Source organism: Coenobita brevimanus, chromosome 33 (assembly GCF_032717465.1).
Source record: "Coenobita brevimanus isolate Jiangsu-jjx chromosome 33, ASM3271746v2, whole genome shotgun sequence".
In the NCBI taxonomy this organism is placed as follows: Eukaryota; Metazoa; Arthropoda; class Malacostraca; order Decapoda; family Coenobitidae; genus Coenobita; species Coenobita brevimanus.
The window spans coordinates 566,123-638,211 of NC_136986.1; the positions used below are offsets into that span (position 1 = coordinate 566,123).

At 47.2% G+C, this 72,089-nt stretch overlaps 1 long non-coding RNA gene across 1 annotated transcript; it reads right to left on the bottom strand.

The window, feature by feature from the left end:
• Positions 1 to 14,739: 14,739 nt before the first annotated feature.
• LOC145395775 (uncharacterized) lies at positions 14,740 to 48,893 on the bottom strand. Its single transcript, XR_013896667.1, has 3 exons — positions 48,795 to 48,893; positions 15,529 to 15,622; positions 14,740 to 14,831 (listed from the first exon to the last, which is right to left on the bottom strand). It is a non-coding gene; the product is annotated as an uncharacterized LOC145395775 (long non-coding RNA).
• Positions 48,894 to 72,089: the final 23,196 nt, after the last annotated feature.

A 72,089-nucleotide genomic window follows, 5' to 3' on the forward strand; every position in this document is an offset into this window, starting at 1 on the left:
AGCTTGTTTCATTGCTACCAGTGAGTCATTGCTCAGCCCAGTGTCTGAAAGGGCTTCTCCCATGTCTTCCCGTCGCCTACTCCATATATTCCCATCGCCTACCCCAGCTTGTTGACAACCACTGGCTTAGACGGTTAGCCACTGAGCAAGGTACATTTCTCGCACATCTCATATATTTGAAGTAGTGGCATATTTGACTTCACTGTTTATTAATGTATGTTGTTATAAAAGAACGTACATTGAATCTGGCTCTCTGTTATCCTGCTTTGGTTTTTCTTGGTGGAAATTTGCACCCTCCTGGCCTCCGAGTCCTTCTTCCTTGCATAAAAAAATGTTAGTAGTTACCAATGAAGGTTGACGTGATGGTAGAAGTAGTGTTGTTCTCTGTAAATTAGTTAACAATGACAAATGTAGCCTACTAAGGTAGTGTAGCTGTTGGGGAAGCAGTCGTTTTGAGTATATAAGGCTGAAATTGTAACTGTTACTAACTGAATTTAGTGGTAGGTGGTGGCAACCATCATCCACTCACTTGATGTTGTGCTACCTACTTCTTCCTTAGCCATTATCATTCTTTTTCTGGGGCTGCCCTCCTCTCTTCCTATTTCTCCCATCTTTCCTGTCACTTATTGCTTTTCTTTACAGGTGGCTTTACATTGAGTGACAAGCCAAATGGTTTCCTGTAAGCCAAGTGTTATGCAACGTATTCTGTGTCCCGACTTCTCGAGTCCAGTTACGGTGCAACTCTGGGTCCTTAATTCCTGACCGGGTCAGCACTAGCAAGGAAGGGAAAACACAAACACCACGGGTAGGCAAATACACTAGTATATTAATGAAGAACAATTACACACACAGCGTTCTATGATCAGAGTCGAAGTTACACAATGCTTTACACTGATATTGATCTCAATCACTGTCCATCTAGTTCAGCATCTTTGTCTCACATCTGGGCTATTCCCCTCACCATATCACAAACAATACGTCACCAATATAGGTAGTTCATTAATACAGACAGATTTATATATAACACAACCCAGTATACCCACGGGGACAGTTCTTAAGCCTAGTTGCTCGCGTGACACAGACGGGTCCTGGCTAATACATCATCTCTGCGTGATATATACGGAAGTCCCTAGCTAACTTAGCTTCTATATACGTGTCACACAGGCCGAGAATATACCACAGGTCACACTGGGGGCGTGAAGGGGAGAGGGAATTAATAAGGATAGGGAGGGATACTCTCTGGGTAGCCGGGCCGGGGGTAGGGAGAAGAAGGGGGGGAGGATATAGCCCTGAGATCTTGCTGTGTTATGTGAATGGTACGGGCTTGTCTGTCACCATCCGAGAGGGGCAGGGGGGTCTCAACCCGGGGCTGAAGCTATACACTCCGAGTGTGATTCACAGGGGCTCAATTCATCAACGGGGGAGGACGCTATAATCAGGGGGAAAAGAACGTGCCGTGTATGGGGATAAGAACACAGGAGAAAGGTTTGCTGGTAGTTCACTGAAGGGGGGGGGGGTGTCCACGACACTGGGGAGGAATATGATCACGAGATCTGTCACTCATGATTCTGCCGGAGAGGAGGACATGGCCCCTGGGGGAGAGGGCCTATACAGGGAGCTCCAAGTGGCAGCCAGGTGTGGGAGGCAGGCTGTCCGGGGAGCTGTGCAGGACAGTGAGGCCCTTGGAGTTGTCACTAGTCCGGGAGTGATGGGGCGGCGTCTGGGGTGGCTTCCTCACTGCATTGGCCTGCAGGAGGCAGGGCTCTCGGGACTGGGCCCGAAGAGGGCCAGAAGTTGGGCAGTGCGCCATTGGCCCTTGGTCGTCTTCATGGTTCGAGGGAGGGCCTGGTGGAGACCCGGCCCAAGCGTCAGCCGGGGGGAGGATGCTGCCGAGGTAGGGCGGCCTATACCCTGGTCCGAGGTGGATCTCAGTAGAGAACTGTGGCCGCCTGTGTTGGGGGAGGCCCTTCAGTCTCGGTGAGTGCCTGGGGGGGCCCGCTGGCTCTGGGGACTGTGGCCCCTGCTGCAGGGGGAGGCCGACAGAGGAGAGCTGCAGCCTCTGGTCCTGGCAGAGTCTGTCAGCATCTGGGGTGACCCGGGCTGCAGAGAACGGACTCCGGGCCTCGGAGGTGTCTTGTCTGGTCTGGACTCAGGAGGGGAACCTGTAGGGGAAGAAGCTCCAGCCCTCCAAGGAGAGAGCTGGGAAGAGTGGCACCTCGCTCTAACACCAGGGCGGTAAGGTGAGCCAGAGGTGACTCCTTCCATCAGGCAGCCCCGTCGGGCACTGCCTGTGCTCCTTCGTGGAACAGGGGTATGAAGGCACTCCTGTCATAGGGCTAGAGCCTCCTGCCCTGGAGACGTCGGGAGGACGAGGTCGAACATACACTCTTGGCTAGTGCAGCAGCTCCGACAGAGCGTGCCCTCCCATCTTTGGGTTGGGGTTACCTGTCCCAGGGACGTTAGGAGGAAAAGGCCGGACGTACACTCTCAGCTAACGCCACAGCTCTGACAGAGCATGCCCTCCTTCCGTCTGGGAAGGTCCTGTGCCTGGAACGTTGGAAGGAAGGGGCTGAACGTACTCTCTTGGCTTTCGCTGCAGCTGTGACGAAGCGTGCCCTCCTTCAGTCTAGGCAGGAGAACAGCAATCCTAGAGGCACCTCCTGAGTCCTCACTTAAATTTGGAGCCAATCCAGAAGACTCGGCGTCCAAGGGTGTGCCTGGGAACATGTCACTGCAGGTCCCACCCCAATTCTGTTGAGCACTTCCTCTGCTGGACAGTAGTGTACTTTTCCATACACTACTGGGTGGTCTGGCTACGCAGAAGAGTGGCGCCGGGTCGCAAGGGAGATGTGTCGTTGTTGCCTGGACATCCGTCCAGGTAAGTCAGCCCCTCCATTGTCTCCTTGTGAGGTGGGTGTCGCCCCCTCACTCTCTCCTCCTGGGGTGGTGGTGTCGGGCTCATCCCACTGCACTGTTATTTCACCACCGTCATGAGTTAAAAAGTCACGTCCTTGTGACTGGAGTTGGAATGTGTCAGAGGTGGCGGTGTGGTGAGCAGGCGTGAGGTGGGGGAGGAAATTCGTCCAATGGATGGTTCGCTGGTTTGGCTGGAGATGTGGGGAGTACTTGACGGTGAAAGCTTACGGCGTTGGTGTTTGTCGCAGGAGGCAGAGGAGTTGGTCAGTGCTGTGGATGCAGTGCTTGTGCCTTTGGGGTGGGGTCCAGAGGACAAGAGTGATTTTCATTTTGGGCAGTGTGGATGAGGTGGTCAGGAAGAAGTCTGGCTGAAGACTGGAGAAGGTGAGCGTGTTGGCATATTTATGGGGGCTTTTCGAGGTAATCGGCTTAGTGGGGCAGGTAATTAGGATGTTTTATTGGGGATGGCGGGATTTGGGAAGAAGGGGGACAATAGTCGGGGCAGGGGTGGAAGGCGGAGAGGGTGTGTGGTTGTAGAGGGTGGGTGGGCGTGATAGGCGGCCGGACAGAGTGCAGGTGGTTGTCAGAACAGGTGTGGGTGGGTAGGAAGGCTGGAGAGGCGGGTGTACTGGGGGTGTGGGGGCAGGGGTAGTGTTGAGGGTGAAGTTGATGGTGGGGTGGGGTGTGATGAGGTAGGGGTTGGAGTGGTGGTGACGGGCACGGGTGCAGGACTTGGGGGCTGGTGGGGAGGCTGGGCATGACAGAAGATGGTTCCGAGAGATGGGGAGAGGTGGTAGTGGACAGTGGGGAGGGTGAGGATGTTAGGTGTGTGGGTGAGAATGAAGGGGGGGGTCGTGGTGGTGGGGGTGCTGTTTGAGGAGAAGGAAGGGAACAGGTAGCAGGCGTAGGAATTTTCCTGAGTTGGGAGGGCAGAGGTGGGCATGTTGGGCAAGTTCCAATTCGGGGGTGGTGGTGTGCTTGGCGGCGGGGATCTTCACGTGTTGGTTTCTATAGGTGCGGGTGGTGTTGTGGTAGTTGACGGTGACTTGGCAGGGGTTGGGGACGCTGACTAGCTCGTAAGGGCCCGTATAGCGCGGGGCGAGTTTGTGGGGGGTAGGCAGGGTGGCAACCATGATGAGGTCGTCAGACTAGTAGGGATTAGCCATGTGTATCATCTGGGGTTAGGTCCTGTGTGGCTTGTAGGTGCTTGAGTTTCTGCATGAGATGGATCAGGGGGTCGGAGGGTGGAGTTGGTGGGAGGTTGGAGGTGGTTGCGGAGGGGGAGGAGTAGGGGTGGCTTGCCAAATAGTTTCTCGTGTGGCGTGATGCTCTCTTCACGTGGGCAGGTGTTCATGCCCCATTGTATAATTTTGATGTGGGCCGGCCAATCGTCGTCTTGGGTGGCTTGAATGCGGGTGTGCACCTGGTTGAGTAGAGTGCGATGGCTGCGCTCACAAATGCCATTTCCCTGTGGTCAGTAAGGGGGATGAGTGTGAGATGTTGTACCCGAAGATGGTGGATAGTTCTTTCCAGACTTTACCTGTAAACTCAGGCGCATTATCGGAGTGGAGGGCTTGGGGAATCCCGAAGTATGGAAATACGTGGCGGATCATTGCACCTGCGACAGCGTGGGTGTGATGTTCTTTTGCCGGACAGGCGACTAGGAATTTAGAGTAGGTGTCTACAAACGTAATGATGTAGCGGTAGCCTGACTTAGGGGGAAGGGGGCAAATCACATCGGTTGATAGCAGTTGCCACGGTTTGCTGGCCACTAGGCGACCCGAGGTACCCGGTGTACGGGTGGTGTCCTTCCTGAGGGCACACGCTCGGCAGGCTTGGATTACTTGCTGCACTAATTTAGAGGGGTGTGGGGCCCAAAAGATGTCGTTAAATGCCTGGAGCAATTTTTTGGTGCTGAGGTGTGTCCCACTGTCGGAGTGGACATGGATGAGGGTGTCTATCACGGCCTTGGGGTCGAGGGCTATGTGGCCGGACTGCGTGTACAAGAAGTCACCGGATCTTTGTAGTTTGGAAAACAGATGGGCTGGCATCCAGTTTGGGCGGTCTTTGGCTTGCCATTGTTGCAGTAGGGGGGGCGCAAATTGGATGGCACTCACAGGGAGTCTAGAGGGTATCTGCGTTTGTATGGAGTTTCCCGGGTCGGTATGTGACATCAAAGTCGAATTCTTCCAAGGTCTCCCTCCAGCGGATCATCTGTGCATTTTTGGTGTCGGATTGGCGGAGCCATTGTAGTGATTAGTGATCAGTGATGATGGTTACATGGGTGCCCACCAGGTATGTGTGGAAGTATTCAAGTGTCCATGTGATACCAAGGCACTCCCGTTTTGAGGCTGCATAGTTTCGTTCAGCCTGATTGAGGGTATGGCTGGCGCAGGTGATGATGTGCCCCCTGCCATCTTGTACCTGTGCTAATACAGCGCCTATTGCCACCAGCGAGACGTCAATGTAGAGGCGGAATGGGATGGTGTAATCAGGGAATGCCACAACGGGGAAAGTGATGAGCGTGTCTTTGAGGGTCTGGAAGCCTTGTAGGTGTTCCTCAGTCCAGATGAATGGCTCCCTCTTCTTGGTGAGATCATGTAGCAGTTTGGCGATGGTAGCGAAGCCTTTTACAAAACGCCGGTAATAGGAGGCAAGGCCTACGAAGGCACACGTGTCGTGCACGTCTCGCGGCAGGGGGAGGTCAGCTATGGCTCTAAGTTTCTCTAGGTCCGGTGCAATGTCTTCCTTTGATATGACGTGTCCTAGGAAGGAGACGGATCGCTGGGTTAAAACACAACTGGATGGCCAGAGTTTAAGCTCAGCGTGATATATTCGGGAAAAAAACTGGCAGAGGCGGTAAAGGTGGTCAGGCCAGGTCCTGCTGAATATAATGACATCGTCAAGGTAGGTGAGGCAGATTTCCCAGGTAAGGCCACTGAGGACCGACTCCATGAGGCGGGAGAATGTTGCTGGGACGTTGCAGAGGCCGAAAAGGAGCACGTTAAATTCATAGTGCTTCCCGTTGCTGGTACAGAAGGCGGTCTTTTGTCGGTCCTCTGAGTGTACAGGAACCTGCCAGTATCCCGATTGTAAGTCTAGGGTGGAGAACCAAGAGGCTCCGTAAAGGGAATTCAGGGAGTCATCAATCATTGGTAAGGGCGTGGCATCCTTGATAGTGACATTGTTTAGGCGATGGTAGTCCATGCAGAATCTCAGTGTCCCATCTTTTTTTTTTTTTATGAGGATGACAGAAGAGGACCATCGGCTGGTGGATGGAGATATTATGCCGGCATCTAACATGTCACGGACCTGCCAGTCTTCCTCGGCCCATTGCGTAGGGTTTTTCCAGCAAGCAGGTTGCCAGATGGGGGGACCCGTCGTGTGTATCTTGTGGGAGAGGATGGTGGTGTGGCCGATGTCAGTGGGTCCCGCCGAGAAGATGTCCTGAAAGTCCAGGAGGAGGAGGAGGAGGAGGTCGGTGGTTTGTTGAGGGGATAGGTGGTCGGGGAGTGGGGGGAGGGCTGGGGAGTTAAGGGATGAGGGGAGGGGGGTGGTGCAGGGCTCTGCCTCCTCCATCTCGCCAATTACTATACCCTTGAGGAGGGTGAGGGGCGAGGTGGAAAGATTCACCGCGCGGACTGAAGCAAAATGAGGGGGGAGAAATGTGGGGGAAAGGAGGCAGGAGGCGATGGCACCCATCGAGGCAGCTGGGGAGAAGACCATGTGGGTGCCGGTGGGTTGGTACAATGGAAGCCATGTTTTATGGTGGGGGGGAATGGTTACGGTGGAGGATAATGTAGCTGGGAAGGTGGGTGGGGGGGGTAGTGGGTGCAGTGGTGGAATTAAGGGGTGGGGAGTGTGTGGAAAGGGGGAGGGGGAGAGGGAAGGGGGGTCTGCAGTGTGGCATGTGCACAAAACTTGAGGGGGGGGGGATCTGGTGCCTTATGGAAATGCAACCACCTTCCGTGACAGTCGATGTTAGCACAGAGTTTCTGCAACAGATCTAACCCCAGATACCCGTCGTAGGCACGGCAGGAGGAGTCAAATATAACAAACTGGTGTTGGGCAGTTGCTTTTTGGTGAGTTTGGACATGAGGAGCCTGGGTTTCCCCATGGATGGGCAGGGGGCCATCCCCATCATCTATGAGGTGGGCCGAGGTGGGGAGGAGAGGGCCGAAGGCTCTGGCATGACGGGAGTAGAAGTGATGGTATAGGCACGATCTGGCTGCTCCTGTGTCAGCCAGCAGTCGAGCTTTCACCTCGTTTAACTTGGCCTTGTCATAGACCAGGGGGTGATACTTGTGTGATGTGGCCCACGCCACCGTGGGGAGGTGCGGGGGCAGTCCTAAAAATCCAGTTGAGTTGAGGCGGCTTCCCCCTCGTCGCCTATGTCCGCCTCGTCAGCATCGGGGCCCTCTATGGGCAGGGAGGGTTTGTCGGGCGGGTCATCCTCGATGGCCAACACTTTGCGGCACCCTTTGTTAGCAGCTCTTCACCGAGCGGCCTTTAGTTGCTTTCTAATATCGTGTATGGGGCAGCGGTGACTGCATGCCATGAACTCCCAGGGGTTGATGGAGATGAGATTGGACGTTTCCCTGGGAGTAGGTGGTGGGCGTGGCTCAGGGAAGGGCTGGCGGTTCCTGGGGTGGCAGGTGTGGGGTGAGTTTTCAGGGCTTGTTGGTGGGCAGCTTGCAGGTGGGGATTCTGCTCACTGCCCCTATCTGTTGGGGTGCAGAGCGGGCGGCGAGCAGGCGCCTCACCAACTGGATATCTTTGTCAATATCCCCAGTTCGGTCATAAATGGTAAAATGTTCCCTGACCACACTGGGGAGTATTCATAGGAAGGTATTAACCCCTAAACCGCGGGGTTGTTTTGGCGCACCTTGTGTGTCCCCCTAGGATATTCGCGCTCCGACAGACTTTGTAAAAATATTTGCAAAAAATCAGTTATTAGCCCTAGAATATTAAAATTACATATGCATATGGCACATACATTCAGCTTTCTCCTGGGATGTTTGTTGAGCCTTCATCGAGTACCGTAGGACTTGTGGAGTCTTCTTAAGTTGGGTAACGAAGTCTCCACTTTACACTTCCCGACACTCCGTAATATGATTACCACAGCCTGATATTATCACTAGAAACACTATTCTATGATTTTCAAATGGTTTGGAATCCATACTCCAAAAAAAAAAACACTGTGAAAGCAATGAAAATTACGAGTGCGTACGAGTTTCCCACTTGCACTCATTCCCCGCTGGTATTCTGTATATATCTGCAGTCTTTATCCATAAGTTTCCTTCAGTAATAGTAGTTTATTGTCACTGTAGGCATTCAATTTCTCTTTCAGTAAAATACATAGATGCCAAGGTTTCACTTTCACTGTCATAACTTCAAGTATTTGTACTCATATTCTTATATTACTAATTATTTACATTTCTATTTAAATTTTCTATTGTATTTTCAATATCTACACTTCTATTTTACTTACACTATGTTATGTACTGTCACTTGCAGTAACTTATAAAACTACTGTATATTACACTATTCCATCATATTTACATCCATTGCTTTCACTTGCTATTTACACATTATTTACACAATATTTACGCATTATTTACACATTACTTACATTTTCCACTTGCACTTTTAGAACTGCTTCAGGCTGTGGTAATAAAAAAAGCGGGTAATGCAGAGGGGAACCTGGCACTCGGCGCACTGCCAAGAGGTGCATTTGTGTTCAGGTGTGCGTCGGGTGGTATGTGCACACACCTGGCACCTGCGGATCGCAGCCTTCCTCTTGGTTGTGGCAGGCATTTGCACCAGTCTGTGCTGATCCATGAACGCCCTCTGCTCAAGTTTGTCGGGAAGTCTTACAGCATGGCGCCTTGGAGCTGCTGCTGTCACCCTACCATATCTCTCAAGCAGCTGCTGAACACAAGTCCTGGCAAACAACCTCAGGGAGAAGGACTTGGGTGGCTTTACCTTCATCTTGTACAGGATGAAGGCGTTCAGCATCGTCATGTCAATGAGATGCAGAAAACCTTTCCTGTACCACCTAGTATTCTTCCTGAGGCAGTCGATCTCTCCAGTCATCATGTCGGACTTGTCCACCAGCTGCATGTTGATATTGTAGTCGATGACAGGATCAGGTTTCCTCACAGGTTCGCCTGTCCTACGGTCGACCTTCCCACTGTTTTTCAGTTCCCCCTTGTGTACGGTGGCGAGAAAGTGCATGACCCTCTTGTCATGCCACCGTATTGCCAGCATCTTCTCAGACTTGCATAGGTGCATGTCTCCTCGCTGCGAGTTTCCTGCCTCTGGGAATTTGGGAAAGTGGGCACGATTGCCCTTCACAGTGCTGCAGGAGCCGATGCCGTGCTCTGAAAGGTATTTAACAAGTTTCGGTGCTGTATAATAGTTGTCAGTATACAGCACATGATTCCCACCAAAATACCTATCAAGGAGCACTTTCACTACACAGCCTGAGAAGCCAAGGGGGGGTGTTTTGTCCAGATTGAAAGTGCTGGCTGAATAGATGACGAAGTCAAGGATGTACCCCGTCTTACAGTCGCACAGTACAAAGAACTTGATTCTTAAGCGATGGCGTTTGCTTGGAAAGTACTGTACAAACCTAAGACGTCCTCTGAACAAAACCAAGGATTCGTCTATGACAACCTTCTGAAAGGGGTGGAAGAATGCCTTCATTCCGCTCAGAATCTCCCGGATCTTCCAGAGTGGGTCGGTCTGGGAAGGTACATCACTGCTGGCGAAGCGCAGGTTTCCCATGATGTTCCGGAAGCGATCTCTGGCCATGTACTTATTGAAGGTGGGTGACAGTAGTAAGGGGTCCATGGACCAGTATTCTTCCAACTCATGCTTCTTTGAGTGTGGCATGAGAAGCATGAGGGCAAAGAACACATACAGCTCCTGCACTCCCAGCATGGTCCACTGTTGCATCTTTGCTTCACCTGCACCACTTGCAAGATGTTGTGATTCGTACTTGTTAGTCTCATCACATATGTGCTGCATGACTTCGTCATCAAGGAAGGCCAAATGGAAGTCCACACACTCAGCATCCTCGTCAAGAGTGAAGGCATGCTGTATCCCTGAAGAACTCTCGTCGAAATGAAGATGTCCAGGGACGAAATCGGAACCTTTCATCCACAAGAAGGCGTCCAGGATTCCCTGTCGTGGCGGTGTAGGGTGGGTGAGGGTGGAGGGTGGCTGTGAGGCAGACTGGGCTGTTTCAAGGTCACTCTCACTGACCCTAGGTTGCCGTGTAGCACTAGCAGCCCTTACTCTATTTGCTACTCTACTTTTATGTGTCAGGGATTTACCTCTTCCCCTACGGCCTGCTTTCACTGTAGGTGCTTGTGGAGACTCCGACGATGAAGACTCAGGAGAAAATTCCGCTGAAGATGAGGAAGAAATTAGTGAAGTGGGGCTGGGGGAGAGTGGAGGTGATTCACTTCGTGACTTATGGCAGGCTGGGTCACGTGGGGCCATTGTTCTGGGGCTAACCCGCCGCCTTTTCACTCCCTTCCCAAATTCCTTCCCTTGCTGTGCTAAGGGCTCCTTTCCCTTGGAGCTAGGGATAACTTGGGACACTGAAGCACTCGTACTAGGAGTTTCTGTCACGATTTCCTCCCTAGGCTCATCACACGATTCACCCGAAGGATCAAAGTCACTATCCATCATTATCATTGATAATTCTGCCAGTTCACGTTCCACTGCTGAGTCACTTAGTCCTTTACTGCTTCCCACACGAGTTTTTCTAGGGGTAGAGGTCACAGGGCCCTTTGCAATGGGCGCAGAAGCGGCGGAAATGGCGGGGCGCGAGTGTGACATGGTTTCACCTCTGAGGACGACAAGGAACTGAATTACACAGCGTATATGGGCAGGCAAAGGTTGACAACGTCAATAGGGTGACAGCTGCTAATTTACATGATATGAAATGAATGGTAGGAAATCTCAACAGTACATAAAAAAATAGGTAGTTCCAGGTGAATGTAAATATCACTTAGGCTTCTCCCTTCCTTCCTTATATATATTTTTATTACGAGAACAGATTATACAGCATATTTCAAGGGGAAATTACCGGGGGAAATTAGTGAAGAAGTGCACATGAGGTGTTGTCAGGTGATAATTAGCCAATTCCAGGTGTATGGCACTATCAGTTACCTTATTTCTTTTTTGTATAAGAATAGGACATAGAGCTTATTTCAATGGATGAAATCAGTGGAAAATTCCGGGGAAGATTTGCTTAGCGCAGCGTGGCCGGGTAGGCGAGAGGCAAGCGTAAATGAGGGAAGGTAGGGAGGGGAGTCAAGAACGGGGAAAAATGGCTAAATTGTCAACAATGGATGGGAGTACAGATGAGATTAGGAGTGCTGACTATTGTTGGACATTGGCAGTACTGATAGATGATACAAGCCACCACTTGTAAGCCCGGGAGAATTCAAAATAACACAGAATCACAAAAGTGACGCCTCGCGGTATGATCCATTGCGTCCGAGCATCACGAAAGTGACGCCCTGCGGTTAAGGGGTTAAACATACCCACTGGCAGTTTATGATCGGTGAATAAGTGTATTTCGTAAAAGTGGAAAAAGACCTGACTGGGATTGTATGTTAGGAAATAAAACCCTACACACATCAGAAAGAGAGGACTCTAGGTGTGATTATCAATAACAGGCTATCACCGGCTGACCACATCAGTGAGAAGGTACGGAACATGTATACACTGCTTGCAAATATGAGAATAGCATTCACATACATAAATGAAGACATGCTAAGAAAGATAATAACATCATTCATTAGACCAACCCTGGGGTATGCATCAGTGGTCTGGAGTCCTCATCTCAAAAAACACATAGATAAGATTGAAAAAGTACAAAGGGCAGCTACAAGATGGGTACCAAGCTTAAGGGATCTAAGCTATGAAGAACGACTAGAAAAACTGAATCTGCCTCCACTACAGGAGAGAAGGAAAGGAGACATGATTATGCTATACAAATGCATATCAGGGAAGGAGAAAATAGACATAAATTATTACATAACCTATGGGGATGCATCAGCAAGAGGACACTGCAAAAAACTGCATAAAAAGAGTGGCAATAAAGATGTAAGGAAATTTAGTTTCCCAAATAGGGCAATTGATCATTGGAATGCACTACCGAATGAAATAGTGTGTGCCAAAACAATTCATAAGTTTAAGGATATGTATGATAAAAATAGTTTAAAAACACAGGACAGTATGAGCTTGACTCATTCCTGTACAGATACAATTAAGTAAGAACACACACACACTTCTGTTTAGGATAGGCATAATAGAAGAGGAGGATATACAGGGTGGTAAGGCATCACTTGAGAGGCGGGAGCTAGTTTGGCACCATGTTTCCAGGCTATGCATCTTCCATTGTGATAACGAATTTTGTGGGAGGGGACAGGAACCGCTGTGGTGGCTTAGTGGGGGTGATAGTGGTGTGTCAGCGGTAGGCAGCTAATGAATTAAATGAAGCAACATTGTAATTTCCAGCTACAGAGGCATGCACATAACCGATGATGTTCGATAAGCACTCAGTGGATTTTAATGAGATGCAAAACACCACCTGACACCATATTTATGAGCTTGCTCTTCAAGCCATGATGTAGCAGGTATTAAGTCAAATCTTGTGAACCAAAGGCGCTAGAACCCCTCAGCTGTCATGTGATAAACGGTGACCCATGGGATACGAGTTAGTGAATTAAAGTGTCGGCAGAAATCACACTTCCTAGTAAACTGTTTACCATATTCATCACACTTGAAATTTATCACTCCTGAATGAATTTAACAGATGTTCGGGTAGATGATGTTTCTGGCCTAACAGTTTATATATTCATCACACTTGAAATTCTTTACTCCTGAGCAAATTAACAAGTGTTTGGTGAGCTCATTTCTCTGACAAAACAGTTTCCCACATTCATCACATTTAATTCTTTACTCCTAAATGACTTAATACGTGTTCGGCCAGATTAGCTTTCTGGCCAAACAATTTACCACATTCATCACACTTGAAATTCTTCCCTCTTGAATGAATTGATAGGTGTTTGGTGAGATGATGTTTCTGGCCAAACTGTTTACCACATTCATCACACTTGAAATTCTTCACTCCTAAATGAATTAAAAGGTGTTTGGTGAGATCAGATTTCTGGACAAACAGTTTACCACATTCATCACACTTGAAATTCTTCAATCCTGAATGAATTAATAGGTGTTTGGTGAGATTATGTTTTAGACTAAACAGTTGACCACATTCATCACACTTGAAATTCTTCACTCCTGAATGAGTTAATAGATGATCAGCAAGATGATGTTTCTGGCCAAACTGTTTACCACATTCATCACACTTGAAATTCTTCACTCTCGAATGAATTAATAGATGTCTAGACAGATGAGATTTCTGAACAAACAATTTACCACATTTATCACACTTGAATTTCTTCACTCCTGAATGAATTAATAAGTGATCAACAAGATGATGTTTCTGGCCAAACTGTTTACCACATTCATCACACTTGAAATTCTTCATTCCTGGGTGAATTAATAGGTGTTTGGTAAGGTCATGTTTCTGATGAAACAGTTTACCACATTCATCACATCTGAAATTCTTCATGGTCTTCACTCCTGAATGAATTAATAGGTGTTTGGCCAGATGATGTTTCAGGCCAAACACTTTACCACATTCATCACACTTGAAATTTTTCACTCCTGCATGAATCAGCAGGTGCTTGGCGAGCTCATTATTCTGGCTAAACAATTTACCACACACATCACACTTGACATTCTTCACTCCTGAATGAATTAACAGGTGTTTGCTGAGAACACTTTTCCAACCAAACAGTTTACCACAAACATCACACTTGAAATTCTTCACACCTGAATGAACTACCGTATGCCGGATAAGCCTGTTCTTAGACGGAAATGCTTTACCACAATCTAAACATTTGAACTGCTTTGCTTCAGGTGAGAGGGGCACTGTGTCCTGGATGATTTCATTCTCAGTGGAGAACACTTCTTCACCCACCTCACACTCTAACTTGACATTTGGTTCTTCCTTTACGGCCTCCATTATTTTATCACTCACCACACACTCTGATTTTACATCTGGTTCCTCCTTTACTGCCTCCATTATATCATTCCTCCCACTTCTCTAAATTTCCACCATACTTAACTACTCAACCCTAACTGTTTATCTTACTGTCTATCATTACTGCCTCCATTATATCATTCCTGCCACCTCTCTCAATTTCTACCATACATAACTACTTTAAGTGTTTATCTTACTGTCTACCACCAATATGATGACTTATGTATACTGTATTAATGCTCAGTTATAAGATGTTCCCATTACGAGTGAACAATAATATTCAAAAATTCATCATTATTACCAAACAGTAATTGTAATTACATAAGAATGATAAAATTTCAACAGAGACTATTGTTCCTTTACAATATTCCCGACACACTTGATTATTAACACATGCAAATGCTTCTGAACCTTAACTCCAAATATACAGGCCATCACTGCTCAGCCAGATATCAGTTCAGACTGAAATAATTGCTGTCTTCCTTATTTCAATAGCTGTTACCTATTATCTCTGTAGCAACAGATACTCCAAAGGATACCACACCAGGTAAATCATCCAAGATCAGCTCCAGTGCAGGGAAAAAAATAAAAAAAAATTCTTCCAGACCACATTACATGGATAATAACCCGTAAGTTGTTGGCCACGATACTTCTTGTTGGATGTGCTAACACAACATAAGATGTGCCCTCAGTTCTGGTTTATGCTTATCATCTATTACTCAGGCAGCACCCCGATGACGACATTGTTTGTCACTGTTTCACTGCTCTGACATCAGCTGTGAACCTGGAACAACAGCTGCCATTAGACCAGCATCTCCTTGAAGTTAATAACACTGTCCAGCAAACTCTACTTTTGCATGGAGCTTTATGCTGTGACAAAAAATATATATATATGTTCAGATCTATTTTTATGATTCCAGTATTAAAATTGCATGCAATAAGACATATGGAAATGGAAATAAAAACAGCCAAATTAAGAATCCTGTTTTTCAGTATATGTAAGGGTTGGTTTGTAAAACTTTGTATACAATATTAGTAGTAACAAACAAAATACATTTTATTTGACATTTAAAATCACTTTAGTGTGTTATTCATGATTACTAAATCTTTAACTCTTTTAACATGACATTTCTTCCATGAGTAATCATCAAATAACTGCTCTATTACTTTTGGAATGTGTTCTGAATTTCCTGCCACCTCATTATTGTGCATCAGAGACATGGATAACATCAATTGTGGCACAGTTTGACAGTAAGCCATAGTGTACAGTACATCATTCCTGTACTGAAGATAATAAAAAACTTTTTAGAGCCAAAAAAAGGTGGGATTACACTTCATTCTGTGCAGATTCCATTTGAATGATGCACAGTATAACTTGGCAATACATTAGCCATGCAAAACAATAGCTTGCAATACAACAGTTTCTACAGGCAGATCCAGAAACACCAACATGAAGATCCGTCTCTTGGCACAGTCGTTACCATTTAGCTGGGATCTGCAGAGTCCACATCAGCTCCTCTGATGAGCTGTCAGCAACCTGCCTTGTGCATATCCAGTTGCTCTCTCACCACACACCTGAATTACAGATCACTTCTTTACATACAGAACAGTAAACTATCTAGTGGACAAGTACTTAATGTTACCTCAATAGAACCATGTAAATCTATCAGATGTCATTGGCCTGGAATCAACAGATTAATGTGTACAGTAATCCATCATTTATCCAGACATAATAGAGCCAAAGGCATGTCTGGGTAGTGGCAACATCTGCATAATGAACACTATTCCCCTACCATACCCACACCCTACCTATACCCAACCTCCAGCCTATACCTAACTTATTTCTACAGTTCTATCTATCTATCTATTGCCAGACGCCTCAATCCCGTTTGGGGTGGCCACAAACAAATCGCCTCCACGTCGTCCTGTCCCCCGCCATTTCACTGCCCTGCTCCCAACTCACCCCCCCCCCTCTCTCATATACCTCTTCACCCCATCCCTCCATCTCATCCTCAGCCTCCCCCTCCCTCTTCCCCCCTCCACCTCACTCACATACATTCTCTTCGTCAGTCTTTCACCCTCCATCCTCTCCACATGGCCAAACCACCTCAGTGTGTTCCTCATAACACTTCCTATCACATCCACATCCACACCACAAAGCTCCTTTATATCCTCATTCGTCAGAATGTCTCTCCATGTAACTCCACAGGCTCCTCTTAAATAACTCATTTCCATTGCTCTCACTCTTGACTTGTGTCCTTCCAACAATGTCCAAGCTTCACTTCCATACGTTAGAGTTGGTATCACAATACTGTCATGTAGTAACTTTTTCATTTCCATGCTCACTTCCCTGTTTCTTATCACTGCTTTCAAAGAACCAGCAACCCTTCTTCCCTGCTGCACCCTTTCAAGCACTTCACCCTCCAAACCTCCATCCTTACTCATCACACTACCCAAGTACTTAAACACACTCACATTTTCTACAGTTCCTATGCTTAATTTGGTAGTGCTTTCTGGTCATTCAGGCATATTTAGGCACAAAAACACACATAGGAATATCCAAAGTAATGGTAAAAACCAAGAAAACCATACAGAAAAAACAATGAAAACCAAAAAACACCCTACCTATACACTACTGTATGTACAGTACCCCTCGTTATCTTGGCAGTGCTTTCCAGTCATTCTGCCATATTTTGACATCAAAACATCTATCTATCTATCTATCTATTGCCAGATGCCATAATCCCATAAGGAGTGACCATTTGACTTTGAGTTATTGGTTTTACAGGGAAGGGCACTAACCCTCCACCAACCCACTTGTTGATACATAGGGAGCACATATGGGTTGGTTATATGGTTACCATCCAGCGTTGTAAATGGTTTCTTGGCTTACAGGAAACCATTTGGCTTGTCACTCAATGTAAAGCCACCTGTAAAGGAAAGAAGAGCAATAAGAAGTGACAGGAAAGATGAGAGAAATAGGACGAGAGGAGGGCAGGCGCAGAAAAAGAATGATAAAGGCTAAGGAAGAAGCATCAAAACATACATAGGATAATAATTTGCAACACCATGAAAACCATGAAAAAAAAAAATGAAAACCAAAAAACACCTTACCTAAACACTAGTATGTGTACTACTGAGTACACCCGATCCTGACCCTCTTAGTGTCTGTCAGATGCAATCTGGCAACTGAACTGTAGTAGGCTGTAGCATTTTATGAATGAATTCCATCACTACTGTATCCCTGACTGTGTCTGAGATGGGCAGCATATGTTTGGTTGCATATATATGGGTTAATATGGGATAAATGTAAACAACAATGTTATGCTAGGTGTTTCTAGGTCGATTTCTCGTCCTAGAAACACTAGCTGTAGAGCCAGGGTCCTCTTTTGAGACCAGAGCTAGAACGCACAGCGAGAAGGGCAAAAAAAACTCTGGACAACAACCTTACACGTGTTTATCTTAATTACAACTCACAGTATACAATATGAATGTAAGTAACACACAATACACTATTCAGTCTCAAATACGCTAAGCAGACTAGAGGGCTCCAAATGGACTGTGGTGTATCAGTATCATGCAGGATACTATCCAGTCACAAGAGCACTACACGGACACTTTTTACAAGATTGATGTATGTCTCACACAGTACAGTATGTTATTTGATCATGAGTACACAATACGAATACAGGTATCACACAATATACTATGCGGTGGTAGGGGCACTAGTCAGACACAGTACACAATATGAACATGAAAAAACACACAGTATACTACTCAGTCACCAGGGCACTAGCTAGGCACAGTATACAACACGAATACCAGTATCACACTATACATTAGTCATTCACCGTTACACTGGGCAGACCGGAGGGCTCCAACTGGGCTGCAGGAGTCTGGTGGTCCCCAGGTGTCAGTCAGGTGTTGGAGGAGTCCCGTCAGGTATCCCTTCTTGTAAAGGCCACGGGACAACCCTCAGGGGTGACGTCATCTTCTGTGGGCTGCTGCTGGGTGTGATGAGAGGCCCTCTGCTCATGGGGCCTTGCTGAGTGGTCTGGTCCTCAGGGCTTGGGCCAAACAGAGCAAGTAGGCGTGCTTGTCTGTGCCCACCCTGGGGAGGAGGTCGCCGTCATCTAGTCCTGGGGAGGTCGTACCCCAGGGTTACAGGGGCGCCTTGGGGAGTCCGGTGTCTGCGGTATCCCTCCTGTCGGGCCGCTGACAGGGTTGAACTGCGGCGTCGCCTCCGGCAGGAGTCCATCAGCTGGTCGTCTCCCACGGGCACCAGCTGCACTGTACACAGTCCCGGGGACAGCACGGGGCCTCACCACACCTCCTCCAGACAAGGAAGTTCCTCCTGGGGGTGCCTCTGTGGGAAGAAATGGAGGAGCGTCCCGCTCGGCTACAGAAGGAGCGAGCCAAGCAAGGGTCGTCCTCCGCAGGGGAAGTCTCAGGGGATGAGAGGCTTTTGTTGGAGTGTCTCTCCCTGGCACGGCTGAAGGCCATCGCCGAAGTCCTATGGGCAACAGGAGGAGGGCGGCTGAAGACCGTTCCTTTCCTGTCGGTGCGGCTGGAGGCGGTCACCAGGGCCCGACTTCTAGGCAGGACCATGGGCGAGATGCGGCTGGAGGCTGTCACCTGTTCACAGGTGTAGCTGGAGGCTGTCACCGGTGTCCTGCACAGGGAGTGATGAGCAGTCGAGGTGCGGCTGAAGGCCATCACCCGCTTGCGAGTGCGGCTGATGGCCATCACCGGTGTCTTACTCTTGGAGGCAGCTGCAGAAGGAGAGGGGGCGTTACTGTCTCTCCCCGAGTGCGGCTGAAGGCCGTCACCAGTTTCTGCAGGAGAGGAGGGGGGATTGCAGCAGTTGAGCGGCTTAAGGCCGTCTTGGTGTTTGGCTAAAGGCCGTCACGTTATGTGTGTGGCTAAAGGCCATCACTTGGGTGCTACTTGGGACCAAGTATTCAGCCCCACCCCGAACCTGTTGAGGGCTGGTCCGGTTGGAGGGTAATGTACTCGGACTGTGATGTTCCCCCTGGGTCCGTTCTGGGGAAAAGGGCACAAGGTAGTCGGGGACATAGGTCCGTACTGCCTTGGCAATAAGCATACTCTCAGAGCCCCTCTGTGGTCTCCTCCTGGGGGGGTGTCGCCATGGGTTTCAGGACAATTCGCCATCAGGTCAATTCGCAGTCACGACAATAACAAGACAATTTGCCTTCAGGACCTTTTGCCGTCATGTGTTTACATATAAGTTTATTCACCAAATAAACTAGTTTTTGAGTTATACGAATTATGAAAGTGATGGTGGTTTTTTTATTTTTATAATGAATATAAAATATGGCATCAAGTAGTCGGTATTAATGGAAAAACAAATATATTGAAACGTGAATCAAGCGATGTACGATGTTTCACTTCGTCTTTAACATAAAGCTAGGTACGAAGCATTGACATTTATATAAATACATAATAACCTTAAGTGAACGATCGACATACTTTCAAATTATGTGAATAACTTCCATATTATGTTTATAAAAATAAGTGTACGCCAGAATATAATTCAAAGTAGACAACAGTGAAGTAGAAACACGTTAATTATGAACTAAAAGTGCAACTTACGAATAATATCCAAAGCCTACGCTATTGAATAAACACAGACCTTGACAGTTCCCCAGGAAAATTAGTTATTATTGTATTAATTAACCCGCGCCATCACGGCGACGTGAATTGACGTCCGCACATGATGTGCACTCATGTCCCGGCGACATGAATTAACGCGGCAACATTGCAAGGTCCCTAATTTGCACAATTTTCAATTTTCGCGAGTGATTTCGCGAGTGATTTTTGGCACGTATACACGGGACACCTTCCTCTATTCCTCTACAAGATGCCAAGCAGGGACAATGCCTTACACCGCATAACCTCTCCCCCCCCCCTGCATGCCATTGTCTCAGCAATTCACCTGTTACCAGTGACCTGGCCAATAAAGACATTCAGGGCCAGAGTGATTCCCCAATTGATGACAATGTGGAGGACAAAGTTTACATAGCATTAGAGGAAGAAACAGTCAGAAATGATGATCAGGTAATGTGGGAAAAAAAGGTCATGAATGGTGATGAGTTAGTGAGTGAAACAATGCTTATAATGCCTATATTACTGTTTGAAAACCAATATACTCTTGTACTACATATAAATTCGTACCAAGTAAATAAATACTGTTTATGAATGGATAAAATAGTTACCCTTCCATAGAACTCGTTTTCTTTGGTGCCAGCCTGTTAGAAAACCCATTCAGGTAAGGAAGTACTCGTGCCTAAATCGAGTATTTTAAACCTCAGGTGAGCGATTTCTCTATGAATTTTCGATGTTTCTCACCAAAAGCGGATGTTTGAGCAAAAAAAAAAAAAAGGTCCAAAAATGTCAGAACTGGGACGTACCACTGCCCAGAAAACGTCGGAATGGGGCGGGTTAAATAATATTAAGTATTTTTCTAGAATGACAGGGAATCGTCTTGGGTGCGAACGGTCTTGACGGGGAATCGTCCATGTTTTGACGGCGAATTGTTCCGGAAGCTCGCCATGTCCTGGTGGTGGTCGGTTGCCATGGTAGGTATTTCAGATGTTATACTTATTTCCTTTATATATTTATTGTATGATGCTGGACCCCATTCCACATCCCCACTCTTTAACCCCTAAAACGCGGCTGTGTACGGGCGATCCCCCCGCTGTGGCGGGGTTGTAGCGGGGTCTGAGTACCTGTGGAAAAATATTTGCCAAAAATCATAGATTAAACCTAGAGCATTAAAATTTTTATGGCATATAGTACTTACATTCAGCTTTCTCCTGAGCCACATGTTGAGCCTTCGTTGACTACCAAAGGACTTGTGAAGACTTGCAAAGTTGGGTAACAAAGTCTTCACTCTCACACCTCCAGAAACCCGGTTTTCTTTCTACCACAGCCTCAATCTGTCACAGTACACTTTATACAACAACGTACAGGTTGTTTGGAATCCGTATTTGTAAATAAGAACTGAAAATAAGGCTAAAATGAACGAAGCGCACAGCCGACATGCAGCGCGGTGGCGATCTTCCCGTCAATATTGTCACATTTGCCTTTTCTCGGCAAAAAACACGTATACTACATTTTTTTTCATCATAGGACTTCGCAAACGTTTGCCTGTCACTATTACGGCCATAAAAATCACTGTCACTGCCAGTATTGTGGATTGGGACTGAGGAAGACCACCGCAGCGCGAGTTTATTCAGCCTTACGGCAGGCACTTTATTCTCGCTCCTGTCGGCCACTCGCACTTCATTTCTATCGCTCACTTTCACTGTATCTGTTCTTTTTTTTGCCTTATTCATCAGTGTCACTGTCCAGTGTTATAAAAATAATATTTTCTACACAACAAACTGTCACTGTCAGAACATAGAATAGGAAAATATGCTTTCATCTTCTTACACTGGAGTGACTGTCACTCGCAATACTTATATTATTACTATGTACAATTATTTACACCAAAAAACACTGTCACTGTCAGTGCTTTTACAAGTACATACACTAATTTACACTCATCAGGCTGTCACTGTCAGCACGTAAAAGAAAACTAAACAATATTATCACTGTCACTCTCAGTATTATTTCAAAGATTCTTACCCTTATTTTCAAAATCTACTTAGGCTGTGGTAGTCAAAGAAACACGGGTAAGCACAGAGGGGAACTTTGCACTCTTTGCACTGCAAGGAGGTGCGCCTAAAGGTTCTTTCCTGCCTGGTAGTGTGGCTGCACACATGACACCTCCTCAGTGCTTTCCCCCTCTTTGCAGTGGCTGGCAGTGGCTCCAGGCAGTGTCGCTGAAGGTAGGCCATACACTGTAGGCGGTCTGGAGGTGTGTGAGGGTGGCGTTTGGGACCTGTAGAAAGAACCTGGCCGTAACGCTGAAGCAGCTGGTAGACACAAGTCTTGGAAAATCGTCTGAGAGAGTAGTTGGCTGGCTTCCTGTTCTTGATTTTATACAGGATGAAGGCATTCAACATGCACATATCAATCAAGTGCAAGAACACCTTCCTGTACCAACGACGATTTTTCCTCAGGCAGTCAATCTCTCCAATCATCATATCAGACTTGTCCACCAGCCGCATATTGACGTTATAGTCAATGACAGCATCAGGCTTCATCACAGGCTCGCCAGTCCTTCTGTCGACCTTCCCTGTTGCCAGCATTTCACCCTTGTGTACTGTGGTGAGCATGTTCACGACTCTCTTATCATGCCACCTGATCGCAAGCATCTTGTCAGATTTCTTCAGGTGCACATCTCCCCGCTTTGACTTTTCAGCCTCGGGGAAGGCAGGGTAATGTGCCCTTTTACTTCTGACAGTGCCACAGGAGCCGACGCCGTGTTCAGAAAGGTACTTGGCGAGTTTAGGAGCGGTATAGTAATTGTCCGTATACAGGACATGATTCTCGCCAAAGTACCTTTCCAAAAGCACTTTCACCACAGAACCAGAGAATCCAAGGGGGTCAGTCTTATCCAAATTGACATTGCTGGCGGTGTAAATGACGAAGTCAAGGATGAACCCCGTCTTGCAGTCGCACAGCATGAAAAACTTGATTCCAAAGCGGTGGCGTTTGCTTGGAATGTACTGGACGAACCGAAGACGGCCCCTGAACAATACCAAAGACTCGTCAATCACGACTTTCTTGAACGGGCGCAAGAACCTCGTAAACTTATCCTTGATCATGTTCAGGATTCCCCTCACTTTCCATAATGGGTCAGTTTGAGAAGGCTCATCATTGTTCGCGAAGTGAAGATAAGTCATCAGCTGCCTAAAACGATCGCGGCTCATGTATTTATTGAAAATGGGTGTTGGGCACAGCTCGTCGGAAGTCCAGTATTCTTCTAACTTGTGTTTCCAGTTGTGCAGCATTAGCAACATCAATCCAATAAATACAAAAAGCTCGCGGATCGTAAGAGGCACCCATGCTGCCATCCGCGACGTGGATGGCGTGGCCGCCTCACCTTCTCCTTCGCGAACTGGAGCACATTGCCCCTCGTACCTGTTTGTCTCGGTACAGATGTGCTCCATAACCTCGTCGTCAAGGAAGGCCAACAGGTAGTCAAGGCATTCACCATCCTCGTCCACAGGGAAGTCAGCCTGAAGTCCACACTCACTGTTGTCAAAGGGCAGATCCTCAGGCACAAAATCTGATCCCTCTGACCACACGAAGGCATCCAGCGTTCCCTGCCTAGGCTGGGAGGTGCTTGGGGCGGCGGGGGGTGAGGCAGGTCGTGTGGGAGTGGGTGAGGCAGGCAGGGCAACAGTAGGTGAGGCAGAGGCTATCCCAGGTCGTGTTGGTGTTGTGGTGGTGGTGGTGGTGGTGGGAGGGACATTATCACTGGGCTCAAGGTCACTCGCGGTGGCGTGACTCCTGAGTTGCCTAGTGCGAGTTAGCCTTATACTAGGGGACTTAACTCTACCAACACGAACACTAGGCCTACGATAACCTCTCAAACGTAAAGATGCTCTTTTACTTCCCTTTCTCGGTGGTGAAGGAGACTCCGACGACTCAGGAGACAGAACAGCAGAGGAGGAGGACGAGAGAACAGGGCTGGGAGTACGTGGCGGGCTTGCGGTGGCGTGACGTGGTGTAGGGGACAATGGCGGTGAGCTGGGGTCACCGCTCCTTTTCCGTTTTTCCCCCTACCCATACTCGAGGCCCCTTCTCACCAGAGCCTTCCCTGTTGAGGTGCTGGGCACTGACACACTCTCCTCCAGCACAGAAACAATCACTTCTGGCCCGGACTCTGCACTAGATTGTGTGTCAGACTCAGCCAGGCTCGACCACACACCGACATCACTGCCATAGTCCATTGAGGCTTTCAAAAGTTCTGAGGCTATTGCAGAGTCACTTAGCCCCTTAGTAGTTCCTGGTAAGGTTTTGAAGGGGGTTGAGGTCACAAAACCCTTTTTCGGAGGGCTAGAAGGCACAGACTCGGAAGAGCTCGAGTTAGACATGGTGTCACCGTGGCAGATTTGCGTGGACTGACGCTATTCTGGGGCAAACCGCGCGAAAAAATGACAGTGTGACAACTGGGGAAACAAGCGTTTCCCAGTAGCAAAAAGTGCTTGCGAGATGACGGCGCAGATTGACACGTATCAGCCGTCCGCGCGTTGCCATATCGCACGACGAGGGAGGGCCGCACATCGGTGCGTCGGTGGGTAAAAAAAATGAGACTTGGCAACAACCGAGGTCAGTAGTACAAAGGTCAAGTGTGCTAAACGTAGCTCACGGGTGGCAGGACTGATAGACAATACCAGCTGGAGCATGCTTGCCCGCGGTTATTCAAAATTAACTCAAATCGCAAACGCGACGACCCGCCGTTCTGCCCTTTGGGCCGACCGTCGCAAATGCGACGATCCGCGTTTTAGGGGTTAAAGTGTGGTTGTATTATGAATATGCCAAAACAGTAGCCCTGGCAACATACAAATGGCAGGCTTACCAGACGTTGGTAAGTGGCCACAGTGAAGAAGCGAAAAAGAATCGAACTATACGGGAAAATATTTGTTAGTTGAGTGACGTTAATCACACACTATATCTGTGACACCCTTATATATAAATATAGAGTAAATTAAAAAAAGTAAAAATAATGCAGTACATTAAACGTGGTATGGATATCTAGACGTAAGGAATTGGAAATGTCGGCCAGCCTTCACCACAAACCAGTCACACCTCCATTCACCCACTGACTCAGGCTTTCCTTGACCCAAGATACTTTCCCCTCCCATAAATATACAATCCATCAATTTTAATTTCATGAAACAAGTCATCGTAATACCATGTTCTGTGAACTCGTACAGTCGTGGTCATAAATAATCACCTATCATTCGGTACCCTGTGCCTCAGACTGCTTCCTTTATGCACGGCGAGTCACAATGGAGTAAGAGGGGCTGAGAGGGAGGGGCCAGAGAGGGAAGGGAAGGTGGCTGGGGGGGAAGAGTGATAGTGCGAGGGTGGAGTAAGGGAGCGGGAGGAGGGGAGGTAGGGAAGGGAGAATGAAATGCGAAGTGGTTGGTGGTCACATTATTTGTCTATTTTCTTTCATTCAGGGCATGATAAAAGAGTCAATATTCGGTAGATAATGCTGCATTGAAGTTTCGAATACTTGGGTACTGTTATATCAGATAACGGAGGAAGTGAGAAGGAAATTGTGAGAACTGGTATTGCTAAAGGAGCTTTCCGACGAATAAGAAATTTTTTAACTAACATAACTGTGGATATGAGAACATGAATAAGAGTGTTGAAATCTTTTGTCTGGTCGACGCTACTATACGGGTGCAAAAGGTGGACAGTAAAGAAGAAAATGAGAGAGAGATTACAAGCAGATGAGGTATGGTTTTTGAGAAGAATGATACGAATATCATGGATAGAAAAAGTAACAAATGAAGAAGTTCTGAGAAGGGCAGGAGTGGAAAGAGAAATCATGAAGACTATAAAGAAAAGACAGACGGAATTTTTGGGACGTTATAAGAGTAAAAGAACTTGAAAATGACTGCTTACTTGGAAGAATAGAGGGAAGAAGAGCAAGAGTAAACAATGATTAAAGTATATGGATTGTATAAGAAGCTATTAACAAGAAAGAATCAGGAATGTGGAGTTAATCAAGATACCTGAGGATAGAGGAAGATGGTGCTCCATGGCCGCTAACGTCACATGACCGGCACTTCGGTAAAAGGTAAAGGTAATGCTGCATTGTATCTTGTATAGCGGTGTCTGATAACAAGCTTTAGATCGGTGGTGATATCAGTTGCTGGCTCATGAGATAAATATGCTGACATGACAGATCAAACATTAGTGCAGAACCATCGAGACTGTGTGGGCACAGACTGTCATCGCGTGGGAGCCAGAGAACGAGAGGACACAGGCCCGCCTACTCCAGCACACCACGGACGAGTGGGAGCTGTTCAGACGAAACCAGCAAACCATCAACATTGTTTCCTCTCTGCCGCGAAGACTGCAAGAGGTTATTAGAGGCAGGAGGCCACTGGACTACTTAATAAGACTTTCCTTGTTGCTTTGGCTTTACCAATGTCGGTAAACATTGAGTTTGGGTATGATTTTATTTTCCTTCTAAAGTTTTATGAAAGATATCGTAATTATATCCAGCCATGTGCACTGACATCAAATTTATTTCTCTTTTATGCACAATTACCTGGTGGTCAAGGTGACTGTATATATGGAGTGTCTGTGGCCACAGACATATCAAAGGTTGCATAATTATGATATTTAGTTCCAAAATTAATTACATGTAAGGGTAAAGGACGTTTCTTAATTAAGCATTACAGAAGTCCAAACCATCCAGATTCCATTCTTTGTCCGAAGTCAAAATATACAGATAAACACAAATTTCTGGCTCCGCACTAATAATTGATCTGACACGTAAGTATATTTCTCTCATGAGCCAGCCCTTGATTTCACCACAAATCTAAAGCCTGTTATCTGACGTCAGTATACAAGATGCAATGCAGCATTATCTTCGAAAATTAACTCCTTTATATCATGCCCTGAATGAAAGAAATTAGACAAATAACGTGACCACCACTTCGCATTCATTCTCCCTCCCCTCGCCCACTCCACCCGCACACCATTACTCAACCCTCACTCACCTTCCCCAGTTGACCTCTGACCTTTGTAGAGGCAAGACCTGAGGGTGACCACTACGTGATCGGAAATACTGCCCACACCATGTATGGCTAGGTGGCGGTCGGCACCTGTATATGCTGTACTGCTCCATTTGTCACCCAAAGTGTACTGGGTTATATAACCATGGCTGCCGCAATTGATCCTGACCCAGTGGAAGTGAATAATAAGTTCCAGGTACTGAGCAACGACACGGCCATGGAGGAAGGTGGTATCACCCCAGTCATTAGTGTGGCTGAAAAAAGGAAAAGGACGAATAATGCTGCCAGACAAGAAATAAGCAGCCCCGACACAGAGAGAACAGACGGTAAGAGAAAAAAAAATTATGGTTTTAAGGAGGCGGGAAACAAGCGTGACAATGAGGCAGTGATGGAGCAAGATGTAAGGGAGGTGGGGGAGCTGGATGAGGAACCATGTGGTGGAAAGATGGCGAGGAGGAGGCTGCTTTTCCCCAGGGACTGTGACCTCTCGTACCAGGAAAAAGTGTGGTGGACGGTAAAACTGGGGACTGAGCACAGGAGCTTTAAGCCCCTGCTTAAACATGGGAGAAACAGGGCATACGTGACAGTGGGGAGCCAGGAAGCAGTGGACAAACTTACCACCACGGGTTACCAAGGAACTGTGCTCAGTGTGCCGGATGAGAATGAGAAAATTACCAAAGTCATCATATTTCGGTACCCTGCTTGGCTTGACCCAGAGTATGTCCTATCAGACCCAAGGTTTTTGTCGGCGAAAAGAAACTCCGTCCGTGGACAGGAGAGAAGTCAGGTTATTGCCTTAATGACTGGAGAAATTGTGGACAGAATCTTTATACTTGGGTTAGGGTACAGGAGTGTGAAGCCCTATGTTGAAGAACCCAACCTGTGTCTGAAGTGCAGTCGCTGGGACCACAGAACATAGACTTGCCAGCTGGATGCTCGGTGCAGATTTTGTGCAAAAAATCACTTTTCCACAGTGTGCAGCCAGAAAATAAAATCGGGAATCAGAGTGGAACCCCAGTGCTGTAACTGTGGCGGAAATCACAATGCCGCCTCCTTGGCCTGCCCCTTGAGACCCAGGATTAACCTTCCCAGATGGGGTCAGCTCGAGCCAGGTGTGAATGGTAGGGATCAGCATGGGGGTGGGGAGGTAAGTCGGTGGACGGATGGAGGGAGTGAGGTGCGCCAGGCAGTGCAGGTGAGGGCTGAACAAAGTAGCCCTCCCATGGGACAAAGCCACTACCCTCCTCTACCACTATCCCAACTACCATCAACTAACGAAGGCAGTGTCTGGGCAAGAAGGGAGGTATCGAGGGCTGCCAGACGTAATGACAATGGAGATCACACACCAGCAACAAGCAGTAGTGCAGCTGCGATGACCAACAAGGTGGCACAAGGGAAACCTGACCAGGAAGTGGACATGAAGGCAGTACTCCAGTTAATGCATGATCTCGGGAATAAAATTAATACTCTGGAAAGGAAAGTTAATATGATAATGGAAAACTCTTTTGGTCAGGTATATGTTGAAGAAAATAGTGCTTCAGCAGAGACAGCAGAGGAAAGAAGTGAAGATGAAAAGGCTGATAATCATAAAGTGGTCGAAGAAGCAGGAAATAGTATTAATATAGAGATGAGTGGTGATAATCAAGAAGCCAATGGAAACATAGAAAGAGTGAAACCCAGTAAGCAGTTGCATCCCATAAACCACTGAAAGCTCCAAGTACAGGGAGAGGAGAAAACCCTCAGACAACATGACTTTTTTAGTGGCGGACTTGCTGAAATTACTGGTATTTTAGAAAAATCTCATGACAGTGAAGAAAAGAAATGTATAATCTCCAGGGAGTGGAATGAGCTACAGGGTCATGTGGATAAATTTGTTAAGTCTATGTTGGCAATGGTGAACACCAGATTGGATAAACCAGTTAAAAATGGGTCATAATGTTCTAAAAATTTTGTCCTGGAATGTGAATGGTGTAAACAGTAGGAGTGCTGATGTTCATTACTATGTGACTACTTATGATACTGATGTTGTTCTCTTAAGGGGCTATCACACGGCACCTCATACGAGGTTTGCCGAGGATACGATGGTAAATCGGAACGGTAACGTGGTAAAATTGCCGATGATACCACGGGCATTTGGAACCCATCTGGATGGATTCTGCCGAGGATACGACGGGCAAAAACCAAAACCCAGGCTACTCGACAAAGAATATACTGTATCATACTACATTATTAAACATTTAGCCTAACACTGAATATTTATTAATATTTTATAATAGATATCAATCGTTTTGAAGGCCATATAAAAAGTTAATATTTCCTACACCGAGGAAACTGTGATGTCGATAAAATATTACATGTTTACAACTGAGGCCTCCACTGCAGGTAGAGTAGACGAACCAGTCGCCACCTGAAAACACCACCACAACAACAACGTACTGATGGCTTTATCATCGATTTCCTGGACAAGGGCAGCTGAATTTGCCCTTATAGAGAAATTGAGGCAGTTCCGCGTGTGTACCAGTTTGTAAACAAAAGTTGCTTCTCCTTATTCTTTACTGTGTCAGCGACAGCGATCACTGTCCACAGTCGCGAGACGGGGCTCTGGCAACAGTGTGAGAAGCATGTCCTTTACCGAGGATACGAGGAACATGTGTGATAGCGTCCAAGTTTTGTTCCACTTAAATCTTCCTCGGCCGTTCCTGGTACGAGGTACCGTGTGATAGGGCCTTTACAGGAAACTGGGGATAGGAATGGTAACACTTTCAGACTTAATGGGTATAGGCACTACTACCTGTTATCTCGTGAGGGGGTAAGAGGGGTCTCAACTTGTGTAAAAAAAAAAACTCCATCCCATTAGAGCTTGTAGAAGAGCCACACAAAGAAGAAGGTATTGATAGCGTATCAGTTAGAGTATATTTAAGGGAGGGAGTATTAAACATTGCAAATCTCTACATTTCTAAAACCTGCTTTAATGTAAATTCCTTGCCAGACTGTGTTTTTCGTGAAGTAACTCTAATAGCAGGTGATCTCAATGCCAGGCACAGTCTGCTAGAACAAGAAGGCAAATGTAATACAAATGGATGTCGGCTCTTACAATTCTTAGACGATCATCCAGAGGCAGACCTGCTGGGGACGAGAGAAGCAACTCACATCAAGGGAGGGAGGCTGGATTACGCCTGTTTGGTGAATGGTCAAGGGGTTCCTGGAGAGTGAGAGGTTGTCACCGAAATGATGAGTGATCACTTTCCTTTGGCAATAAGCATACCGCTGGGAAAAAGACAGTTTAACTCCAACAGAAAAAGAATAGTGTTGCCTAAGGAAAAAATAGAGAGGTTTAAAGCTAAAGTAGGTTCTTGGTATTCAAATTATCAGCCAAACTGCATAGACTCCTTCTATGAGGATATGATCCAAATGATCGAGGGCCTATTAGGGAATGGGACTCCATCATACAAAGGGAAAGGAGAGCCAAGAAAGAGAAGGAAATATGGAAATGATAAAATACTTCAAGGCTGGTCAAAAATGTTAAAAACAGGGTATAGAAAATGGGTAAACACGGGCAGGGATAACGCAACTAAAGAAATACTGCTGGAAACGGCAAAACTCTGTGAACGGGCGAGAAAAGAAAAAAGGGGCGAGTACTGGCGTGACTTTGCCAACAAAATTGGGAACACTAAAAACATTAAGGAAGTCTGGAGAGAAGTTAAAAAAGTTAGTGGGAAAATATCAAGCAGTGTGGTTCATCCTAATCCCCAAAACATGGCTAATTACCTTATTAATACATGGGCTTCAGCCTCCAGTGCGGAGAGTCTCCCCCAAGACATAAGAGAGGCAGTCAGGAGTTGGGAGGGGAGTAGACGACACTTTATTCTGAGTGCCTTAAATATGGAAAGTCAAACTTGCGTAGAAATTACACGCAATGAGGTGCTACGAGCAATAAAAAGGGGAAAGTCTACAGCTCCTGGTGAGGATGGAGTTACCTATGAAATACTAAACTGCCTAGCAAGCATGGAAAAAAGTCCCCTTTGGACTTATTCAACATGAGCTTCAGGCTAGGTAGGCTACTCAAAGCATGGAAGCAATCAGTAATAATTCCTATCCCAAAGGCCAATGGGGAATACAGACCAGTATCACTAACATCATGCTTCTGTAAGATGATAGAGTGGATCTTGTTAGAAAGACTCATCTACATTCTAGGAGATGAAATTAGCGATAATCTGCTTGGCTTTGTAAAAGGCAAAGGCACAAGTGATGCAATAGTTGAATGCTTATCAAATGATGCTGACTACTGCCGGGTATTTGTAGATTTAAAAGGGGCATTTGATAAAGCAAATGGAGAGATTATTTTGTATGAGCTAGCCAATAGGGGTGTGTCAGGGAGGCTGCTACATTGGACAGGAGACTACCTACATGGCAGGAGAGCTCAGGTTTCATTTCAGGGAACATTTTCACATATAAATGATCTTGAACTGGGAACACCTCAAGGGGTAGTATTAAGTCCGATGCTTTTCAATGTCTTAATGACCAAAATTACAAAAGAACGTTTTGGACAGGGGATGAAAACACTAATTTATGCTGATGATATTTTGATACAAAGTAGAAATTTTGAAAATACGCAGCCAACACTAAATAAGTTTGAATCGATCACAAAGCAAATAGGGCTTGTAATAAATGAGGATAAAACAAAGTTTCAATGCCGGGCTGTAGGCAGTAAACAGTTGATAATCAATGGGATAAACATTGCGAGAGTGCGAAGCTACAAATACCTAGGAGTATACATATGGTATACAGCAGACATTAATGAGGCTGAGTTAAACCATATCATTACTCAGTGCAGAACACGCATGCAGCTGCTCAAAGCTTTAGCTTGGAGTGGTAGTGGTGCTGGGGTTCCTGTTCTAAGAATGATGTATACTAGTATCATTAGGAGTGTAATTGACTATGCTAGCCCCGTCCTCTCCTGTTTTGGTGAAGAACGCTTGAATAAACTTGAAAAACTTCAAAACCAGGCCATGAGAATCATATTAAACTGTCAGAAAAATGCCATGGTTGATGTCATGAGGCTAGAGCTTACTCTACCCAGCATAAGAAACAGAATAGAGGAAAGGAGTACAGTAGCAGCAATCAAATACATGAGATCAAAGGGAGGGCAGAGTGTTGCTAATAACATTAGAGATGGTATTAAAGAGAAAAATTCACTTAGTTCACCATCCACATGCGCTGCAGCCTTCGCACCATCATACATACTCTTCACAGCATTCAACAACTTCCCATCCTCTCCATATATTCTTAATACTTTCCACAATCCTTGTCTATCCACCCTGTCATATGCTTTCTCCAAATCCATGAAAGCCACATACAACTTCTTTCCCTTCTCTAGAAACTTTTTCACTAAAGATCTAAGAATGAATATCTGATCTACACAACCTCTTCCCTTCCTAAAGCCTCCCTGTTCTTCTCCAACTAATTTCTCTGTTCTTTCTCTAACTCTGTCAATAAGTATCCTACCATACACTTTTCCTATTATACTAAGAAGACAAATGCCCCTATGATTACCACACACTACTTTTTCCCCTATTCCTTTGTACAAGGGAATAATTATACCTGACTTCCAATCCTCCGGGACTCTACCTTCCTCCCAGGCCAATCTGCATATCTTCCACATCCATTCTACTACTATCTCTCCCCCATGCTTCAGCATTTCACCACACACTCCATCAATTCCTGGGGCTTTCCCCGATTTAACTTTCTTCATTGCTTCCACAACTTCTATCCTACTGATTTCTTCCTGTCTTCTCACCTCCCTCCTTCTCCCAGCCACTTATACTTGCATTACTTCCATCCTCTATGTTCAACAATTCCTTAAAGTGTTCTCTCCATCTGCTCACTTTTTCTCCCTTCTCCACTAGTAATCTACCATTTTTATCTTTCATTCCCCTGCTAACTTCACTTCCACCCTGTCTTACTCTTTTCACCTCTTTCCAGAACATTTTCTTACAGTCCCTCCACTTTACACTCAAATTCCTTCCAAATTCCTCATCCATTCTCTTCTTACTCTCTCTTACTAATCTTTTCACTTCTCTCTTTCTTTCTACATATAACTCTCTCTTCCGCCTCTCAACTTCTTCCACGCCCCTATTTCTCATCCATTCATTGTATGCTTTCTTCTTTTGTGCCACAGCCTGTCTCACCTCTTCAGTCCACCACGCTGTTCCTTGCACCCCCCTCCGTCTTCTCTTCCTTCCACACACCACATCACATGCTGCACATATTTCTTCTGTAAATATCCTACAAACACCTTCCACGTCTCCCACCTGCTCCAATTCATATTTGCCCAATCGTTCCTCCACTTCTCTCTTATACTCTGCCTTTTTCTCATCCTCTTGTAACCTTTCCACTCTCCTTGCAACTACTCCTTCCTCTCGTCTTTCCCTTCTTCTATTCCTCCATCTTACTTGAATTCTAATTCTGGCCACCACCAAGTAGTGGTCAGAAAGTCCACTCCCCCCTCTATAAACTCTTGCATCCATTACACATCTTCGCATCCTTTCATCCACACACACATAATCAATCACTGCCTTCCTTTCATTCAGTTCACCACCCACCCTTCTCATCACTCGCCATGTATACCTGTGGATCATTTTATGCCTGAAGAGGGTATTGGCTATCACCAACCCCTCCCAGCACAAATGTCCACTAACGCACTCCCATTCTCATCTATCTCAGCAGGCACACCCCACTCACCAACTATTCCATCCACCTTCACATTCCCAACTTTACCATTCATATCACCAATCAAAAACACTCTCTCATTTCCTTCCAAACTTTTCCATGCACACTTCTACATTTGTCCAGAACTCTTCTCTCACTCTTCTAGCACGATCTTGCGTTGGCGCATACACACACACAATCGCCCACATTTGTATTCCAACTTTCAACTTTACCCACACAATCCTTGACCCAACTGATCCATACTGTCTTATGCTCCTCTTCCATCTTTTACTCACAACTATACATACTCCTTCCTTTGCCCTCTCATTCTCACCTACTCCTGCACATATACCCCATCCATACTCCCATTCTCTCACACTTTCTCCTCTCCATTTTGTTTCAGTTATTCCACATACATCCACTTTCGCACCCTCAAGCACCTGGACAATCTCTCTCTCTTTCACCTCATCATTCGCTCCCCTTACATTCCAAGTTCCAATTACCATGTCCTTTGTCCGGTCTTTGGTCGTCATCGTTTGGTCAGCCCTTGTCCGAGGCTTATTGTTTATTTTTTTTAGTTAGTTGTTTTCCGGGGAGGGGCACTAACCCTCCGCCAACCCTTTTAGTCGCCTTTTACGACAAGCAGAGATACTGGGGGAGTATTCTTGAAAAAAAAACCTACCCCCAGGGGAGGGGGTAAAGACGATATGGGAAATGCAAGTACTATGTTGAACCAAACAAGAGTAGCTGGAGTAGAGAAAACAGCAGAGAGGAATGTCCAGGAAATAAAAAACGTATCGGTAGTAATTAGAGAGTTACAGGAACAAACCCAAGAGCAGGAGAGAGAGATCATAGCTTTATGAAATAAACTGGAAAAAGTTTGCACACGCAGTGTAGAGCAAGAAAGACAAGTCACAGAATTGAAAGTAAGTAACAAATCAGCATCAAATGAAATAAAACAGCTCAAGAGGGGGAATAAGAAGTTAGAAGAAGAAAGAGACAGGATGAAAAGCAAACTAGACGGGTATGAATCCAAATCACGAATACAGGACAAGCACATTAAAGAAATCAAGGAGCAACATAAGGGGTGGAAGAAAATTCAGGAAGAGGGAAATGTAAATTTGAAAGAGATTATAGAACAACAAAGCAAGGAAAAGGTGGAGAGGGAAGTGGTTAGGATGCTGAGAAGACGAGAATCTTTAGTTAGGGATGTAGCAGATAAGAAAAAATGTGTACCGGTAATAATTTCAGGAGTTAAAGAAAAACTTATGACAATAAGATCAGAAAGAGAAAGAGAAGAACTGAATAAGATTAAAGAAATAATATCAGTAGTCATGGAGGAAAACAACGAAGTTCAAGAAGAGATTAAAGAGATGTTTAGGTTAGGAAAGTACGAGGAAGGAGGGGGAAGGCCATTGAAGGTTAAGTAAGTCTCAGGCAACAGTAAATGAAATTATCAGTAGAACATGGAAATTATCAGACAAGGAAGGGTTCTAAAATGTTTGGATAAGGAGAGATGCAAATAAGGAAGAAAGAGCTAAAATAAAGGAGTTAGTAAAGGAAAACAAAGGTAAAAAACGAACAGAGAACGGAGGAAGTGAAGACTGTTTTACTGGAGAGTCATGGATCAGAAAATAAGGAAGTGGTACCGGTGGAGAGAAGGAGAAAAGAGGGTATAAAAAACATCAAAAATAATTGGAAAGTGGCATATACTAATGCTGATGGTTTAATATCGGCAAGGCTAGAAATCAACGATTATTTGAGCATACATGAACCTGATGTTATGTGCTTTGTAGAGACCAAATTAAGAGAACATATTGACGTTCATATGGGAGATGGTAAATACAAACTGTGGAGAAGAGACAGAAAAGAAAAAATGGGAGGAGAGGTGATGATAGCAATGAAGAACAACATAAATGTAGATGCCGTGGAAATGGGAGAAGGCAGGGCCGAAGTGATAAATATGAAATTAGAAACTGGAGAGAATAGCAAGAGAGATATGGCAGTAGTGTATGTTCCCCCTAAGACAAGAGCATGGAGTGATGATGAATACCAGGAAATGTTGTCAGACATGGCTAGCTATTTACAGAAAATGATTGAGAAAAGTAACAATATAATTTTAACGGGTGACTTCAACTGTAAAGAGGTGAACTGGGAGGAATGGGACTCAGGAGGCAGTGAAGATTCGTGGGGTACTATATTACTAAATATGACAATGAACAATGTGATGACGCAAAGGGTCAAAGAAGAGACACGGTTCCAAGGTGAGGACACACCAGCAAGATTAGATTTGCTGTTTACCAAAGAACCTGATGTAACAGAGTCTTCGAAATATCTGTGTCCTATAGGAAAAAGTGATCGTGTGGTCATTAAGTTCTAGAGCCAAGAGACGAGCTTTATAGGCAGGGAAGATACAACTTTGGGAAAGCAAACTTTACAGGATTGAGAAAATTTTTCGAAAATACAGATTTGAGAAAATTCAGAGAAACAAGAGAGATACAGAGGAAGTGGGATATTTTTCTATCCTTCTATAATTTGGGAGTGGAAAAATTTGTGCCAAGAGTAAGGGAGAAAGAAAACAGAAAAAAGGAGTGGTTTAATAGAAGGTGTATGATAGCAAAAAAAAGAGAGAGACACGGCATGGTACAACTGGAGAAAGAGAGGTAACAACACAACAAAGGAAGAATATAAGAGAACAAGAAATGATTACACAAGAATACGTAGAGAGGAAGAAAGGAATTTTGAAAAAGGTATAATAGACAAACATAAGGATGAACCCAAACTGTTTTGTAGATTTGTCAATGGCAAACTGAAAGAAAAGGAAGGACTCACCAAACTGAAAGTAGAAGGAGAGGTCTATAAAGATGCAGCAATGCAAGCAGAAATAGTGAACAAACATTACCAGTCAGTTTTCACTAATGAAAGTGAGTTTGTGGAAGAGAAGGGAGTGACTAGAAATGTAGTGATAAAAGATATAAAAGTGGAAGTACAGGAAGTGTATGAATTACTGGAAACTCAAGATGTGAGGAAAGCCCCAGGACCAGACGGAATCTCTAATTGGGTACTGTAGGAATGCAGAAAACAACTGGCAGATAAGATTCACAGTTAATTGTGTGTTCTCTGAAAGAGAGGAAAGTGCCTCAAGAATGGAAGAGGGCAGACCAGTGTCCCTAACCAGCATGGTCGCAAAATTGTGCGAGAGAATTCTGAAAGACAGATGGATAAAATATCTGGAAGAGATGAATATTTTGGCTGAAAGTCAGTTTGGATTCAGAAGTGGAAGCTCACGTGTTTCCAACTTGTTGAGTTTTTACTCAAGAGCGATTGACGTGCTACAGGAAAGAGATGGTTGGGTGGATTGTGTGTACAGTATTTAGATTTGGAGAAGGCCTTCGACAAGGTACCTCATAAGAGACTAATGTGGAAACTAGAGCATATAGGAGGACTGAAGGGGAACCTCCTGGAATGGATGAGAGACTTTTTGAGAGAGAGACAAATGATGACAGTAATAAAGGATAGGATGTCTGGATGGAGGGAAGTAACAAGTGGAGTCCCACAGGGCTCGGTGTTGGCGCCAGTAATGTTCCTGATTTATGTAAATGATATGGTAGATGGAGTGAACAGTTATGCAAGTCTGTTTGCTGATGATGAAGATCTTGAGGAAGGTAGAGGTTGAGGGGGATTGTAAAATGTTGCAGGAGGATCTGGATAGGATACACGATTAGAGCCGGATGTGGGAAATGACATTTAATGAAAAGAAATGTAAAATATTGGAAATGGGTAAAAGTACCAAGAGGCCATCACTGAATTATTTGATGGGTAATGAACCAATTACAAAAGTGAGAGAAGAGAAAGATTTGGAAGTGCTGGTCCAGGACAATTTGTCACCTGAAAAACATATTAACAAGGCAGTTAGAGAGATGTATAAACTCTTGACTAATATAAGAGTTGCTTTTCATTTTATGGATGAGGAGATGATGAAAAAATTGATAGTGGCCATGATTCGCCCCAGGTTAGAATATGCAGCAGTAGTGTGGTCCCCACACAAAAAGAAAGATATAAACAAGATTGAGAGAGTACAAAGAACAGAAACCAAAATGGTCCCCAATCTGGCAGATCTGTCGTATAGAGAGGTTGGAAAAGCTGGATTTGCCTTCCCTAGAAGAAAGGAGAAAGAGACGAGACATGATTGCAGTGTTCAGGACCATGGTGGGAGTAGATGAAATTGACAAAGAAGAACTGTTTTTATGTGACAAGAGAATAACAAGAGGACACGGAATGAAACTGAAGAAACCAAGCTGCTTGAAGGATATTAAGAAATATAGTTTTCCTTATAGATGTATAGACCTGTGGAATAGCCTGGACAAAGAGATCGTCCAGTCTAAAAACTTAAACGAGTTTAAAGCTAAATTTGACTTACTGAGAAACAGAGTCGGGACCCCACGAGCGTAGCTCATTTCCTGTACATCACAATTAGGTAAATACAATTAGGTAAATACACACACACACACACACACACACACACACACACACACACACACACAAAATCCTTGGTGTAACATACAATATATACATCAATGTCATTTAAACAACACATCACAAACATTAAAAATAAAATAACACCAAGACTCAGTGCCTTGAGGTCACTTGCCCATATAACATTCGGACACAACAAAGAAACCACCACCACAGTATACAAACAAATTCTGTGATGAATTATGCAAGCCCTGCTTGGGCTCCTAACCTCACTAAAACACACTACAACACTCTACAGACCATACAGAACAAGATCCTAAAAATAATCACAGGCTGCACAGCTACTACACCCACAGACCACCTACATCAAGAAACCAAAGTCCTCAAAGTCAGGGATCAACTAGACATGAAAGGCACCCAAATTCTTGCTGCAGCCTCCACAAACCCACAGCATCCACTACACTACATGGCAGCACATCCACACACACCAAGGAACATCAAAACAACACCCAGCACACAATATCATACACAAATACTGTCATCTTTTCCCCCCTCAGACCAGCTTCCAGAGGCATATCCATACTCAAATCACTCACCGCTCCATTCAGTCACTTAAAGACAACACACAGTTGCATGCACAGCCTCCTGATATCCACCCTTCTGAATCCTATCTCACTCGTGAGGACAGGGTCCACCTGGCCAGGATGAGATGTGGGCATCATCCAGCCCTCTTAAATTACCAGAAAAGGCTGGATGACTACATCACTGATGCCTGTCCAGGATGTAACACCGCATCCCATACTATTAAGCACATTATGGAAGACTGCGTTGCACACAATCACCAACGCCAACAACACAACATACACTCCTCGAGCGCTCTGTGGGAAAGCCCGGTCTCTGGGGGACTCGGGGCTGTTCGGCCAGAATGCCTAGGAAACGATTACTGCTACTACTACTGGACACGTCAGTGTATTCTGTGTCAAAGCAATGGGAAAGTTACTGATTTAACAAATACTAACATAACCAAACCAAACCTATTCCAACCTAATTTCACTTGCATTTGACAAACAGCTTTCAAATTCAAAAATGCTCATTAAGAACGTTAAATATGGCCGGCTAATGGCAGACGTCGGTGGTATATTTACGCATTCTAAATCCTCATTTATAGCTTTCAAAGGTAAGCTTATAAAAATCTTAAGTACTGGTAGCTGTGGTAATCCAGGATTAATAACAAGTAAGCTATGAAAGACTCATTTCAATAGAAAATATGGAAAGGCCATGCCTGTTTGGTGAAGAATTAATAAACTGATTTGGTAAGGAGCTTCTGCTGCCTCAAATAACGTGTATGTTTACCCAAGAGTTGGCAGCAGAGCATAGCTAAAAATGGGGAAACAGATTTAACAAGAAACATTTATTTACCACCCCAGAAATAATCAGAAAAATATAAATGACTACCAGGAAGTAGAAGTAATTTAAACAAAATGCCTCAACTGCTTAAAGTAAAGCGTATGTCTACCTCAGAGCCAATAGGTGCTACTTTGGTCACGGAATTTAAAGGAATTGTTGCGTAATTACTAAAACATAGTAACCACAGTTATGCTTTATTTGAGGCAGTAGAAGCACTTTACCAAATCAGTTCTTCTTCCTGATAGTCTGCTATATTTTTCTTACTATTTCTGGGGTGGTAAATAATATTTCATGTGAAATTTGTTTCCCCTGATGTTTTTAGCTGTTCCACTGTCTCAACTCGTTTGACTGGTCAGATATTATGGCTGACGGACTGTCCTAACCTAAGTGTTTAACTGAATCTAACCCAACACTGCTTAACTGTACGGTAACTAATAATTAATCTAACCTCAAATAACCTAACCCAACCTAACCTAACCTAATCTGGTATCCAGCTGGGAAGTTGGGAAACAAAAGGACAATATTAAGTGTCTGCCCCTCTCCCGGTGATGACTCAAGGTGCCTGGAACCACTGTCTGACACTCTTCTTCTTCATTTCTGCAACATTCGCGGCCTTTCCTCTAACTTTCGCTCTGTTGAGCACCACCTCTCCTCCTCTAAACCTCACCTTCTTTTTCTAACTGAGACTCAGCTGTCTGAGGCAACTGACAGCAAACCTTTTTCTGTATCCTCCTACTTTCTCTATACTCATTTCAAAGCCAAAGGTGGCTGTTCTGTATATATACGCAACGACTTATCTTGCTCTCGTGTTCCTGAACTCGATTCTTCTGAATTCTCTACACTCTGGCTTTGGCTTTCCTGACATTCTCTGACTAAATATATCTGTGCTGTTTACTTATCCCCTAATTCTACTGACTATCAAAAATTCTTTGACTATCTTACTTCTACGATGGAACACATCCTATCCATTTCTCCTGTCTTTAAAATCTCCATTTTAGGAGATTTCAATGTTCACCACCACCTTTGGCTCTCCTCTCCTTTCACTGATCCACCTGGTGAACAAGCCTATATCTTTTCTATCCTTAATGACCTAGAGCAGCTTTTACAGCACCCTACCCGTATCCCAGTCAGCCTTGGAGAGAGCTCCAACATACTTGACCTCTTCCTTACAACTAATCCTTCTGCTTATACTGATAATCTTTTCTCTCCCTTGGGCTCCTCCGATCACAACCTTATCACATTAACCTGTCCTATCACTCCGGTACGGCCTGTGGACCCTCCAGGGAAACGTCGTCTGTGGCATTTTGGAGCCGCGGATTGGGAAGCCCTCAGGCAGTACTTCTTTGATTTTCCCTGGAAAGATTATTGCTTCCATGGCCGGAAGCCATCTGAGTGTGCCTTGTGCATTATAGAGGTTATTCTCTCAGGCATGGAAGCATACATTCCTTTCTCATATCCTTTGTCTAACGCAAGAAAGCCTTGGTTTAATCACGCTTGTTCTAATGCTGTCTGCACAAGGAGAGGGCTTACAAAAGGTACCAGAGCTAACCCACCCCTGAATCATATCATCTTTACGTTTCTGCCCAGAATCGTGCTAAGTCTGTTCTTCGCTCTGCTAAAAATAATTTCATCCGTACTAAATGCTCTCAACTCTCCAACTCGAATTCTTCCTGCTCCTTTTGGCACCTTGCCAAAAACTTTCTAACAACTTTACCTCATCATCCTTCCCTCCTCTTTTCAACTCTGATGGTTCTGTAGCTATTTCTTCTACTGATAAAGCAGATCTCTTCGCACAGACTTTCTCCTCCAATTCCACCTTAGACGATTCCGGTGCTGTTCCTCCATCACTTCCCGCCTCTGACTTCCTCATGCCTGACATTAAAATTTCTTTAGCTGATGTATTTTCTGCCATCACTGGCCTCAATACTAACAAGGCATATGGACCTGATGGAGTCCCTCCTGTTGTTCTCAAGAACTGAGCTTCTGTGCTTACACCCTGCCTAGGCAAACTCTTTCACCTTTGTCTGTCAACTTGTACCTTTCCTTCTTGCTGGAAGTTTGCTCTCATTCAGCCAGTCCCAAAGAAGGGTGACCACTCCCAACCTTCCAACTATCATTCAATTGCTTTAACATCCTGTATTTCAAAAGTTTTCGAGTCAATTCTCAATAGAAAAATTTTAAGGCATCTTTCCTATCACAACCTTCTTTCTGATCGTCAGTAGGGGTTCCATCAGGGAGGCTCCACTGGCGATCTTCTCACCTACCATTCAGACTCCTGGTCATCCTTCTTTCAGGACTTTGGCGAAAGCTTTGCCATTGCACTTGACATCTCAAAGGCTTTCGATCGAGTCTGGCATAAATCTTTAATTTCCAAACTGACCTCTTACGGTTTCCATCCTTCTATCTGTGCCTTTATCGCTAGCTTCCTTTCTGGTCGTTCTATAGCTGCTGTTGTAGACGGCCATTGTTCTTCTCCTAGATCTATGAACAGTGGTGTTCCTCAGGGCTCTGTCCTATCACCAACTGTCTCCCTTTTATTCATCAATGACCTTCTAAGTTGTACATCTAACCTTATCCACTCAGATGCTGATGACTCCACCCTTCACCTTTCCATTCGGTTCCCGCAACGCCCATCTCAGCAGTTACTTCAACAAACAAGAGATGAGGCTATGGCACACCTAATGTCTGACTTGGCTCATATCTCTGACTGGGGTAAAAATAATCTTGTTGTTTTTAACCTGCGGCGTCCCGTCGACGTTCTTTAACGTCCTCACGTTTTGTCACTGCCAATCCCGTCGCCGTACTTTAACGCGCCGTAATTGCAAAGTCCATAATTTGCACAATTTTCAAAATTCGTGCGAGATTTTTGATTCGCCCACCTAGGCAAGCCTCCCCTACCTGCCACCAGGCGGGCAGCCTCCCAGACCCCGCGTGACCCGCACGCGCCCTTGTCTCAGTCACTCACCTGTGAGCAGTGACCCAGGTCAGACATGGCGCGTAAACGTCTCTCTGAGGATGAGATACAATCCGCCCTGGATGCCTTCACTGGAGATAGTGATTCTCCACTTGATGACGATGTGGAGGATCGTGATTATGTGCAGCCTGAGGAGGAAATAACCAGCAGTGATGAGGAGGTCCCTTCGCCGCGGAAAAAGCGGTATGTTACATATCGTAAGGCGAGGGAAGGCCAGCCTGGACCCCACACATGCGCACAGACCTCTCTCCAGCCCCTAGAGAGAGATTCTGATGAGGACGAGGACGAGGACGGTGGTGTAGGACATGATGTTGCCTCGTGGTTGGGGAGGGAGAAAATTTCACCTCGAGGATCAGAAGGTGCGGCGAGAAGGCAAATCAGGTATGGTCCTTCTTTATTGTCTGGGGAAGGCGAAAGTGGTGTGGCGGAAGTGAGGGGTGAAAGGGAAAGTGGTGTGGCGGAAGTGCGGGGTGAAAGGGAAAGTGGTGCGGCGGGAGTGAGCGGTGAAAGGGAAAGTGGTGTGAGGGAGGCAGCACGAGCACGTGGTGTACGTGGGCATAGGGGAGGCGAGGTGGAGCCGCTCCCCAGCACGTCTTTCGCCCCACAATATTCCCTCTCTTCCTCCCCACAGCCCCAGGATGTGGGGAAAGGAAGGAAAGGGAAGGGAAAGGGGAAAGGAAAACGGAGAGGGAAGAGAAGTGCGAGTGATGAAGGGCGCCGCTCTCCACCTCTCCCACCACCCTCCCCTCCCCACCCTGATGAAGGCGACGATGGGGACAAGGCTGGAGACGGTAGTGTGCCGTGGAACTGGGAAGATGGGAGTATTTACTCCTATCATTCACCCTTTCACTGAGGAGTGGCGGTCTGGTTGCACAGCTCGAGGTGTGCATGCGGGCTCCACTAGGGTGGATTTCTTCCACCTGTTCTTTGGGGAGGTGTTCGTGGGCCGCATAGTGGAGCAGACGAACCTCTTTGCAAGAAGCCAGCGCTGTGAATGTGAACGTCTGGGTACAACCAGCAGGCACTCCCAGCAATATGACTATCCTGTAACCCTTGCTGAGATGTTCTTATTTTTTGCCCTGGTTCTCTTGATGGGTGTTGTCAGGAAAAATCAAATACCGGCATACTGGACCACTGACCCAATGACCAGCACACCTTTCTTTGGAAAGGTAATGGGTCGTAATAGATTTCAGCAGATTCTCGGCCGCCTCCACTTTTTTGATGCAGACGATCCAGCTAATGCAAATAACACTGATAAAATGAGGAGAATTAGGCTTGTTTTTGATCACCTACGGGAAATGTTCCGCTCCTCATTTTATCCTTACAGAGACCTCGTCATAGACGAGAGTCTTGTGTTGTGGAGAGGCAATATTTCCTTTCGCCAGTACATACCCAGCAAGAGACACCAATTCGGGTTCAAGATCTTTGTTATGTGTGACTGTAAGACTGGTTACGTGCAAGACATAGTCTTGTATACGGGCGCACAGACAGACATAACAGAAGATCGTAGTATTGGACTCTCAGGGGCCGTGGTGAAGACAATGATAGAGGAGTACCTTCACTGTGGTCATGTGTTGTACCTGGACAACTGGTACACTAGACCTCTTCTCGCTCGGTTCCTCCACCAACACGACACCGGAGTCTGTGGTACAGGAAAGAGAAACCGTCGCCATATGGTCAAGGTAGGGAGGAAACTTGACAAGAACGAGGTGGTTTTCTTCCAGGCAAATAACATCCTTGCCACCCTGTGGAACACAACAGGGAAGTTTGCCTCCTGTCGACGGTACACAGCCCCCTGATGCACCGCACAGACTCCGTTGATCACCATAGCGAGAGGAGGCGCCACATCTGGAAACCTGAGTCGGTACTTGACTATAATCTCAACATGAGGCAAGTGGATCAGTCAGACTCCATGATTTCCAGTGTGGACTGTGCCAGGACCACGATGAAGTGGTACAAAAAGCTCTTCTTCCACTTGCTCGACACCACAGTCCTCAACGCACACTACCTCCATGCCATGACAATGGGAATCTCTGAGACCTTTGAGGGGTTTGTGAGGGAGCTGTCTCATAAAATTATCGCCAGGTACGCACAGGACAGGCCCACACACGGCACACGCACCCCCATGGCTGCCCAGACTCCCCTACGCCTCGCAGGACGCCACTACCCAAGCACTATCCCTTCCCAACCAAACCGTCGTAAACCCCAGCGTCGCTGCCATGTATGCAAGCACTTGACAGTAAGACCAGCCACTCAGAGAGAAGACACAAGGTACGAATGTGCAGAGTGCAATGTTGCGTTGTGCCTTCAGCCCTGTTTCAAAGAGTATCATAACTACTGTACCTACGTTCCTGATACTGTGTGGGATGGCGATATGACGCTCAGTATAATGGTAAGGCCAGTAAGTATGTGATAAGATTTATATAAAGTTGAAATGTGGGTAATGTTTGTGGTAAAATATTATATAAGTTGAGAAATAGTGTAAGCTGAAAGAAGTGATATCACAACTACACCCACTGTGTAAATCTGCGAAAATGACGCTCAGTATAACAGTCTGGTCTGTAAATATGTGATAACAATGATATAAAGTGGAAACAGGTGTAATGTTAGTAAGAAAGTAATGTATAAATTTAAAAATTGTGTAAGTTGTAACAACTGATATCACGAGTACACCCATTGTGTAAATCTGCGAAAATATTACGCTCAGTAGAACAGTCGGGTCTGTAAATATGTGATAGCAATGATATAAAGTGGAAAATGGTGTAATGTTAATGGGAACGTAATTTATAAGTTGAATACTAGTGTAAGCTGAAACAAATGATATCGCGATAACACTCACTGTGAAAATATGTGATAATATGACGCTCAGTAGAATAGTAAGGTCTCCAATTATGTGATAGCAATGATATAAAGTGGAAACATGTGTAATGTTAGTGAAGAAGTATTATATAAGTAGAAAAATAGGTTGTAAGTTGAAATAATAGTCATAGCGACTTCACCCGCTGTGTTATTATGCACTATTATTACACTAAATATTATCATATGGCCTGAAACTATCTGAAAACAGTTCTCTAAGGTGAAAAAGGGTATAATGTTATTGGAAAAGTATTATGTAGGTTGAAAAAACACAATGCGAGTTGAAACAACAGTAACAGCGAGTTCACTCACTACGTAAATATGCGCTAACATTAAACTAAATGTTATCAAAAGGCCAGTGAATAAGTAAAAACAGTTCTCTAAAGAGGAAAATGGTATAATGTTATTGGAGATGTATTATATAAGTTGAAAAAATGATATGTATGATGAATCAGCAATGTTAGCAATTCATCGGTGAACAGTTTGGGCGATTTCGCTAGGTTCGCCCGATGGAACAATGCTTATTTCGCCTCTATTTTTGTATAAAATCCAATTTACTCTTGTACCACATGTTTTTTTGTTTCTAATAAATACATATCTACCTACTTTTATTGGTTTCCCAGACTTACAATACCATAGAAAATGTGAGAGCCACAGACCACCTCCACAGAACACGGTACCAAGTGTAACGAAGGTATAACTGTTTAGGCCACTTATGGACCCCAGTGAACAATTTCTTTGTGACTGACCATTGTTTCTCACCAAAAGCGGAAGTTTGAGCCAAAAAAATTTTGGTTCAAAAATGGTCGGGATTGGGGGGGTGTCAGTGGTGGAAAAGTGGTCAGGACGGGGCGGGTTAATGCATCTATGACTCAGTTCTTACACCTGTCAACCCGTCAAAATCTTCCACAGGTATACCCACTTATGTTTCATAATATTCAGCTTAATCCTGCATCATCCTTGAACATGCTTGGCGTTTCATTTACTCGGGACTTATCTTCGAAAGATCATATTACATCTCTTGTAAAATCTGCTTCCAAGAGATTGGGTGTGCTAAGCCGACTACGTTCTTTCTTTACCCCTGCATAATTGTTGACTCTATACAGGGGTTTTATCCACCCCTGTGTGGAGTACAACTCTCATGTGTAGGGAGGCTTCCCACATACAGCTCTTCTCAATAGAGTGGAGTCAAAGGCTTTTCGTCTCATTAACTCTCCTCCTCTTACTGACTCCCTTCAACCTCTGTCTCTTCGCCGCACTGTTGCATCTTTATCTCTTTTCTGTTGCTACTTCAATGGTCACTGCTCCTCTGAACTGTCTGCATGCATTCCTCCACATCTGTGATGGGTGCATAGCACCCGTCTAGCAGCAAACTCTCATCCCTTTTCTGTTCAACTCTCTAATGCAAGAGTTAACCGTTACTCCCAGTCCTTCATTTATGCAACAAGTCAACTCTGGAACTGCCTCCCTCTGTCTGTATTTCCTGCTGCCTATGATCTCCAGTCTTTCAAATGCAGTGTGTCCAGGCATCTCGAAATGAATGGATCTTGAATTTGGCTCTCTCTTGTATTTTGTTTTTCTCCTGGAGGGAACTGTTATTGTGGGCTCATGGCCTTTGGTTCCTTCTTCCTTGCATAAAAAAGAAAAAAATCAGACCCAGTTGTCTGGGCTGAAGAGAAACAACCTACACAATAAATAGAGCAGGAACATTCAAGTGAAAGCTGTCGCAAATGCATTAGTTGGGAAATTGAAGAATTAATTTTAATATCTCACTTCTGGCTTACCTTGCTCATTTTGGCCATGTTTCCCATTCTTTACCCTTCAGGAATGAGACCGCCTCTGTTTTGAATGAACCAATCAATTTCAAAGCAGACAGTGACGTCATGCCTCAGACATGCACGAGCCAATCAGATTCAAAGGAAGACATGTGGGATTCAATCACATTCAAGGGAGACGCCCACACAGCTCAGTCATTGATATGACGTTTCCCTCGTCAGCCGCGTTATGTGTGGGCTGTGAATATCTTCCCTACGATATCATTAAGGCGTGTTACAAGGATAATCAAGCCAGCATCGAGTTGTTAGTGAATGACGGTGTCCTTCCAGCCATACCAAACTGTCCTCTTTGCAGAAAAAAGTGCTTGATTAACGAGACAAATCATCTATTTTATTGCTCGGGTACGTAAGTTATCCCCAAGACAAAGAAGTGTCATCGCTGCAATTACAATATAACACAGTACTGTACAAGGGCACCTTCCTCTCCAGGACTCAACTGCAGCCTTGGCAAGTCATCTGCTTCATAAACGAATGGCTGGACAAGTCCTGGTGTCACCATAGGACAATACAAAATCTTCAAATTAGCCTCCTAACAAGTATTGACTGGATATCATTTTGCTCTGAAGTCACCCAGCATTGGTTTTCTAATCAAGAACCTGATGTCAAAATTGAAGTGAACAAAACACCGGTAGCCAGGAGAAAATACAACCATGGACGAAATATCCAACAAATATGGCTGTTTGGTGGCACTGAATGGGACATGAAAAGAAGATTCATAGTGCCTCTTTTTACGGATGACAGCACCGTGCTTCCCAGGAATAAGGACACCTTAATTCCTATCACCCAAAAATTCATCAAGCCTGGGTCGGTCATCTACAGCGACTGTTGGAAGGCCTACAATACTCCAGAGGACGAAGGTTTCATCCATCTGTCCATAAATCACGGCCTCAACTTCGTAAATCCTGATAATCACGACATTCACACACAATATATTGAGAGGCTGTGGCTGGATGTGAAACAATACATCATGAGGCCTGGCATCAGAGCAAAATATCTAACTCAGCACCTCGGGAGGTATTTATTTCATAAGGAGCAAGAGGGGTTGGAATTCCATGCCTTCCTCATCGACACAGCAATATTGTATCCTCCCAACTCCAGTCCACTGCCTCCCTGGTGCCGTGGCTGTGCTATACCACACGTAACAAACAAACGAGAAGACAACAACAATGATGAGCTTGATCTGGACGACCCTCCTACACAATAAGGTATTGTGGGTTGGGTTAGGTTAGGTTAGGTTAGGTTAGCCTAGCCTAATTTCCACTAGTCTTTTATATCATTTTTTCGAGATTTTTTGGTGGTTTTCATTGTTTTGGTATGCTGAAACAAGCTGCAAGTTGGTTTTTAATCATTACCCAAAAATCGCTGGATAAGGGGTAAAAACCAATTTGCAACAGGTTTCAACAACAGAAACAACCAATAAACTAAACTAAAAAAAAAAATTAAATAAAAAACTAGTGAAATGGAGTAATGGTAGACAATACTGACCAAACAAAGTCCATCTTTCAGTATGATGAGGTAGATTTCTTTCACCATGACGTAAACAAACAATCATAGGCCAGCTTAAGGAACGTGATGATAAAAACAGTAGGAAATTTTTCATCAGGAAAAGGTAAGTTACCACACTGAAAAAAAAAAAAAAAAAGTTATATGAATGGAGTTGGTAAGGTCCTGCTACTGCCTCAAATAAAGCTTATGTTTACCCTAAAACACAAACAAAACGTGCAAATAACTTGGAATGATCATTCAAACGAAGCTGAAAAGATTACTGTAATAATTTCTAAATTAGCAAATCAGACTTCGATAACACAGTAGCATACCGGTGGTGACTATCCCTGAATGCCAGAGTGGAACCCCTGCCACACGATCGTCCTGACGGGGAAAATACCAACCAAGTAGGTAAGTACACCTCACCAATGATTGGACGCTTGCTGGCAGCCAGCAGACGCCACAACAATGACAACAATCACACATCACCAACGCTGTTTCCGCCATCTTTCCACTCCACCAAATATTACTGTATTATATTTTCGGAACCTGGCAAAGTTCCGTATATTTCTAAGTGCCCTAATAATATTTATAAACTTGTACATTAAAGAGTTCAGACATTGTTTTACAAATGTTCTGCATAATAAAAATACGGGATTAATCGATCAGAAAGACGGCTACCATGTTGCTTCAAGATATGAATGTTGCCTTTTAGTTAGGACAAATCAATGATGTGTTATCCGCATGACAGTACTGTATTCAGTTCCAGTTCCATTCCCCTAAATGTTCATTTTTGTTATGCAGTGTAGGTGGTGGCGACCATCATCCACTCACTTGATGTAGTGCTGCCTACTTCTTCCTTAGCCTTTATCATTTTTTTTTCTGTGCCTGCACCCCTCTCTTCCTATTTCTCCCATCTTTCCTGTCACTACTTACTGCTTTTCTTTCCGTTACAGGTGGCTTTACATTGAGTGACAAGCCAAATGCTTTCCTGTAAGCCAAGAAACCATTTACAACGCTGGGTGGTAACCATATAACCAAACCATACGTGTTCCCTACGTGTCAAGTGGGTTGGTGGAGGGTTAGTGCCCCTCCCTGTAAAACAAATAACTCAGAGTCAAATGGCCACCCCGTACAGGATTATGACGTCTGGCAATTGATAGATAGATAGCGTATTCTGAGTCCCGATTTCTCGGGCACAGGTATGGTGTAACCTTGGGTTCTTTGTTCTCGACCGGGTCAGTCACAGGCAAGGAAGGAAAGTCCAAACACCACTGGTCAAAAGGCACACTTATATATTAACAATAGACAATTACACACACACAATCTATGAGCAAAACTTGTGGAATACACAATAACCCAAAACAGCTCTTATAATAATTCCTTTCCATAGTTCAGCAAGCTTGACCTTGACCTTTACACAGTACTCTACCTTTCCTGAAGTAATTTCCACACAGTGTCACAGGTAAAATGCGTGGCTTACAACGTAGTGCCCTCGAGATGGAAGTAGGGGAGGAATACCATAGCGCCCCCGACAACGAGGCAAGTGGTATACAGCCCAGTGTGCCCAGGAACGTACCGACACCCCCACCCGGACCCCACGGAGTAGCCACCACCAGTCGAAGGGATACACAGCAACAATGACATATGTCAGCCCGGGCTGTGGGCCCCTATGTCACCCAGCTGTCGCGCCGTCACCGTTGTAGGAGAAAGACACTACCTTCAGGGAGTGGGATTGCTGAATCAGCTAGGGGTGGAGTTGCTCTCATAATTCCAGACAGCGCCCCTCAAGAGATGGCCTACTGTCGCTCCCGCCCTCGCCAGACAGCCAATTGCCGCTCCGAAGGTGCCCCTACAGAGACGGCCTACTGGCGCTCCTCCCTCCTGCAGAAGGAGACGGCCTACTGCCGCTCCCGCCTTTGCCAGATGGCCTACTGCCGCTCCGAAGGTGCTGCCCTGGAGACGGCCTACTGCCGCTCCCCTCTCCGGCCGAAGGAGACAGCCTACTGCCGCTCCCACCTTCATCAGACGGCCAATTGCCGCTCCGAAGGTGGTGCCCTCGAGACGGCGTACTGCCGCTCCCGCCTTCGTCAGACAGCCAACTGCCGTTCCGAGGACGTTGCCCCTGAGACCGCCTACTGGTGCTCCTCCCTCCTGCAGAAGGAGACAGCCTACTGCCGCTCCCGCCTTCGCCAGACGGCCCACTGCCGCTCCAAAGGTGCTGCCCCTGAGACAGCCAATTGCCGCTCCTCCCTCCTGAAGCAGGAGACGGCCTACTACCACTCCCGCCTTCGTCAGACGGCCTACTGCCGCTCCGAAGGTGTACAGAGATGGGCTGACTCCCCCACTCAGGCCAAGGCCAATTGCCGGGCCCTGGCACCGATAGTCATGCCCCTGGGCAGCCACGGCCAATTGCCGGGCCCTGGCACCTGATAGTCGTGCCCCTGGGCAGCCACGGCCAATTGCCGGGCCCTGGCACCTGATAGTCGTGCCCCTGGGCAGCCACGGCCAATTGCCGGGCCCCACGGACAAAAGGAGGTCTTGAGTGAGACATCACCCCGGCAGGAGAGCCCGGACCTCCCGTACCAGAGCATCCCAGCCAGGCTTCACAGCCTCCCCTGGCCTCCGCTCCCTACGCCTGGCTCTGGAGCAGACTCACCTGACGGACCCCAGTGTAAGCCAGTGCCGCAGTCCTTCCCTGTCGGCGCCCCTAGACTCTGGGGACCGCAGTCCTCAGCCTCTCCAGACCCTCCCCAGGACGCCCGGGCGTGATCTCCCTACGCCCCTATAATGCTGTGTTTTTAAGGCGACTTCTCGTCGTAAAAACACGAGCACTGGAATGGGGTCCTTTTACTAGACCGGATGTAATGCACTAACAAAGGAACAGGGCATAAAAAGAGACAGTATACCGTATCACATCTATTGCTTAAGTTCTACTCATTAACGATATTTGGCACATAGGAGAACAGAGTTACAATATTACACTCGCTTACATAGACTGATCCAATATATATTAACACGTGGCACAGGGCAGTCGTGGATATGCTTTACTGTTGCTTGAATGGAATATCACTTCACTGTGGTTGTTAGTTTGAATTAATTATCATGTTACTTGTGGATAATAATAAATGGGGGAGTTTCACTTTGGATCACTGCGATCAGGAGTCTGTGGCGGAGATATTACTATAATAGAGGTAGGGTGCGGATGGCGACACTCGACACTGTCACCAAGTCGCGGGGGTGGGGGGGCACCTCACTTGCCTTTCGGCTCACTCGCGCACCTACCTCTAGTTCCACAGAAAACTCCCCGGTTCCTTGATGTAGGGGGGGACTGAGTTATTTAACACTTTACACACGACTTTCTGTGATACCACTGTTTAATATATCTTTTATAAGACGCTGCCACTGTGCCTTGGATCACTGTCACTGTATTCTGGGTCACTGTCACTGTCACTGTTTTACCCTTTTTCCTGGGTTATTAAGTCACTGGTACTTACTGTCAGGGAGGCTCCCTTGTCTGGGGCCTCGACCTGAGGGGCGGCTCCTTCCTAGGGCCTCGCTGGTGGGGTGCAGGGAGGCCCTGTGGTCTGGGGGCCTCGACCTGATCGGGGGCCCTCAGGGCTAGGGCCGAACAGCCGGAGGAGTCGGGCCTGCTTCCTCTGCTTCCGGGGAGTGAGGGAGCCTGGATCTCCGTCGTTGTAGACTGCGGTGGAGGGCCTGGGCGTCCTGGGACTGCGGGTGCTCAGGGGGAGAGGCGCGGTCAGGGCTGGGCTGCGGCAGTGTCTCCTGTAGGGCTCCGACAGGGCTAAAGAACTCCCGGGTGTGGGCAGTAAGTCCGTTATCGGGCCTTGCCACCACTCTAGTGCCTCCTCCTGGCCTAGAAGCCTGGATGGCGACGAAGGGCTCCCTGAAGGGAAAGAGGCTAAAGGGGGACTCATGCTCTTCGTGGTTCCCTGAGTGTGTTCATAGGGCTGAGTCGGGGCTCTACTTCCCCTAGTGTGAACTTTGGCTGGAGCCGTGAACTTGACCAGCGTGCGGGGGACACCTATAGGGTGATCGAGGTCGCCCTTTCGCCGAGGCAAGGTGCCGCCGACGTGGTGTTCCTCCCGCAGTAGGAGACAAGCCAGAGTGAGGGGCTCAGGAGCCGCACTCTCTCCAATACAGACAGATCCTACCGTCAGGGAATTCTCCACCCTAGTACGTGCCCCAGCCGAAGCTGAGTGTCTGCCCGTACGGAAAGCGACTAACGGAGAAACGGGATCACCCGTCTGTTCCGGCAAGAGGCCGACCCCGAGTCGCCGCTTCCGTAATTGGGTAGCGCTACACGTACGGTAGCAGGGTCTCTCTACCCTGGACCGTATTCTGGCTGTAGCCAAAGAACAACTGGAAAGGGATGCACACAGGCAACTCTCCTCAGCGTGTTAAGGCCGGAGCCTGGGGTAACCTTCCCCTTTACACACTCTGTCAGGCCGTAGCCTGTCTATCTCTCTTTCTCTCTTTTGGCCGTAGCCTTGGGCCTCTTCCTGCCCTTGGGCCTCTTCCTGCCCTAGAGGGTGTAACAAGACCGTCAAGACGGTGTTACCTGGGACTGACCTCTTTTCAGTCCCACCCCTGGTCTGACGGTCACTACCCCGCCCGCACAGTAGTTCAGTTTGCCTGAACGCCTGGGGTTGGGGCACTTGCGGGGAATAGGGGCTCAGGGTCGGGATGCCCCGATGACCCTCTTGCCCGGGATTACTAACCTCACCGGTGTGTCCTCCTGGGGTGGTGGTGGGGTGGCGGCTCGGTGGTGGTGTGGGGGGTGGTGAGGTGGGAGGTCCTGCGGCGGGTACGGCGGGCATTTTAGCCCCCAAGACGGCGTAAGACTCCCACCTCCGGCCGAGACTTACACAAAAGGTTTCTGGAGCTGTTCGGCCCCAGTCCTGAGGGCCACACCCCTGAGCCCAGTCCGGAGACTGCGGGCCCCTTCGCCACCTGTAGCCCCGGACGCGAGAGGACGCCCCTACGAGTTGTCCCGTGCCCTCTTGGCACGCCTCCCCTTGGCGGTGCCCCTATAAGTGAAAGTGATTTAGGTTAAGTGTGACTTTGCCGAACCTAGTGTAACAAAATACAGTGACTTAATATAGTGAATATCGGGGCAAGTAAGATCACAGTGAAAGAGTAAAGGACGAGTGTATAAATCAAGATCTGCTGAATCAGACTCACGAGTGACGCCCTTCGTATAAAACTAGTAAGACTGTGCCTCCTGAAAAACCCTCTGTAATAAGACCCTCCTACTACCGTAGGCCCTAAGGAAATAATAAGAGAAAGTGTTTGTAATATTCCCCCACTCATGTTACCCGTAAATTCTCTATGTCACTTCCCCTTCCCAGTATTTAGTGTGAGCGCGAACAAGAAATAGAATCAATTGCCAAAGCCCCTTAGCTATTGGAAAATATTTAATTCAAATGATTAATATTCACCCATCCCCAGTATTACCATAACTCTGTCCTGACCCGCCGCAAGTCACTCCCCTCCCCCCCCCCTCTGTGAGACTCACTCCTCGCGCCACACGTGCGCCCATATTCACTGTACACTTAATACACTAGACTACTTGTGTTGGCATCAGTATCAGATAAGCCAGTATCCTACGAGATACGAATATCCTAGTTAAGGTTTTATTTCTTTGCTACATATTGTGTTGTAATATCTGGTGCCTTTTGTACTGTGTCTGACTGTGGTAATATACGTGTAAAGGTCCTGCCTCTCTTTATTGCACTAAGCCCCGGTCTCGAAAGAGGATCCCGCTACACATTAGGTGTTCTAGGACCGAGAAGTCGAGCCTGTTTCACCTACCATTACAACAGGTATGTTTCACCGATATACCAGACGCATTAAGTCTCCAGTATATGGCAAGGACAGTCAAGTATATCTCAATATATCAAACGCGTAACATAGATGGAAGCGTATACTCAAGTCCTTATGTACTGTTATGTCCTCACCCCACACTGCCACAGGCTCCAACAGCAGTAGTTCAGTATAGGAAGGACGTTGCCCAGTGAGTTGTTATTCCTATGGTCAGCCTTAAGGTGTGCAGTACACAAGATCAGCTGAGGCACAATAAATTGTAATGCTAGGCTCCCGTCCCTCTAACACCTAGTGTGTAGCTGGGTTCCCTTTGCTTAAGGTGACCCGAGTCCCGCTTTTTTTACGTCTATCCCGCATATTTACTTGCGACTAAAAAGTCCCGCCTTTTTAGCAAATTATCTTACATGTCCCGCTTTTAGAAAAATTACTATTACATTAAATATAAGATGGCCATCTTTTATGAAACTGATGAATTAGTAAAATTATGTGTAATGCTAGATGTTTAAGGCCCGACTCCTCGGTCCTAGAACACCTAACCTGTAGCGGGGTCCTCTTTCGAGACCGGGGCTTAGTACAAATAGGAGAGAGGCAGGACACAAAAACCGTAGGCAAAAACCTTTACATGTGTATTACTTAGTCAGACACAAGACAAACAGCAGATAGTACAACACAGTATTTGGTCAGTTATGACTCTTACAACTAGATAATCAGTATCTCGCAGGATACTAGTTCAATATACACTGGTAAGAACACTCTAGGTGTAGTGTACAGGATTAATATCGTCCAGGGTCTCCGTGCACGTGGGGAAGTTGGAGGTGGGTCTCACGGGGGAGGTGGCGAAGCACTGGGGGTCTAATTGTATTGATAGTAATATAAAGTGGAGATTACTGTTAGTGAGTTCAACTTATTATTTTCTTATAGCAAGGGGGTTCTGGTAATTTATCATAACACAAATCAAGGTTTCTGCGCACGTGGGGAAATTAGGGAAGAGGTTCACTAAGGGAGAGTGTAAGGCACTGGGGGTCGCCTTATATTTATAGTAATATAAAGTGGAGGTTATTGAAAGCACGTTCGCTTTACTATTTTCTGATAGCAAGGGATATTTGGATAATTTACTAATATGAATTCCACGGCTTGAGTATTGCACTGGGATAATATGAAGGGCGTCGCACTATGAGTCTGGTTCACCAACACTTTGTTTGTAGAATATTCTCCCCACAGCATGGTGGGGAACGGGCAAACATGAGAGCCCGTCAGGGAAAATGCGAAAAAAAGGCTCCAGTGAAGGAGCAAAGCACGGACAGCAGACTGGCAGACAGGGCAAGGGCGGCAGAGGAAGGGAACGAGGCGATGGTGGAGACAACAGCCCGATGATCGACGAGGCGAGGGGGAGAGAGCGGTAGACTGCACGGCGCCGGCAAGCTCAGGTGGATCCCCAAACGACTCGACGGTGGTTGACGGCCGGCTGCTCAGATGTTCGTAGAGGGCAGAGAGGGACGAGAGCGTGGTAGACTAAACGGCGCCGATGGTGAGGACGCCGTAGCTCAGGATAGAAGCGTCCCGAACTCTGCCCTCAACCCCCATTCACTCGCTCCAGCTCTCTACAGCAGCAGGTGGAAGCGTAGAGGGAAGGCCCAGTCCAGGTGGACACAAGGGCACAACCCCGGTCAAGGTATTGGCGGAGGGAGGGTGGTCGGCCAGGTATAGGGCGGACGAGCCTCAACCTCCTGGTGGGCTAACCAGGGCACTCCCGTAGGTGGAGAGGACAGGCCCGTCCTTCAGCTGAAACGGCTGCTGTGGAGAGCTGGTCCCGCCGGGAACAGCGGTGGAGGTGTTGCCTCGGCGAGAGGTGGGCTGCGAGTGACCAACACTTGGATTCTGCACTTGTTATTTACTATTCCTGCTATGGCGACGGTGAGGCGGCTGCGTGTCATGGGGGCGTACGGCCCGGGTTGGCTTGTGCCGTTGTCGCGCTGTCTCGCTCTGCTGCTGCTGCTCCTCTGGAGGGTCCTGATGGGGGTGTCGGGGAGTTTCCGGGGGCACTATGTTGTATTTCACGTATTTCATTATGCATAATCCAAACCAAATGAAATACCAAATTGTTAATAATAGAATCTGTTATACTCACTAGCTGACAATTTTGGTTGGCCATTCACCGTTTGATACGGTATATTTGGAGTTTGTCTAATACGTTAGTGTTTGATTAGCAGCATCAGGGTGAGGTGCAGCTCCGTGTATATATATATATATATATATATATATATATATATATATATATATATATATATATAATGCTAGGTGTTTTAGGTTCGGCTTCCCGTTCCTAAAACGCCTAACGTGTAGCGGGGCTCTCTTTCGAGACCGGGGCTTAGACAAATAGGAGAGAGGCAGGACACAAAAACTCCAGGCAGTAATCTTACACATGTATTACTTAGTCAGACAGGGGAATCAGCAGATGTTATAGACACGATATACTGGGCAATTATAAACTCTTATAACTTAAAATATGCGCCTCCGCCGCCAGACCCCCCACCCCGCCACCCCCCACCCCACTACGGAGCCACAGCCCAACACCCTCCCCAGGAGGACACACGGCGGGCCAGGGAAGTGCGGGACTGGCCCAGAGCAAGACAGACACGGGGGTGCCCCTACCTTGAGTCCCTCTTCCTTTCAACCTATCCAACTGAGACGTCGCAGGAATGCGGCACGGCTTCACGAACGGAGCAGCCCTCACCAGGATCGGGGTGGGACTGCTCCAGATATGGTCCCAAGCAACACCGCGGTATTGGCCACCGTACATACCGGGAAGGGAGTGGACACCGTACGCCCCTCAGCTACAGCCACACCTGGAGACCGCCTTGGTGTGCTAGCTATTGAGCACACACTGACAGGCAAAGGCAGGAGGAGTGGAACCGCGATGACAGCCACTGTACGCGTTGGGGAGGGAAAGGCCACTGTGCATCCCTCATCCACTTCCTCCTCCTCCTACGGGAGTAGCCCCGCGGTAACGGCCACTGTAAGTACCGGGAAGGGAAAGGCCACTGTACATTCCTCAGCCACTTCCTGTTGGGCAGGCAGACCCACGGCAACAGCCACTGTACGTGCCGGGGAGGGAACGGCCACTGTACGTCCTTCATCTGCCTCTTCCTCCTTCAGGAGTAGGACCGCGGTAACGGCCACTGTGTGTACCGGGGAAGGAATGGCCACTGTACATCCTTCTGCTGCTACCCCTAGAGACTGTGGAACCGCAACGACAGTCACTGTACCTGTTGGGGAAGGAACAGCCACTGTATGCCCTTCATCCACAGTCTCGAGGGTTCTCCCGAAGGGGAAGGCCCCTTGCGCGGCCGGCTCACTACCCCTCGGCTGCATGGGACGCCCCTCTCTCTCTCTCCCTCTAGGTGTGGTTCCCCGGAGGTGCTGCCGTTCCAGGAGTGGTGGCGAGGTCCTGTCACCGAAGACTGGGTTCCCGCCCTACGGTCTGCCCCTGGACGTCCCCAGCCCCTGACGGACGCCCCGCAGGAGAGGTGCCGCAGTCAACCCCTGACGGTGCTTCAGCCTAAAGGTGACCGCAGCACCAGACCTCCCAGGGCCAGCCAGCTGACCCCAAGGCAGGACCGTTCCGGCCCCACTCTCAGTTGGCCTTCCGCCAGGAGTAAGAAGTGGCAGGCCCAAATCCTGACACTGTTTGGCCCCAGTCCCGAGGGCCACTTACCAGGTCGAGGCCCTCAGATGGAAGGGCCTCCCTGCACCCCAGATCAGACACGTGCCCGGGTCATGACCCCCCTGAGAGCTGTACCGTGCCTCCTACAGGAGAGCTCTCCCGAAGGGATCCCCTCCCACTCCCGGGCGCCACCTCAGTTAACTCCAGGCCTCAGCAATCCAGTGACGACACTTCCAACTCACAGAGTCGTGCTAAAGACTTGGTGCAAGCGACAATCAGTGATGTGAGCAGTGAGACAGAAACAATACACTAAGGTTCCTACTCTAGTTTATCCAAGGTATTGTGTTTATGCTTAAGCCCTCCAGAACCAGGGTAATGTATTAGTGTGCAGCCCGAGACTAACCTACTAAGGACAGTCCAAAAGACAGAACGTGTGATCAGTGTCGCCGCGGATAAGTGACATTCTCTCGTGCATTGACTCAGGCATAGACACCGTGCCCATGTGATATGTGTGCTACAGTAGTATTAATTAACTTGTCACTTCACTCTATTCGTATGTACTGTATCTTGATGTGTATATTTAATGGAAATTGTGCACTGGCTCTGACATCAATACCGTGCCCATTTGACAAGTTATATATGTGTATTGAAGTGAAATTGTGCACTGACTCAGACATCAATACTTTGCCTATGGACACATTGTACCAGTATTAGTCATCCTGTCACTTTACCTCTTCCATATTCAGTATATCTTTGTATGTGTATTGTAGGGAGATTGAATTGAGACAATAGATGTGTTAAGGTATACTGCCGAGTTTTTTCCTGTTCCTTTGTAAGTGTTCTACTTCTGGTCTAGAAAGAGGACCCCGCTCAGTCGCTGGTGTCTTTAGGACGAGAGGTCGGACTAAAATCACTCAGCATAACACTGGTGGCAAGCGGTGGTTCTGGATCCGATTAGAACACGGAGGAACAAAGAGGGAAATCTTGCACAATGGAAGCCAAACCTCTCATTCAATTGCCAAAGTTCAACCCTGAACAATACGACATCGATGTATACTTGGATATGGTTAAACCCTTATTAGACATAGGGTTTGACAACGACAAGGAGAAAATTGCCGTCACACTACCTAACCTGGGCACAATTGTGGCAACTATAGCCACAAAAATCGTTACCAATTTAAAATGGGACCAATTCACACATATCGTGAAACAAGCTGTTACGCCTTCCTTGGGCAGAGTTGTCACTCTCTCACAACTTGACGCCCTGACATACGATGGCAGCCTCGATGACACGTTCATCCAGGCACAGCGACTTGTCACCGCCGCCTATTCCGAGGCAAGCACAGCCACTCGGGACCAAGATATATTCAACACGCTGCTGAGAATCCTCCTGAGCACAGTCAGGGAACATTTTACATTTTATGATGCATTGGGAGACATGGACCGAGACCTGCAGCTTGTACGACACCTCCTCGCCGCCAGCCCCACACCCCAACCTATACACACTGTCAGTAAATTCCCCACAACCAAGACGGCGCCCCCCAAGCAACGGGCACCCCCCTCACAACCCTCTACGGAGCCATTACCTGCTGTACCCAGGGCTCATCCTCAGAAGAAACGCCCTAACCCCAGGGAAAACTCCAACTTGATTTCCATTAACCCCTGGGAATTTACCGCCTGCAATCACAGCTGCCCTCTGCACAACATCCGCGAGCAGTTGAATGCCACTCGATGCAGGATGGCCCCACAAGGGTGTCAGAAGGTGTCATCTCTGAAAGATGACGCTCCACAAGACGATGCTCCACCTCTAATTTATACAGACCCGGGGGAAGAGGAGCCCGAAGGGGATGGCACTGTACAGCAGATGGATTTTTAGGTCCACCCCCGCACCTCCCCACGGTGGCGGGGCCCACTTCACGCAAGTACAGACCCCTAGTCTACGACAAACTGAGGCTAAATGGGGTCAAGGCAAGACTACTGGTGGACATGGGAGCAGCCAGATCCTGCCTCTACTCGCATTTTTACTCCCTCCACAGCTCCGCCTTCAGCCCCCTTCTCTCCACCTCAGCCAACCTTGTAGACGCGGGGGATGGCCCCCTGACTATCCGTGGGGAAACCCGGGACCTGCGGACTGAAACCCACCAGCAAGTCACCACAAGACCCCTTCATCATCTCCGATTCTACCTGCCGTGCATATGACGGCTACCTGGGGCTGGACCTCCTACAAAAGCTGCACGCAATCATCGACTGCTACAAGTGCCACCTTCACTTTCGTCCAGCCCCCCCCCCCAATAACCACCCACGCAGCGTTCACACCCCCACCCCACACACCACCCATTCCTCAACACCCTCAACCACTCTGCACGTGCATCACGCCTCCACCCTCACCCCTCCCATCACCCAATACTATACCTTCTCACCCCCATTCCCCCTCTTCTGCCTCTCCTACTTCACCTGCCCCTTCAACTTTTCCTGCCACCATCACTTCTGCCATTACCATTCCCCCCCACCATGAGGCTTGGTTAAAATTAAGCAGGCCCAGCGGTACCTCTGTACTATTTTCACCCACCTTACCATCCGGGCCCCATTCATCATGTTTACTCTCTCCCACATTCCTTCCTCCCCATGTCCAAGCAGTGCGAATTGCCAATCTCGCTGCCACACCACTTACCCTCCCTCAAGGGTTAATAATAGGCGACATGGAGGAGGCCGAGCCTTGTGAGATGCCCACCCCTCCTGCACCACGCTACCTACTCTACCTGCTCACCTCTCCGCCTACCAAGTTAACAGCCTCCGACAACTGCTCCTGGACTTCCAAGTCCTTTTATCATCTGGCCCAGCAGACATCGGGCACACCACCTACCTCAACCACGAAATCCACACCACGGGATCACCCATCCGCCAACCCTCATGACACAAGAACCCTAAGCAATGGGCAGAGGAAGGCCGGCAGGTCCAGGACATGCTCGATGCCAGCATTATTTCCAACTTCACCAGCCCCTGGTCCTCTCCCATCGTACTATTTAGAAAAAAGGATGGCACCATGCGGTTCTGTGTTGACTACCGTAAACTGAATGATGTCACCACCAAGGACATCACTCCCCTACCCAGAATAGACGATTCCCTTGACTCACTACACGGCTTGTCATGGTTTTCCACCCTCGACCTGCAGTCGGGGTTCTGGCAAGTCCCAGTCCACCTAGAGGACAAACAAAAAACAGCCTTCTCTATCAGCAACGGCAAACATCATGAATTTTACGTCCTCCCTTTCGGACTTTGCAATGCCCCGGCCACGTTCTCCCGTCTCATGGAGTCAGTCCTGAGCGGCCTGACCTGGGAGATCTGCCTGGCATATTTAGATGATGTCATCATATTCAGCTGAACCTGGGCCGGCCATCTCCACCTCCTCAAACAAGTCTTCATGCTAGTATGCCAGGCTGGAGTTGAACTCAGTCCTTCAAAGTGTGTCCTAGCAGAAAGATCCGTCTCCTTCCTGGGACATGTGATCGGAGCCGAGGGCATCTCCCCCGATCCCGACAAACTGCGGCCGACCTCCCTCTACCTAAGGACGTCCACAAAACGCGCGCCTTCCTTGGACTTAGCTCTTACTACTGGCATTTCGTCTAAGGCTTCGCCGACAATGCCAAACCCTTACACGATCTCACAAAGAAAGGCGAGTCTTTTGTCTGGACAGATACCCGAATTGCAGCCTTCAACAACCTCAAAAACAAACTCATCTCAGCCCCAATTGTTGCTTTCCTGGACTACAGCCTCCCCTTCTGTCTATACACCGACGTTTCCCTCATTGCCATAGGGGCTGTACTTGCCCAGGTGCAGGATAGACAGGAGCTTATCATCACCTGTGCCAGCCGCACCCTCAACCAAGTTGAGAAAAATTATGCTGCTACCAAGCGCGAGTGCCTGGGCATTATTTGGGTGTTGGATTACTTCTGCTCCTATATTTCAGGCACCCATCTCGTCATTATTACCGACCATCAATCTCTCCAGTGGCTATGACAATCCAACACCACCAGCACTCAGCTGATTCGATGGCGAGAGGCGCTGAAAGAATTTGATTTTGAAATATCATATCGACCCGGGAAGCTGCACATGAATGTCAATGCCCTCTCCTGCCTACCCATCAACTCAATCCACACCAAACCAGACCTCATCCAAATGTGGCACGACAAACAATGCCCCACCTGGATGCTGCCACACACCTTCACCAAATTACACCAACAGGGCGAACACCTATTTAACCAAGACGGCCACATTGTCCTAGATCCCAACACTGCGCACGATGCCATGCTTCACCTCCACGCTGACAACGGCATCCACCTCGGTACAAAGAAGTTACTACAAGTCTTCAATGACATCTATTGGATGCCAAACCCTTCCACCATTGCCAAAAACATCATCCAACCGTGCTGAGCCTGTTCCTTGGGTAAAAACATCACACGCACAGCTGGACCGGCAGGAAAAATCTCCGCATAAAAACTATGGCAACTACTTTCGGTTGACGTAGTCAGGCCCCTAACACCCAAAGCAGGTTACAAATACATCATCACCTTCGTTGATGTATCTTCCAAATTCATCATTGCCTGCCCCGCGAAAGAACATAATGCAGAAACAGTAGCAGAAGCATTGGTCCGCCATGTCTTCCATTATTTTGGGATCCCCCAGGCCCTACAGTCTGATAACGCCCCTGAATTCACAGGCAAAGTCTGGGAAGAACTTGCAACACTACTCGGCTACCATATTTCACACTCCTCCCCATACTGGCCCTAGGGAAATAGTGTCTGTGAGAGAAGTCATCATTCTCTCCTTAACCAGGTACGGACCCGAATTGTTCAAACAGGCAATGATGACTGGCCAGCCCCTGTGAAAATTGTGCAGTGGGGCCTGAACACATGCCCTAGAGATGATGGAATAATCCCCCACGAGTGAGTCTTCGGGGAAGCCCCGCTCCTTCTGCCCCTCCACCAACACCTTGAACCCCCTCCCCCACCCACCACCGCCGACCCCCTACACCACCTCAATAGGTGCCTCCACCACCTTCAGCAACAACAAGATCAACAGCCTGACACGATTGCCTCCAACCCCTACAAACCGGGAGACTCTGTCGTCGTGGCACGCCTACCTACCCCAGACAAAATCTCTCCCCGATTCGAAGGCCTCTTCACCATCAGCAAAGTCCCCATCCCTTACCAAGTCATTATCCAACAGCATGGGCATACATGCACGGACTGCAACCGCCATGTGAGCCCCTTCCAATCCACTAACAATAACTTCCCGCTCAACAGCGCACCGCACACCTCCCGCCGCGCACCACTCACCTCCCCTCCTTCCCAGAATCATCCCACTGACTCACTCCTATTCTTTCTCACCCTCCCCTTCCAACTCACCTGCCACCACACCTTCTCCTACTGCGCCCTCACACAACCCACTACCGAGTTCCTCTGAGTCTGCACCTTCACCAACCTCCCCTTTGCCCACACCCCACACGCCCACCTCACCTCCTCCAACCCACCACCTCCAATCACCAGCCCTTACCTCTACCACCACGCCACTCCGCAACAGGTCCCGCCATGACCACTGTGGAAACAACCACCCACACTGTACAGCCATGACACGCACTCTCCCCCACCCTCACTCCCCCCTTCACCACCCCACGCACCACCTCACCCGCTAACTCCACACGTGCATCAACTCCACCTAGCACCAACACTACTCATTCATCCACCCCTGTCCATCCTTTACCCACCGATCATGCCCACTACACGCACCACCCCACACCATCACCCACAACCACCCACACCACCACGTGCCACCACAACTTCACCTCCCATACCCGCCCTTACTACCACTACCACCAGATCCGGAAGCCTCTCACGCCCACCAACCAGATACACCCCTATGACCACTCCTACCTCCCCTACTTCCCCACCGTCACCCCCACACGCTAAACACACCCCCAATGCTACCGCCATCACACTCACCCTACACTAAGCAAGGTGGAAATTTCCACCAACCCAATTCCCCAGGGGAAGCTGCCGCTCCTACCCTAACCTCCCTCACCCAGGACTTCACCCCTAGCCAGCATACAGCCACCAATACTGCACCAAGCACCACCACCAGAGATGAGGATCCAGAGGATAGTTTGGCATCCCCCACATGGACCGGGCCTGAGAGTACAAGGGACCCACCAGCTCCTCTGCAACCTCTGCCACACCACATGCACCTCCACACTCCACCTCACACTCAACCCACACCAAGAACCCAACCACATTACACACCACTGGACTGCCCTCCTCCAACACATCACGCCTACCCACCAGACCTCCACTACAAGTACATACCACCTCCAGTCACAGGGCCGTGACTTGTTTACCATGGACGGTGGTAATATGCGCGCCTCCGCCGCCGGACCCCCCACCCCGCTACAGAGCCACAGCCCTACCCCCACCCAAGGAGGACACCACAGCAGGCCAGGTGAGTGCGGGACTGGCCCAGAGCAAGACAGATATGGGGGCGCCCCTACCTTGTGTCCCTCTTCCCCTCAACCTACCCAACTGCGACGTCGCAAGAATGCAACACTGCTTCTCGGCTGGAGCAGCCCTCACCAGGATTGCGGTGGGACTGCTCCAGATACAACCCCAGGCAGAACCGCGGTAATGGCCACTGTACGTACTGAGGAGGGAATGGCCACTGTACATCCCTCAGCTGTTTCCCCCTGCAGCCCCACGACGATGGCCAGTGTACGTGTCGGGGAAGGAATGGCCAGTGTACGTCCTTCTGCTGCAGCCACATCTGGAGTCCGCCCCAGTGTGCTAGCTATTGAGCACACACTGACAGGCAAAGGTAGGAGTGGAACCGCGATGATGGCCACTGTACGCGTTGGGGAGGGAAAAGCCACTGTGCATCCCTCATCCACTTCCTCCTCCTCCTACTGGAGTAGCCCCGCGGTAACGGCCACTGTAAGTATCAGGGAGGGAACGGCCACTGTACGTCCCTCAGCTACTTCCCGTTGGGCAGGCAGACCCACGGCAATGGCCACTGTATGTGCTGAGGAAGGAACAGCCACTGTACGTCCCTCATCTGTCTCTTCCTCTTTCGGGAGCAGCACCACGGTAATGGCCACTGTACGTACCAGGGAAGGAACGGCCACTGTATGTCCTTCTGCTGCTACCCCTAGAGACTGTGGAACCGCAACGACAGTCACTGTACGCGTTGGGGAAGGGACGGCCACTGTATGCCCTTCATCCACAGTCTCGAGGGTTCTCCCGAAGGGGAAGGCCCCTTGCGCGGCCGGCTCACTACCCCTCGGCTGCATGGGACGCCCCTCTCTCTCTCCCTCCAGGTGTGGTTCCCCGGAGGTGCTGCCGTTCCAGGAGTGGTGGCGAGGTCCTGTCACCGAAGACTGGGTTCCCGCCCTACGGTCTGCCCCTGGACAACCCCAGCCCCTGACGGACGCCCCGCAGGAGAGGTGCCACAGTCAACCCCTGACGGTGCTTGAGCCTAAAGGTGACCGCAGCACCAGACCTCCCAGGGCCAGCCAGCTGACCCCGAGGCAGTACCGTTCCGGCCCCACTCTCCATTTGCCTTCCGCCAGGAGTAAGAAGTGGCAGGCCCAACTCCTGACACTGTTTGGCCCCAGTCCCGAGGGCCACTTACCAGGTCGAGGCCCTCAGATGGAAGGGCCTCCCTGCACCCCAGATCAGACACGTGCCCAGGTCATGACCCCCCCGAGAGCTGTACGGTGCCTCCTACAGGACAGCTCTCCCGAAGGGATCCCCTCCCACTCCCGGGCGCCACCTCAGTTAACTCCAGGCCTCGGCAATCCAGTGACGACACTTCCAACTCACAGAGTCGTGCTAAAGACTTGGTGCAAGCGACAATCAGTGATGTGAGCAGTGAGACAGAAACAATACACTAAGGTTCCTACTCTAGTTTATCCAAGGTATTGTGTTTATGCTTAAGCCCTCCAGAACCAGGGTAATGTATTAGTGTGCAGCCCGAGACTAACCTACTAAAGACAGTCCAAAAGACAGAACGTGTGATCAGTGTCGCCGCGGATAAGTGACATTCTTTCATGCATTGACTCAGGCATAGACACCGTGCCCATGTGATATGTATGCTACAGTAGTATTAATTAATTTGTCACTTCACTCTATTCGTATGTACTGTATCTTGATGTGTATATTTAATGGAAATTGTGCACTGGCTCTGACATCAATACCGTGCCCATTTGACAAGTTATATATGTGTATTGAAGTGAAATTGTGCACTGACTCAGACATCAATACTTTGCCTATGGACACGTTGTACCAGTATTAGTCATCCTGTCACTTTACCTCTTCCATATTCAGTATATCTTTGTATGTGTATTGTAGGGAGATTGAATTGAGACAATAGATGTGTTAAGGTATACTGCCGAGTTTTTATGCCCTGTTCCTTTGTAAGTGTTCTACTTCTGGTCTAGAAAGAGGACCCCGCTTAGTCGCTGGTGTCTTTAGGACGAGAGGTCAGACTAAAAACACCCAGCATAACAATTTCAGTCTAGTCTTAGTTGATATTCATTATGTGAACATGACTGTGATATTGGTAGTACTGAGTCAAGTATTGATGTGAATATGATTGTTATACATATGGACCAGCTCTTCCTCCTCAACAAAGATGTATAACCGCAAAATTTTAGTAGAGATTAACAGTCACAAATGTCTTTCTTCGTTTTCTGCTCTAGAGATTTACCTGCCAGAGTTGATAGATTTCCTCTTTTGAACTATGTAGTGGTGAATTGAGAATGTCTGAAGTAAGAATATTGAAGATTGTCATTTGTGAAGCATGAATTTTATGTCATTGAATCCTGTTTGCAGTCTCGTAGGCATGTAACCGACAAAGGGTATAATAAAACTGTCCGAATTCTTAATTAATTTGGCTTCATTATGATTAACCCCTTAGCCGTGGGGCGTCACTTTCATGATGCTTGGGAGCAAAGGATCATACCGCAGGGCGTCACTTTTGTGATTCTGTGTTATTTTGAATTTGCCCGGGCTTTCAAGTGGTGGCTTGTATCATCTATCAGTACTGCCAGTGTCCAACACTAGTCAGCAATCCTAATCTCATCTGTAATCCCATCCATTGTTGACAATTTAGCCATTTCTTCCCGTTCTTGACTCCCCTCCCTACCTCCCCTCCATTACCCTTTCCTCTCGCCTGCTGGCCGTGCTATGCTAAGTAAATCTTCCCTGGAATTTTCCACTGATTTCATCCATTGAAATAAGCCCTATCCCCTATTCTTATACCAAATAATATATACAAAAAAGAAATAAGGTAAGTGATAGTGCCATACACCTGGAATTGGCTAATTATCACCTGACAACACCTCACGTGCACTCATTTGCTAATTTTCTCTGTTTATTTCCCCTTAAAATATGCCGTATAATCTATTCTCGTAATAAAGATATATATAAAAAAGGAAGGGAGAAGCCTAAGTGATATTTACATTCACCTGGAACTACCTAATTTATAATGTATTGTCTAGATTTCCTGCCAATCATTTCATTGTGTATATATTAGCAGCTGTCACGAAGCTGCCATTGGCAGCATTGCACTCCCCCTAGGCGGCCAGGGCACCACACTGTATTCAGTTTACTGTCGTCTTTCTGCTGCTTTTTAGCCCCATGCAAAGGACCCTGTGACCTCTAACCCTTACTAAACCTCGTGTGGAAAGGAGTAAAGGGCTAAGTGACTGCTGTGGAACGTGAACTGGCTAATTTGTCAATGAAAATGATAGACAGTGACTACAATCTTTCTGGTGAGTAAAACAGTGCAAGTGGAAATGTAAATAATGTGTAAACAGCAAGTGAAAGCAATGAATGTAAATATAAGTGAACAGTGGAAAATAGTTTTATAAGTTACTGCAAGTGACAGTGCATAACACAGTGTAAATAAAATAGAAATGTAAATAATGTAAATAAAATAGAGAATGTAAATAGAAATGTAAATGAGTAGTAATATAAGAATACGAGTATATATACTAGGAGTAATGAAAGTGAAAGTTTCACTCTAGCATCTATGAATACTATGAGTTATGAAAGTGAAGTGAAAGTGACAGATTCACTCTCAACGTTAGTATACAGGACGAGAAAGTGAATGCAACGTATTTTACTGAAAGAGAAATTGAATGCCTACGGTGACAATAAACTGCTATTACTGAAGGAAACTTATGGATAAAGACTGTAGATATACTGTATGTAAGTGTTATATAGTAATAGAAATATAAAGTGTGAGTGTTTTTATGAATAATAAATGACAGAACACCAGCGGCAAACATCTCAAGTGGGAAGGTCATACGCGCTCGAAATTTTCATTGCTTTCACAGTTTTTTTTTTTTTTTGAGTATGGATTCCAAACTATTTTGAGAATCATATAATAGTTTTTCTAGTGATAATACCAGGCTGTGGTAATCATATTATGGGTTGTTGGGAAGTGTAAAGTGGAGACTTCGTTACCCAACTTCAGAGGTCTCCTCAAGTCCTATGGTACTCGACGAAGGCTCAACAAACATCCCAGGAGAAAGCTGAAGGTATGTGTCATATGCATATGTAATTTTAATATTCTAGGACTAATAACTGATTTTTGGCAAATATTTTTAGAGAGTCTGTCAGAGTGCGAATATGCCCGCGAGACACACAAGTCAAGCAAAAACAACCCCGCAGTTTAGGGGTTAAAGTTCCTGCATGCTTATTACAAAAATTTCAACATCGTAAGTCACTTTTCTACGTATGTTGAGTGCAAACGTATCTTTTGTATTCTTTGAAGATCCTAGAGAATTGATAATAGTATAAAGCAATCAGTTTAAATTGTAGCCGATTCCCGAATATTGTTTTCGTGCTTATAAATGGCGAGAAGCCGCACCAAACAATTCAGAGCATCGCTCCTTTTCATCGTTGCTGTTATGCGGGGTGTTTTTAGTTTGACTTCTCGTCCTAAAAACGCCCGCGACTGAGCGGGGTCCTCTTTCCGGACCGGAAGTAAAGCACCCACAAAGGAACAGGGCATAAAAACTCAGCAGTATACCTTAACACATCTATTGTATTAGTTCAACACACCTTACAATATAAGAACAGAGAGACACTGGATATGGCATAGACAGGAAGACAAAGTTGGTTTTCCAACACAAAATGTACACAAATACACAAGTGTGTCAAGGGCAGAATTCATATATACACAGATGTTGATAGTTACTAGAACATGACATCGGTATTATAATCAGTGTATAATTGTTATTTAATGTTTTGGACCGGATTCACTATGTGTGGGTGGAATAAAGGGTCATATTGGCTAATATTTCTATACACTTGTTATAGCGCCAGTCACGGCACCAGGAATTGTCACTTAGCTGCGGCGACACTGTTTCACTAGCTTTCTCGTTCTTTTGCCACTATTATCTAAAATGCATGAGCTACAACATAGTGACCCCGGGAACTCACCGACACCACCACCCGGACCCCACAGAGGAGCCGCAGGATGCGGTGTGACAACAGCACAACTCAGCCCGGGCCGTGTGCCCCTATGACACTCAGCCTCCTCACCGTCGCCTTAGCAGGAATTCAACACTACCTTTGGGGAGAGGTACCGCCGGATCAGATCGAGGTGGAGCTGCCAATCGGAGTGCGCTCAATAGCTGACACTCTGAGGCCCTTGCCAATCGGAGTGCACTCAATAGCTGACACTCCGCGGCTCTCTCTGCCAGTCAGAGTGTGCTCAATAGCTGACACTCCGCGGCTCTCTCTGCCAGTTAGAGTGCGCTCAATAGCTGACACTCCGAGGCCTTCTCCAGAGGTGGCTGTAGCTGAAGGGCATACAGTGGCTGAACCTCCCCCCACACGTACAGTGGCCAATGTGGCAGCGCAACAAGGGTAAAGCAACTGAGGGGCATACAGTGGCCGAACCCTCCCCAGTACGCACTGAGGCAGTACCACGGTGTTGCTTGGGACTGACTCTGGATCAGTCTCACCCCGAGCCTGGTGAGTGCTGTCCTGCCAGCAGGATCGTGTCTTCCGCCGGCGTAGTTTCCGTCAAGGCGGTTGAGGGTTAGAGGGACTCAGGACAGGGGGGCACCAATGTCCTTCTTGCCCCGGGTTGACCTCTCGGTGACCCAGTCCTCCGTGGTGTCCTGGGGTGGTGGTGAGGGGAGGTTTGGTGGTGGGGTGGGGGGGGTGGGGTGGCCAGTCTGGCGGCGGCTGGTATTTCAGTCATGAGTACTGAAATAAGTCTGGATTACTTGTATGAATTACCTTCTTATCTAGAAAATATTGCAAGACCAGTGCGAACCCTGGACTTCATGATAGCACAAGCACATAACACAAAGGAAGTGGATGAAATAGTGAAGTTAACGAAACGGAAAATAGAACAGGCTAAGTCAACTATGCTCATTATGATCCAAGATCTCCCATCTTATGGAACGGAGGTATTGAGCAACATGAACAACATCACACGTACTCGCCAAAAGCGCGGTTTGTTCGACCTGGGTGGCGCAGTTCTTGGGAACATCTTTGGATTGGCTACAGAGGAAGACCTTAAAGAAATAAACAACAAATTTAATAAAATAGCTCAGGTACTAACATACCAAGATAAATTCATCACAGGACATAACTCAGCAATGAAGACAATTGTGAAAAATCTGAAAAAGGCAGAAAACATAGCTCTCGAAAGTGTAAACAAAATAAATGAAATGGAAGGTAACATAACAATTTTCCAACACGTCTCCATTATCACAGAACATATTGACACAATTCTTCTACAATTAGACAACACTAGAGTTCGTTACAGGGCACTTATGCAAGGAATTTCGAATGCTGGTGATGGCAAGATCACAATTGACTTACTTCCAGTTCATGAGCTACGTCGGATAATTAGTCAAGGCATACATAAACATAAATTGAAGCCTTTGTTCCGAAGTAGGGAATTCATGCAATATTATCCATATTTAGAAGCAACACTAACACCAACATCAGTAGTAGTTCATGTACCATTCATAACTGAAGACCTGTTCACAGTATACCAAATACACCCCTTCCCTTCTAAGAATAATAACACTTTGGTCATCATCAACATCAACGCAGGCAACGAACTCATCATGGTCTCCAAGAGACGGGACACTGTCACTTTCGCAAGTGAATCAACGATTGAACGAAAGTGCCGCACATCCTTACATGCTGTTCATCTTTGTCCTGCGTACATTTTCACGTTTCAGCCTACTGATACAGTCCCTTGTGAAATGGCTATCATCAGAAATAACAATATGCATCATCACTGTAACTTCACTTTTCCTCCAGATAAGCTTGTACACCATCCGAAATACCCGCCGCCACCGGACCACTCACCCCGCCACCCCCCCCCACCACCGAGCCACCACCACACCACCACCCCAGGAGGACACCACGGCAGGGTTAGTGACCCAGGACAAGAGGGTCACCAGGACACCTATTCCCAGAGCCCCTCTTCCCCGCAACCGTCACAACACCAGGTGAGCGTCAAAAGGCAACGACCCTGCTGGCGGGGCAACCCTCGGCAGGTTCGGGGTGGGGCTGATCCAGAGTCAGTCCCAGGCAACACCGCGGTATGGCCACAGTACGTACCGGGGAAGGAGCGGCCACCGTACGCCCTTCAGTTGTTTCCCCCTGCGACACCGCCATCACAGCCACCGTACGTGAAGGGGAAGGGAGCAGCCACCGTACGCCCCTCAGTCACAGCCATCTCTGGGGACGGCCTCGGGGCGTTAGTTATTGAATGCGCCCCGACTGGCAGAGAGAGGAATAGAGGAACCACGTTCACGGCCACCATACGTGACGGGGAGGGAGCGGCCACCGTACGCCCCTCATCCACTATTACCTCCTATGGGAGTAACGCCTCAGTTACTTCCCGAAGGGAAGGCAGGCCCATGGCTACGGCCTTAGTACATGCAAGGGTAAGCAGACCCTCAGCTACGGCCTCATCACATACCAGAGAGGGCACTGCCTCTGTGCACTCCTCTCCTGCCTTTTCCTCCTGTGGGGGCGGCACCGCGTTCACGGTCACCGTATGTGACGGGAAGGAGCGGCCACCGTAC